The 72,089-nt window shown below is 38.6% G+C and overlaps 2 protein-coding genes across 2 annotated transcripts; both read left to right on the plus strand.

The window, feature by feature from the left end:
* The first annotated feature begins 32,296 nt into the window (after positions 1-32,296).
* Positions 32,297-34,897, plus strand: LOC142537643 (uncharacterized). The gene is made up of 7 exons (XM_075643142.1): positions 32,297-32,759; positions 32,892-33,037; positions 33,293-33,467; positions 33,636-33,805; positions 33,860-33,976; positions 34,151-34,241; positions 34,512-34,897. Exons 1-7 carry the CDS (start codon positions 32,297-32,299, stop codon positions 34,895-34,897), a joined length of 1,548 nt encoding a protein of 515 aa, XP_075499257.1.
* Positions 34,898-35,119: 222 nt separating this feature from the next.
* On the plus strand, positions 35,120-35,659 carry LOC142537644 (uncharacterized). The gene is made up of 2 exons (XM_075643143.1): positions 35,120-35,214; positions 35,299-35,659. The coding sequence occupies exons 1-2, from the start codon at positions 35,120-35,122 to the stop codon at positions 35,657-35,659; spliced, it is 456 nt and encodes a 151-aa protein (XP_075499258.1).
* Positions 35,660-72,089: the final 36,430 nt, after the last annotated feature.

Raw genomic sequence — 72,089 nt, forward strand, 5'->3', positions numbered from 1 at the left:
CGAGCTTTCAGTGCCGAGGTCGAAGACCTTACGCATGTGCGCGACACTAGGCGCGCATATGCGCGAGGAGGTGAGATTCTTTATTGCCGAGACCGAAGGTCTCACGCATATGCATGAGATGAGGCGCGCATATGCGCGAGCAGGCCAGTAGCCAAGGCATCGAGACAGAACTTTTGGCGCATATGCGCGGAGATGGTGCGCGCATATGCGCGAGCTGCTGTGATGTTGAAGCGCCGAGACAGAATGTCTCGCGCATATGCGCGGGTCTTGGGCGCGCATATGCGCGCGACGTGAAGATTGAAGAATTGAGCCACATGTCTTCACCATGCATTGGGATATATAATTTCCATCTTTCCTTCATTTCCTTCAGCAGAAACCCGAGAGCTCCATAGCAAATTTCCTCAAACTTCATATTGGCTTAGAAATTTGATTCTGTAAAATCCGGTTATCAGAATTTCGATCCGAACACAGTTCTGTGATCCTCTCGACAAGAGCTACACCAGGACGTAAGTTTTATTCATTTCATGTATGATTTGAAATTTATGTATTGAAGAAATCAGTATTTGATTGATATTATGTGTTCTTGAGATATTAGACATCGTAGAATCGAAACCGGATCGAAGAACGAACACCGTATGCAATTGTTATTAATTTTAAGATTATATCGGATTGAGATTGTATAGATTTGAGATTATGGATTTTATTGGCTATTGGTTATGATTTGTAATTGATATCTTGTGTTGTTTGAGTTGCCGGGGATATCGATATTGTGCCGTTATGCCGTTGACATTGTACTAGATTGAGATTGATTCTACCAGAGTTTGCTTCGAGTTGTATTATGATATTATGCTTCTCGAATTGTTATTCCAGATTGGGATCGAAACATGTAGAAGAAATATCAGAATTGTCAACCGAGAACTACGAAAAGAAAAGTATAAATCAATGTTAATTCGTGAAGAATAACTCGAGTGAGATATAACTTGAGTTTCCCTAAAATCACATACTTATTTGTTATTGAATCGATATATTTGAATTATTGAGATTATATGCTTGTTCTTTTGAGTTATAGAATAGCATGTTGATAGATATTGTGACAGAGTCTTTGGCAGAGGTGCCTAGTCACTGGACGTTTGGTTTATATCGATGTGCTTAGGAGACAGATCAGTCCTTATTGTAGATACTCGATATAGTGTCCAAAGTCTGGGAATAAGAACGTACCACCATCTAGAAGGGAAGAGTAGGTGGGAAACTGTTGCGTTCTTATTCAAATCGGGATCCCTATATAAGAGTCGAGTCAGAGTTTAAGAAGTAAAGAGTTTGATTTACAGTTTTGTATCGATTTATGTTTATCAGATTAATTTACATGTTGTTCGATACATGTTTTATGCTTTTATATATACTTGTCTGAAATGCATGTATACGTTGTTTATACTGGGAATATAATTCTCACCGGAGTTATCCGGCTGTTGTTGTGTTTGTATGTGTGCACGACGATAGGTGGGACATGATCAGGGTCGAGAAGAGAATGACAGATAAAGCTTAGAGTGGTGATTCCGGACTTAGACATAGAACTAGTTGTTTATCACTTGTATGTGATTGATGTGACACTAGTTTGTTTATGGTTTGATGTTGGACAAGTTTTGTATCTTTAGATCATGTTGTAGATATTTCACTTGATCTGGTACACTAAATAAGATGATGCATAACTTGTTGTAGAGATTTATACACTTGTTTATACGTCGCGCAATTTAAAAAAAAAATTCGACCTAGTTTATTTAATTTTATCTATTTAATCCCAAAGAATGATTAAGAATTGAATTAGCGTCCGGGTCCCCACAACAGGTGGTATCAGAGCAGTAGTGTAACGTCCCGAAAATTTGAAGGGTCACGTAAACCACATGCATGCAAATTATTAAATTTCTTTAGTATTTTATTAAATTCTTTTAAAGCATAAAATGCATGTTTATTTTATTAATTTGTGTTTAATTATTTTTATGAATTTTATACATAATTCACGCATGATAGAATTTATTCCATACATTTTATAAGTTCATGCATTAGATTTTTTTTAAGTTGCATTTCGCGCTCGAACGAGGAACGGAGGTCGGGGAATTATCAGAAAAATTATTTTATTATACCATTAATTTTTATTAATTAATATAAGATGTTTTAAAGGTATTTTTCTAAGATTGGGATTTATTGGATATTTTTATCCGCATAATTTTAATTTTTAACGGTACGTAAATTTTATCGAATCGAGTACTTTTTGAAGGTTCGGCTAATATTTTCAAAAACTTTTCAACACGAAATATTTTTCGGGAGTGTGTTTGGATTTAACGGACCTATTTTTAAGATTATTGGGCTTAAACTCTTTTAATTTAAAATAAAAACTAATTAATCTAATTGTTAATGATACATTAATAATTAAATAACCCTACATCTTTTAATTTACAATTCAACAACCGGCACACTTCCTTTTCAAGCCAACTATCATTGTTTCTTTTTCCCTTCATTAAATAGATATGGGTGTCTCGGTTCTACACTTGTCCTTGCAAAGAAAACTTCATCTTGAATCCTTCACATCGGTTTTGCTCTCCAAACATCTAAGGCACGCTTGTTACTTCGTTTCTGCATCATTCATGTTGATATTACTAATGTGTATGCATGTGTACATGAAATCTTTCGATCTAGTCGTGAGCATGAGAGATCCTTCGGTTTTGCTCTTTAATATTGCATTTTTATGTGTTGCTCACAGTTTCTTCAATTCTGTGCAAGGGGCTGCTGTTTTCTTGTTGGTTTAGGGACTGATCATGATGACAATAAGCAGCTTTAAGGTGTAGGGTCATGACAGGGGCTGCTGGTTGAAGGGCTGAGTGTAGGAGGATGATCGCGTTTGTGCTTGGGGAAGGGGCTCGATCTTGTCTCGTGGTTCTTGCTGTTCGAGGGCCTTCTCCAACCCTGGACCAGACCTTGATGGGTTTGAATTGGGGTCTGGAATGGCTCAAACCAGGCTGGAGTTGGCGGAACGATCGATCTAGCCGAGATGAGATGGGTTAGGCGAGGTAGGAGATTTTGAGGATTATCAGTTCTTAGCAGTTATCAGCGTGCATGGAGCTTGTTGTGTGGGTCAGGTAGGTCCATTAGGGTCTCGTCTAGGTCCATGGTAGGCGGGTTCAAGGCTGGTGCACGCTGGTGCGAGCATGGGGCTGGTGGAGTTCGGTTGGTGCCTTGAGGAATTGATAATAGGATAAATGAAACAGACCAGCAACTTTTAGGTCCTTTTAGAGATGTTTAAGGGCTGAGTCTTGATGGTTTTAGGACCTTTTTAGTGTTTATAATGGGTGGTAAAAAGATGGGAAAAAATTTGGTTAAGTTTCGAGTCAATTCGGGTTAAAACCGAGACACCGGTGCAAGTTTTAAAATAATTCGGTTAAGTTACGAAATGAGCTCGAGTTTACGTCTAGGAATATTTTTAAATATGTTTTGGGACATTTTTAGGAGTTTGGTAAGTTTCGAATCAAAATAATGAGTTTTAGAATTATTCGGGATTTAATCGTCCCACGAAAAGTTAATTAAAGAATTAATTGAAACATCTAGATTTAAGCCTAATAAAATTATGGAAAATTATATCTAAGCTCAAATAATTATTAGAAGTCTAAGTTTTTAGTTTGGGAATTTTATGCTAAGGTTTAGTTTAATTTGGGATTAAAACGCATTAATAGGTTATATTTAAAGATTAATTTAAAAGCCATAGATTTAAGCCAAATAAAAATATGGGAAAGTTCTTGTAGGCTTAAATAATTATTTGGGACGTGTTAGAGTCAAGGAAATTAAGAAAATGTCAAAGAATTGAAATTTTATGTTTAGGGGTGAAACGATAATTTTTGGGTTTCCAGGGGCAAAATAGTCATTTTGCACCCGTGGTGAGATTTTGGTACTGGCAGCGCCCTGAGCACATTTTATCATGATTTAAATGTTTATGCATCATGTTTATGATTTTTACGCAATTATGATAAATATGGTGCATGCTTGGTTTAAAGGAAAAAGTTACGTATATGCATATTTTTATTAAGTGATGATTATGATGCTATTTTTGAAGGATGTGATTTGGTTGTAACTGAAGATGTATATGTATACGATGATATGAGATATGATGAGCTGAGGCCCGGGCTCAGTGGACGGGTAATGCTGTCGCTGATGTCCCTCGCCGCCGTGTACCACGGTTACATGTAGATGGATCCATCGATAGAGCTGATACGATAGAGCTGATACGCAAGTCACAACTAATGAACTGAATTCAATTAAAAAGAAAATGTATACGTATATGATGACACGAGATGACATGATTTTACACGATATGATTCTACACGACACGTTTACGTATATGATGACATGAGATAACATGATTTTACACGATATGATTTTACACGACACGTATACGTATATGATGACATGAGATGAAATGCTTTGGCACGATACGATTTTACACGACATGTTTACATTATGCTTTTAAGTTCATGAAAGATATGTTGAGTATGATATTTTTCACTGCTGTGTGCTATGTATATGTACTTGTTATTAACAGTGCAGGTGTGTTGAGTCTTTAGACTCACTAGGCGTGTGTGATGCATGTGAGCTTTATGATGAGGAGACTGGAGGTGCCGAACTCTGAGTAAGCAGACCTGGTGCGGTGACATAACCCGAGGACCACATGTTTTTCGCATTACGATTTATGAGATTGAGAGGAGATAATATTTTCATAAGTCCATGATTTTAAGATTTATACTCGTTTATGTTTACACATGATTTTGGGACGAGTATGGTTAATTTAAACTGTATTATTTTTACGGTCAGATAATTACGATTATTTTAAATGTTCTTTCGAAAAGCGCGAGCTTTAATTTAAAAAAATATATATATTTCCGGATTTTTTTTTTAAAATGAGCGAGACGTTACAAGTAGGTTCTTTAGATTGAGATAGAAGCTAGTGAGCGGGGTAGATTGAGTTTTCTTTCCTTCTTCTGTGTTGCTAGCATGCTTTACTACCTTAGAAAATACATGTTTACCTGATTATTTGATTTGATATGGAACGTGTATTACTTGAGAATGAATAAGAACTGATTCTTGATCAGAGGTATGATGATCAGAGGAGGACTGCGATAGATTTGTTAGATTTGATTACTAATCTTTTTGATAATCAGATATGCCTCCTCAAAGAATTTCAGAACAGGGTAGTACTTCAAATGTTCTGATGGATGTTACAGCGACACCCATGGAAACACTGTTGAAAAGATTTCAGTCGTTTAAACCGCCGAATTTGAAAGGCACTGAGAACTCTATTGACTGTGAGAGTTGGTTGGATGATATTGAGATGTTATTTGATTCGCTTGATTACACAAATGAGCGTAGAGTCAGACTGATTGGGCACAAGTTGCATGATGTTGCAAAGAGTTGGTGGCTTACAACCAAGAGAGCATTGGAGCATCGATGTACACTTATTACTTGGAAAGTCTTTAAAGATGAATTTTATCAACGATTTTTCCCAGTATCGTACAGAAAAGACCAGGGTGCAGATTTTGCTAATCTGAGACAGGGTCAGTTGAATATTGAGGAATATGTGGCCAAATTCTCTACCTTGTTGCGTTTTGCTCCGCACGTTGCTGAGAATGATAAAGCAGTGGCTGATCAGTTTATCAATGAACTGAATCCGGATATTTTTACATTGGTAAACACGGGGCGACCAAATAACTTTGCAGATGCCTTGAACAGAGCAAAGGGAGGAGCTGAAGCAGGTTTGATTAAACAGCGAGAGACTTCATATGTTTCTCAGACACAGAGACAGCAACCACCTCCAGCTCAGTTCCAACAACCCCCTCCCAGATTTGAGAGTGGCAGTAGCAGTAGTGGGAAGAAAGATAATCTGAAAGCCAGAGGTAAACATTTTAAGAAGTCTGGAAGCAGTTCATCTAGCTCCAGTGGCTCACGACAGACCGGTTCGGGCCAGAGTTATACAGGGGTCTATTGCAGAACATGTGGAGGAAGACATCCCACAGAGCAATGCCGAGGAGTGTTTGGTGTTTGCAATATCTGTAGACAGCCGGGACATTTTGCCAAAGTCTGTCCACAGCGTGATTCTCAACGATCACAGGGTGCAGAATCATCTGGATAAGTGGCTCAGGCTGGTAGACGACCATCTGCTGTTCAATCTTTCCAGCCTCCCTCTACACAGTCACAGCCGAGGCCAGGAGGAAGCGAGACTGTTAGCCAGCATCCTAGACAGCAGGCCAGAGTATTTTCTTTGACTGAGGAACAGGCCCAGGAAGCACATGATGATGTGGTTGCAGGTAACTGTTCTCTTTGTGGTTATTCTGCTTATGTATTGATTGATACGGGTGCATCTCATACATTTATTTCTGAGCGATTTGCATTGATGCATGTTTTCCTGTTGAGTCTTTATCTGTTGTAGTATCGGTCTCTTCACCTTTGGGGAGAGGTATTATTTTAGTGACTTCTGTTAGAAATTGTATGTTGTAGTATGATGATAATGAGATAGAGTTAGATTGTATTGTACTTGGGTTGTCTGATTTTGACTGCATTATTGGTATTGATATGCTGACCAAGTACAGAGCTACCGTGGATTGTTTCCATAAGATTGTGGGATTCAGACCTGAGATGGCTGATGAGTGAAAATTCTACGATAAGGGTTCTAGAGTTAGAATTCCTTTGGTGTATGTTTTATCTATGACTCGATTATTACAGAAAAGAGCAGAGGGATTTTTTGTGTATTAAATAGATGTACTGAAGTCGAGCCCTTCATTGGTAGATCTGCCAGTGGTATGTGAGTTTGCTGATGTCTTTCTAGATGAGATTCCGGGTTTGCCTCCAGTCCGAGAGATAGACTTCAGCATTGAGTTGATACCAGGTACAGTACCTATTTCTAAAACTCCATACAGAATGGCACCAATTGAACTGAAAGAATTGAAAGATCAGCTAGAAGATTTGTTGGCCAAGGGTTACATCAGACCGAGTGTTTCTCCTTGGGGTGCTCCAGTATTGTTTGTTAGAAAGAAAGATTGAAACGCGTTCCCTTTTTATTGCTTTAAAAGTACTAGAATTTTTTTTGAACACTCAATTTTCGGCCATTGGAATATACTGCATGGAAATATTTTACCCCTTAAAATAAAAACATCAACAACCTGGCATTTTAAAAATCAAGTGAAAGTCATAAAAATGAAATCGTCAACTTTTTTACCAAACCTAGAAAAGCAATAAGTTTGAAAAGTATAGCTCATACAAAACCTCTCAAAAATATCTCAAAAACATAAATAAATAGTCTAAAAATCTTTAACGTAAATCATGAATCATAAATCGTAAATGCGGAAAAATAGAAGCGCTGGTCCTCGGGTTGTGTGCACCTTTAGTCCAGTCGGGTCAACTATCAAGACCTCCCTTAACCTCAACTGCATCCATCACATCTAATGAGTCTAAAGACTGAACACACCATAATCTTTAAAACAAATAATACGTATATAACCACATGCAACAGTGAAAATACTTTTACGTAAAATAACATTTCATGACATGCAACATAAACTTTAACTTTCTTTTTTCCTCACGTGACATAACATAAAACATTTCTCATGATCATAAACATTTTTTCTTTTCTTTTTTCCTTTTCCTTTTTCCTTTTTTCCTTTGTTGAATTCAAATCGTTAATTGTGACTTTCCTCAACATGACATAAACCTCAAAAGTCGATGGATCCATTTACATGAAACCGCAGTACTGGGCGGCGGGGGACACCAGCAACACTCTCACCGGTCAACTGGGCCCTGGCCTATCCTCATCGAATAGAAATACGATCGTCGGGGTTCTCTCTGGGGCATTTTCCCATAAATGGGCTCCCTCTGGGGCCTTTTCCCCTCACGATATTCTCATTCTTACAGTTACCTTATACCGTTACCTCATATTCGTAATAATGGAAATACGATCGTCGGGCTCCCACTGGGACCATCACCCTCACCATATCTCCAACATTAACGAATTAGTCACAATTACTTCACGTCCTTCAACGTTTCACATTCACACCACTTTATAAAATCATGCATAACATAACATTTTTGTTTTCGAAACAAAGCATGCAACATGTCTTTTAAATGTCTTCCTTAATTCATAAATATCCCATAGACAATTAAAAATCATAATTTAATCTTGAAAATTTCATAAACATTTAAAATTAATCATAATATCATAAAAACAGCATTTAGGGCACTGCCATGACGCTTACAAATTTCTAGGTGTAAAAAGACCGTTTTACGCCTGGACGTAAAATTTCTCGTTTTTGACATTTTCTTAAATTCATTGACTCTAACATGTCCCAAATAATTATTTAAGTCTACATGAATTTTCTCATATTTTTATTTAGCTTAAATCGAGGAACTTTTAAATTAATCTCTAAATAAGACGTATTACTACGTTTTAATCCCGAATTAAACCAAACATTTACATAAAATTCCCAAATTAAAAACTTAGACTTATAATAATTATTTAAGCTTAAATCTAATTTTTCATAATTTTATAAAGCATAAATCTAGGCGTTTCAATTAATTCATTAATTAGCGTTTCCTGCGGCGATTAAATCCCGAATAAATCCAAAACTCATTATTTTGACGCCAAATTTTTAACATAACCTTTTTAAGATTTATTCTACCCTTCCAAGTCATGAGCCACCCTCGTAGACCCATGGATCTATTTTTAGCCTTATAATTTTTGAAATTGACACCCTAACGAACCCACCGAGCCATCTCCCGATTTACTTGAGCCACGCCCATGCCACCTTGAGCCAAAACCTAGCCAACCCATCTAGGGACCCTATTGACCTAGCCCAGCCCAAAAGACATGAACCTAACCCGCTCAAAAACTTGCTAGAAGTCTACCCATGTTTCTGCATGTGTGTGTGTGTGCTTTCTAGCTTGTGTTATCTTTCCTAGTTGCCTAGGACTCTACCAGCCATCTAACCACCGACCACCCATGACCCTTACTGCCCATAGACCACGCCCAGGCCATACCCAGGCTAGCCCACTCCCTAGACCCCAAGCACGAAGCTCTGAACCAGATGACAGCAACCTGCGCTTGATGGCTTTCCTTCACGGTTTGCACTCTTGGTTCGAGCCAGCAGCAACCCAGTTGCCCCAGCCCCTAGACCGCCCCCTGCTCATGACCCTTGGACCCTGATGGACCTAAGGACTCGACCCCAGCCCCTGAAACCGAAGCTACAACAGCAGCTTCACAATCCAGCCGAGGAACCCACTTTGACAAGGACTCTTGTTACTGTTGCTTGGACCTAGCCAACCCAACCAGGCCCTGAACCAACCCCTCTAGCACCCTTATAGGACCCCAAGGACATAACCTAGCCCGGCCCAAGCCACTGGCCGAGCCCCTCCTCCCTGCCAAAACTTCTGAAACCTGCGCATGTTTCCCTTGGGCTCTCGGGTGGAGTCCTAGCTTGCTAGGGCTCCTCCCAACCCCCTGGTCTCGAGTCCTAGCATGGCTAGAACTCCTCCCCCAAGCTATAACAGTCCCTAGCTCGCCCTGGCCCAAAGCCTAGACCGAGCCAAGCCCTCAAGCCCCAAAGCCGAACCCCTTGAACAACAACCCACACTCACGATTTTTTATTCTTTGTCCCAGGTTCCATCTTGTTTCTTTTTCTTATGCAGCCTTGTGGGGTGTTTTAGGACCCCTTAAACTTGTGCAAAACATGACCCTAACATATCCTAATCATGGCAGCCCCTTAGGTAGAAGAATTTCATGGTTTTTGAGATCAAAACACATGTTTTAAAACCACATAAGATGCATGTGCGAAAATATTAAGATGTGTGGTTGTTTTCATAGAAAAATATGATCAAATAAATACTATGGTGTGAAAGATGAGAAAAGGAAGAAATATGGCGTGCGTTTGCGTTTTATACGCACGAAAAAACGTTGACGTCGAAGAACGATGAGGAGGAGGGCTTAGGCTTGTGATCCCTTGAAAGCTTTAAATTTCCTCCCAAGCTTTGTTGGTGTGAGTTGTCGTATAAGGGAGAGGCTTTCAGAAAAAGTGGCGTGAAGTATGATGGTTTAGTGTGGGGTTTATCACTTTAAATAGCTAATTAATCACCAATTAGGCTTAGGCCCATTAACCATGATAATTAGGTCCATTAAGCCCATTAGTGCTTAATTAAAATATTAAAAATAATTTTTGTTTAATAAAGTTTGTGAATTTATTAGCCGGGTTGCCAAAACGTTCGAGTTTTTGTTAAAAATCCAACACCGATAAAAATTACACCCCGGCGTATAAAATCACCTCAAAACCCCATATTTTTAAGAATAAGAAAAAGCATCCCTCTTAATTTAAATAATTAAAACAATTATTTAGTAAAAACATTTTCTATTTTTCAGCCCCCGGTCTCCATTCCTCGATCGCAACTCGAATAACCTTTTAAAAATACATTTTAATGCAACCATGTAGAAAAATATATTTTAAACATGCAAATATGCACAACATAATTAATTAATGCAATTAAAACATTTAATTAAAATACAAGAGAATTTAATAACTTGTATGCATGTAGTTCGCGTGGACATTTAAATTTTTGGGACGTTACAATCTTCTCCCCTTAAATTGAATTGCGTCCTCTAAATTCGCTTATCCTTGATAACTAAAAGTTTAGATTCAGCTCTAGTATCTAAAAAATACACGCTTTTGCCGCGCTACTCTGATAAACTTAAATTCTAGAAGGTCCTTACGTCTCCTTGACCCCAATTAAATTTTCCTTCTAAATCCTTATTTTCAAATTGCAACATAAAAGACCCAAATAACTTAGTGCAATTATTATTATAATCTCGAATTTCAACTTTTCTTAAAATTTTCAATATTAAAAGATGGATGACCATACTTATCGTATATTACTTTCCTTATTTTATACCCAAAATGTCCGTCAATTTATCATATTTCAATCTTAAAATCCCAAACGCATCCATTAACGCTTAGATTTTCAAGCCGAATATCTGTTCATCCTTAAAAACCCTTGATTTAAAATTTCTTATAATACTAAAACCAAGATATCCCAAGGTTCTGAATATTCTTAAAAGTCTAAATCATCAAAAATTCTTATTATTTAACCCATTCAATTCTCGCTTATTGCTAAACTAGTTCCCAAATTCCTTAATAATTGTAAAATTAATTCTTAGTTTCCTCAAAAATCATCCTAATTGGTCCTTAATTTCAAAATTCCTACTATTAACCCATAAATTTTGGCGTCCTTAATTTCCTTCTACTGGTTTCCCATAACATAATTTCGATAAATTTAAACTTAATTACCCAAAAATCAATTCCTATAACCAATCTTACCTTTCATCAAACTTAAAATCCCAATTTATACATTTTCTTACTCCCAAAGTCATTGCAAATCCTTAAATCATTATTCCTTACGTCTAATTCCAAAAAATTAATTCGACTAGTAACCATGAATCATAAATATTTTTTTAAAAAATCTACGTGTCCCAAAGCATTCATAATATTCATGATTAACTTATAGCCCAAAAAGTAGAACATCAATACTAAAACCCAAAAATCAACATCGTCCAATTCCACCACAAAGCCAACATGCGTTGTAATCAAATAATTTCTTAATTAATATCGTATCACGTATATAAATTCTAATGCATATAAAACATATATCCTCATAATGCTATTGTGGGGTCCCGGGTCCGATATCTAATATTAATGATTTTAAATGTATCAAACCAAATGATTTAGTAAAATACATAATTTCTTGTTCACAAACTGACATAAACATCGTCAAAATAATTTAATTGTCTCAAATGTTTGAAATATAATTTTCAACATGCCAACATAAAGTAGTAAACCAAAGAAATCCAAACATCATCACATAGCTCCTAAGACCCGAGAATCCCACTCTAACTCGTATCTCCTTGCCTGGAGCTGGACTCTGGCATCCCAAGCCTCGCCTCACCTACCGTCAAGCACATGAAAACAAGAGGTACCGGACATGCCGGTGAGTATAAACCCAGTATGATATAATCAATAACATATGAGAATTAAAATTTCAAATATCTCATATACAATTCATAAAGATGCAATATAATGCGATGCATGATCAGAAGCTGAGGGCTATCAATAAATCTCAAGATCAAGTTAATCATCTGGTCATAGGGTACCCAAGGGAAGAGAATCCCCCAACAACATCCACCGACTCATCCGCTCGAGGTGGTGTGTTGTGTTCTACAATCCCAAGACTATGGTGCGCCTATAGAGAGTGTTCAGGCCATAGCAGCGACCTCCGCATACACTATGCCAACTCAACTATAGCACCATACGTCCAACAAATTAATATATCAAGGCGACCTCCGCCATATCAAATCTGAATCAAAAAGTGGCTCAATATGCAATGTCATGATGCAAATCAATATCATCATTTCGATATCATAATCAACTCATCTCAATACAACAATCATCATCAAATCACCAATAGTTCATCGAGCCATAGAGTTTAAAATAAAAATGATACTTTTACCTCGTATGTTATCGACCGTAACATACCTTTCAAATATTACCAAAAGAAGATCAAAATGTGTAGATGAGAAGTCTTGAACCTCTGAATTCTACTATAACTCAAGAACTCGGATCATTTATCAAAACAGAGCAATTTCTATACAAAATTCATAATCAATTCAATACGGCTTCAAATCAATATCCGCAAATTAGATATTCAAGAAAACTCAAATTCCAACAATTGTGTAAAGAAGTAATCCGTATCATTTCTTAACCGTAATATGCCATAAAAACATTCATTGAATCATTTTGTCAAACACGTGACGTGCGTGTTAAAGAGTTAGCTCCTCTACAATTCCATTTCAAATTCAAACCAATACAATTTCAACATCTCCAACATCTCAATATCTCAAATATCAACTCAAATATCAATTCTAACTTCAACCCATTTCCAAACTTGAATAAAAATGAGAAATACTTACCACATCTTGAAGATCTTGAAGAGAGGATCACAAATCTATGCTTATTTCATATTTTTCTTGAACAAATCTCCCATAGATTGAAGAATAATTTAGAAAATGGAAGGAAGGAGGGTTTCGTTGGAAGAGAAGGAGGAGAAATGATTGGAGGAGGAAAAAGGAAAGAGAAAATGATACAAATACACTTCCCAAACCATATTTATTCATTCCCAAGCTCAAAACACGTTTTTTGTACATGTGCTAGGCGCCATGGCGCATGATTTGGTGCAGGGGCGCGCACCATACTGCCAAAACACCAAAATTTCAGCAATGGGCGCACCATAGCACGGGTTTTGGCGCAGGGGCGCGCCGTATTCTGTCCAAAACGCATTTTTAACTTCAAAATTTGCGAAAGTGGTAAACTACAAAGTTGTAGCCCTATGTCTTGGCTTACATCTCCCCAAATTTCAGGTCATTTGGTGGTCTGAGTAAAACGTTATGCCCATTCTCCCAACATGTGTCAATGTAGGAACGACGATACGCACGACACACTTCGGGGCGCTTTTGGCTCGTCTTCCCTAATGATTTGACCAAAACTCAAAATAAGAAAGTTATAGCCTTATGTCTTATCTTTCTAATGAAAGTGCCCTCACATCAATTGGATCAATATACAAAACATTATTCTAAAAACCACAACTTGTGCCATATTTTTCATACCGTTTCTGCACTTTCATTACCTATTTAGCTCAAATTCCCCCTTTGATTCTACCCATCCATTATCTATTTCATTCTATAACATCATTATTATTCATACCATAACGTAAAGCCAAGAGCCATCACAACTACTGCCATATTATATCAAAATTCGGGCATTACAGCTATTAAACATGTGACGTAAACATATAATTCATGTACTTAAGCAGGTAACATCATAAAATCATATAAAGCATGTAAACTCTGATCTTTCCGTCGCTGATGGTGGCACAACCCTTTACAGGACCTTTGCTCTGATACCAACTGAAACGTCTGCCCTTTTTATTGCTTTAAAAGTACTAGAATATTTTTTTAAACACTCAATTTTCGGCCATTGGCATATACCGCATGGAAATATTTTACCCCTTAAAATAAAAACATCAACCAACTGGCATTTTAAAAATCAAGTGAAAGTCATAAAAATGAAATCGTCAATTGTTTTACCAAACCTAGAAAAGAAATAAGTTTGAAAAGTATAGCTCATACTAAACCTCTCAAAAATCTCTCAAAAACATAAATAAATAGTCTAAAAATCTTTAACGTAAATCATGAATCATAAATCGTAAATGCGGAAAAATAGAAGCGCTGGTCCTTAGGTTGTGTGCACCTTCAGTCCAGTCGGGTCAACTATCAAGACCTCCCTTAACCTCACCTGCATCCATCACACCTAGTGAGTCTAAAGACTCAACACACCATAAACTTTATAACAAATAATACGTATAAAACCACATGCAACAGTGAAAATACTTTACGTAAAATAACATTTCATGACATGCAACATAAACTTTAACTTTCCTTTTTTCCTCACGTGACATAACATAAAACATTTCCCATGATCATAAACATTTTTCCTTTTTCTTTTTCTCTTTTTCCTTTGTTGAATTCAGATCGTTAATTGTTACTTTCCTCTACATGACATAAACCTCAAAAGTCGATGGATCCATCTACATGAAACCGCAGTACTGGGCGGCGGCGGACACCAGCAACACTCTCACCAGTAAACTGGTCCCTGGCCTATCCTCATCGAATAGAAATACGATCGTCGGGGTTCCTCTGTGGCCTTTTCCCATAAATGAGCTCCCTCTGGGGCATTTTACCCTCACGATATTCTCATTCTTACCGTTACCTCATACCGTTACCTCATATTCGTAATAATGAAAATACGATCGTCAGGCTCCCACTGAGACCATCACCCTCACGATATCTCCAACATTAAACAATTAGTCACAATTACTTCACGTCCTTCAACGTTTCACATTCACATCACTTTATAAAATCTTGAATAACATAACATTTTTGTTTTTTAAACCAAGCATGCAACATGTCTTTTAAATGTCTTCCTTAAATCATAAAAATCCTATAGACAATTAAAAATCATAATTTAATCATGAACATTTCATAAACATTTAAAAGTAATCATAATATCATAAAAACAGCATTTAGGAAACTGCCATGACGCTTAAAAAATTCTAGGTGTAAAAAGACCGTTTTACCCCTGGACGTAAAATTTTCCGTTTTGACATTTTCTTGAATTCATTGACTCTAACATGTCCCAAATAATTATTTAAGTCTACAAGAATTTTCGCATATTTTTATTTAGCTTAAATCGAGGACTTTTAAATTAATCTCTAAATAAGATGTATTAGTGCGTTTTAATCCCGAATTAAATCAAAACTTAACATAAAATTCCCAAATTAAAAAGTTAGACTTATAATAACTATTTAAGCTTAAATCTAATTTTTCGTAATTTTAATAAAGCTTAAATCTAGGCGTTTCAATTAATTCGTTAATTAGCATTTCGTGCGGCGATTAAATCGTGAATAAATCCAAAACTCATTATTTTGACCCCAAATTTTTAACATAACCTTTTTATGATTTATTCTACCATTCCAAGTCATGAGCCACCCTTGTGGACCTATGGATCTATTTTTAGCCTTATAATTTTCAAAATTGACACCCTAACAAACCCACCGAGCCATCTCCCGATTTACTTGAGCCACGCTCGAGCCAACTTGAGCCAAAACCTAGCCAACCCATCTAGGGACCCTACTGACCTAGTCCAGCCCAAAAATCATGAACCTAACCTGTTCAAAAACTTGCTAGAAGTCGACCCATGTTTCTGAATGTGTGTGTGTGCTTCCTAGCTAGTGTTATCTTTCCTAGTTGTCTAGGACTCTACCAGCCATCTAACCACCGACAACCCATGACCCTTACTGCCCCTAGACCATGCCCAGACAATACCCAGGCTAGCCCACTCTCTGGACCCAAAGCACGAAGCTCTGAACCAGATGACAGCAACCTGCGCTTGATGGCTTTCCTTCACGGTTTGCACTCTTGGTTCGAGCCAGCAGCAACCCAGCAGCCCCAGCCCCTAGCCCGAACCCTTCCCATGACCCTTGGACCCTGATGGACCTAAGGACTTGACCCCAGCCCCTGAAACCGAAGCTACAACAGAAGATACACAATCCAGCCGAGGAACCCACTTTGACAAGGACTCTTGTTCTTGTTGCTTGGACCTAGCCAACCCAACCAGGCCCTGAACCAACCCATATAGCACCCTTATAGGACCCCAAGGACCTAACCTAGCCCAGCCCAAGCCCCTAGCCGAGCCCATCCTCCCTGCCAAAACTTCTGAAACCTGCGCATGTTTCCCTTGGGCTCTCGAGTGGCTAGGACTCCTCCCAACCTCCTGGTCTCGAGTCCTAGCATGGCTAGGACTCTTCACCTGACCCATAAAAGTCCCTAGCTTGCCCTGGCCCAAAGCCTAGACCGAGCCAAGCCCTCAAGCCCCAAAGCCGAACCCCTTGAACAACAACCCACACTCACGGTTCTTTTATTCTTTGTCCCACGTTCTAGCTTGTTTCTTTTTCTTATGCAGCCATTTAAAGTGTTTTAGGACCCCTTAAACTTGTGCAAAACATAACCCTAACATATCCTAATCATGGCAGCCCCTTAGGTAGAAGAATTTCATGGTTTTTGAGATCAAAACACATGTTTTAAAACCACATCAGATGCATGTGCGAAAATATTAAGATGGGTGGTTGTTTTCATAGAAAAACATGATCAAATAAATACTATGGTGTGAAAGATGAGAAAAGAAAGAAATATGGCATGCCTTTGCGTTTTATACGCACGAAATACTGTTGGCGTCGAAGAACAATGAGGAGGAGGGCTTAGGCTTGTGATCCCTTGAAAGCTTTGAATTTCCTCCCAAAACCTAGCCAACCCATCTAGGGAGCCTAATGACTTAGCCCAACCCAAAAAACATGACCCTAACCTGTTCAAAAACTTGCTAGAAGTCGACCCATGTTTCTGCATGTGTGTGTGTGTGCTTTCTAGCTTGTGTTATCTTTCCTAGTTGCCTAGGACTCTACCAGCCATCTAACCACCGACCACACATGAACCTAACAGCGCCTAGACCACGCCCAGACCATACCCAGGCTAGCCCACTCCCTAGACCCAAAGCACGAAGCTCTGAACCAGATGACAGCAACCTGCGCTTGATGGCTTTCCTTCACGGTTTGCACTCTTGGTTCGAGCCAGCAGCAACCCAGCCGCCCCAGCTCCTAGCCCAACCCATGCCCATGACCCTTGGACCCTAATGGACCTAAGGACTCGACCCCAGCCCCTGAAACCGAAGCTACAACAGCAGCTACACAATCAAGCCGAGGAACCCACTTTTACAAGGACTCTTGTTCCTGTTCTTGGACCTAGCCAGCCCAACCAGGCCCTGAACCAACCCCTCTAGCACCCTTATTGGACCTCAAGGACCTAACCTAGCCCAGCCCAAGCCCCTGGCCGAGCCCCTCCTCCGTGCCAAAACTTCTGAAACCTGCGCATGTTTCCCTTGGGCTCTCGCGTGGCTAGGACTCCTCCCAACCCCATGGTCTCGAGTCCTAGCATGGCTAGGACTCTTCCCCTGACCCATAACAGTCCCTATCTCGCCTTGACCCAAAGCCTAGACCGAGCCAAGCCCTAAAGCCCCAAAGCCGAACCCCTTGAACAACAACCCACACTCACGGTTCTTTTATTCTTTGTCCCACGTTCCAGCTTGTTTCTTTTACTTATTCAGCCTTTTGGGGTGTTTTATGACCCCTTAAACTTGTGCAAAACATGACCCTAACATATCCTAATCATGGCAGCCCCTTAGGTAGAAGAATTTCATGGTTTTTGAGATCAAAACACATGTTTTAAAACCACATAAGATGCATGTGCCAAAATATTAAGATGTGTGGTTGTTTTCATAGAAAAACATGATCAAATAATTAATATTGTGTGAAAGATGAGAAAACAAAGAAATATGGCATGACTTTGCGTTTTATACGCACGAAAAACCGTTGACGTTGAAGAACGATGAGGAGGAGGGCTTAGGCTTGTGATCCCTTGAAAGCTTCGAATTTCCTCCCAAGCTTTGTTGGTGTGAGTTGTCGTATGAGGGAGAGGTTTTCAGAAAAAGTGGTGTGAAGTATGATGGTTTTCAGCCTTCGGTCTCCATTTCTCGATCGCAACTCGAATAACCTTTTAAAAATACATTTTAATGCAACCATGTAGAAAAATATATTTTAAACATGTAAATATGCACAACATAATTAATTAATGCAATTAAAACATTTAATTAAAATACAATAGAATTTAATAACTTGTATGCATGTGGTTTGCGTGGACCTTTAAATTTTCGGGGCGTTACAAAGATGGTTCCATGAGACTTTGCATTGACTATCGACAACTGAACAAGGCTATGATAAAGAACAAATACCCTTTGCCGCGTATTGATGACTTATTTGATCAGTTGCAGTGTTCTTCTGTTTATTACAAGATCGATCTGAGATCTGGATATCATCAGTTGAGAGTCAGAGATTCTGATATATCCAAGACAACTTTCAGAACCAGGTATGGCCATTATAAGTTTATAGTCATGCCATTTGGTTTAACAAATGCTCCAGCAGTATTTATGGGTTTGATGAACCGCATATTTCAGAAATATCTTGATGATTTTGTGATTATTTTTATTGATGATTTTCTGATTTATTTGAAGAATATGGTTGATCATGCTGAGCATTTGAGAATTGTATTGAATATCCTGAGAACTAAGAAATTGTATGTGAAGCTGTCAAAGTGTGAGTTTTGGCTGAGATAGGTGACATTTTTGGGACACATTATATCTGGAGATGGTATTTTTTTTGATCCCATTAAAGTTGAGGCTGTGATTAGTTTGCCTAAACCGACATCAGTGCCAAAGATACGCAGTTTTATGGGTTTAGCAGGCTATTATCGACGATTCATTAAAGATTTCTCCAGTATTGCGAAGCCGATTACTCAGCTAACCCAGAAGAACGCATCTTTTGTTTGGTCAGAGGCATGTGAATCCAGTTTCTTGGAGTTGAAGAAGAGATTAACCAGTGCTCCGGTGTTGACTATTCCTTCAGGCACTGGTGATTTTGTTGTTTATTGTGATGCTTCTCACAAGGGAATGGGTTGTATTTTGATGCAGCGAGGTCATGTTATTGCTTATGCCTCGAGACAGTTAAAGCCACATGAGACTCGCTACCCGATTCATGATATGGAATTGGCTGCCATCGTGTTCGCATTGAAGATCTGGCGACATTATCTATACGGTGAGAAGTTTGAGATTTATTCTGATCACAAGGTCTGAAATATTTATTTTCACAGTCTGAATTGACTATGAGGCAACGAAGATGGCTTGATTTGTTGAAAGATTTTGATTGTGAAATCAAATATTATCCGGGGAAGTCTAATGCAACAGCTGATGCACTGAGTCCAAAGGTGTGTTTTTATCCTTATCGACGATTGGTTTTTCAAATTTGATTGAAGATTTCTGTTTTTCTGGATTAGTATTTGAGACAGATTGTAAGCCTCTGAGGCTTTGTAACATTCAAGTGGAAACAGAGCTGATGTTCAGAATCAAAGAAGCACAGAAATTTGATCAGAATGTTCAGAATTCGATTATGATGGTCAGATCAGGACATCAGTCAGAATATCAGGTTAGTGAAGATGTGTTATATGTAAATAATCAACTTGTTGTGCCAGATGTTTCAGACTTGAGACAACAGATTTTGACAGAAGCGCACTGTAGTCGTTTTAGCATTCATCCTGGTGGCAGAAAACGTACAATGATATGAAGAAACAGTATTGGTGGAAACAGATGAAATCAGATGTCACATAATTTGTATCCAAAGGTTTGAATTGCCAGCATGTGAAAGCAGAGAGGAAGAAACCAGGAGGTCTATTGAAACGTACCGTACTTTTCATACTTAAAATTTGCGGAAATTTAAAAATTTTCATAACTAAATCATAAACCTCCAAAATTTGATAAAACAAATAAACTGTACGTCTCACAAGTTGTTGCAACAAAAGATTTGAAATTTAAAGTTTGACAAAAGCATTAAATGTTTTCATAAAACTTAAAAATGGCGGTCCTCGGGTTTAGCCTCCCGCTCAGTCCAAGCCTGCTCCTTGGTCCCCACCTCCAATCTCCTCATAAACATCCTCACCTGCATCGATCAAGTCTAGTAAGTCTAAAGACTCAACACGTATAAACTGGAAATAATGAGTACTACATAATAAAATCACATGCAACTTTAAAATAGAACAAACATACTTGAAACTTGAACTTGCATATAAAAACTTGAACATACGTACATACATACTTAGACGTGCCATCAACATAAACTTTTCTTAAACATGCTTTCATACTTGAACATACATAACTTCATCATTTTGCGTAGAGATATGTTTCAAAGCAAGTGACCCATAACATATTTCGCCTGATCAGACTAAACCACAGTACTGGGCTGACAGGGAAGATCCACTGCCACATACATGAGATCCCCGTTCATAATTAACGGGCTGATTGGTCCCCGTTTATGATTTAACGCTTTCCAATATCGATCTAAACTCGTTCATAATTTAACGGGGTGGAGAGGTCCTCGGTCACGTTCACCGACTTCCAAACCCTTTCATAATTTGGTCACAAGACAATTAACATACCTCAAAACTTAAATATTTTCTTTGCACGTCAACATATTTACTTGGCGTTGAGGGATTCGTTTGACTTCGAATGGGGCCGCTGTTGCACATACTAACATGAATTTAAATGGTTAACTTGCATAAATTAGACGTAAATATCATGCTTACTTACGAGCTCATTCAATTCCTTAGGACGTTCTAAAATTCCCATGACTTGACCTTGTAAATCATTATACTAAACCATGACATCAAACCTCAAAGCAAACCTGAAATGAAGTCTACAAATTTTTCCCAAAATATGAAGTACACGGACCCCGTGCCCTGGTCCGTGTATGGGTCCGTGTAGGTGAGCAAAAAAATTACTTGTGAAGGAGAAGGGACACGGACCCCGTGCCCAGGTCCGGCTCCGGGTACGTGTTCGTGCGGTGAAATTTGTCGTGCAGAAAAGGGCAGGCGCCGACCCCGTGCCCTGGTCCGTGTGAGGGTCCATGTTGGCTCGCAAAAAGGGCACTAAGGAGGAAACAAAGGCACGTACCCCGTGTCAGGGTCCGTGTAAGGGTCCGGCTAGGCACTGTACGACGAAACCTGCGTGAAAAGCTTAACATGATGTTTCTTTCTTCCAACCAACCCAAATGGCTATGAATGGACACCTCGAGACACATTCTAGGATGCTATGGCATTGTACTAAACCTAAAAAAAGGTTAAAATTGTTCCCAAGAGCGACAATCCACAACCAACAACACAATTTGGAATTCGACACCCATTTTCTTCCTACGACGCTTAATTCAACTTGTTGCCTAACGACGCGAAAGGTGACACCAATAATAATCCCAACATCTTTCTGGCCTTACCTAAACTCAGCAGCGATCACCCGTTGACTCCTAACGAAGCCTGCAACAAATAACTTCAAGAACACAATTTACGTAAAAGTCGCAGTTTGAGCAGTCCCACGAGAAATGTCATAACTCACTCAATTTTTATCCAAATATTTCGAATTTTATGTCAAATCAAAGGTATCAAAAGGTTCTACAATTTTCATGTTGAAAGTTTTCTCAAAATCGCGACAAAAAAATTGCAATCTTTCAAAATACAGTAGAACTCGAATTTTCAGATCAAAGAATTTCTTCAAAACACGTCCAATAAATTTTCTGCTCAAACCACTACATATTTCACACATGTTTTCAAACAAAACATAACAACAATAATAATATGACAAGATCAACGCAGGAAAAACAGAATATACGTGCATTTTGATGATTAAAAAACCGATACGACGATGCCGAAGCGGAGATAGCGCGAGGATTGATCCGGGACGAACGTGGCTCGATTTTTCTTGAATAAAAGTGACGAAATTTACTGAAATCTATGAAGGAAGGGGGCGGCTGCTGAGTGACTCCAAGAACCCTAATATTTGCTAATAAAAATGTGTAATTGAGAATGAATGTCTAAGTGTGTGTTGTGTGTTGTAGCGTTATTTTTAGTGTGTGTAAAAATATGTGTGTGCGTGCGTTTTTAGTAATTAGGGAATAAAAAATTGCTTAATTAAAAATTAACTAGCTAATTTAAAAATACTAACTCTCTCGTAATTAATAAAATCTCTAAATTTAAAATAACTTGCACAAGTGTCAAAAACTTTAAAAAGTTTAAAAATCATAAAATAGCTAAATAAATAATGTAGGCTTTAAAATGCTGAAACTAAATAAATTATTTAAAATGTCACATCCTCAACTTAAAATAAAATACCACATTTTAAATTGCCAAAATCGTCACCGGTCTTTTCCCTAGATCCCGCATCGAATAATCGCCTGAAACATGAAACTTGAAAAACGTTTTAACATGCATCACATAAACATGAATAGTTTAAAATAATGCATTTAAATATATCATGCATGGCTAAAACTCATTTTAAACTTAAATAAATAATTTAAAAATTAAATAAATACATGAGTTATACGTGTACAGAATTTGGTCACTACCGTTCCTCCCCCACTTATATAAATTTCGTCCTCGAAATTAAATCGTACCAAACAACTCCGGGTAGCGAAGTTTCATTTCTGCCTTTGTCTCCCAGGTGGTCTCTTCCACTGATTGGTTTAGCCACCGGACTTTGACTAGCTTAGTCAGCTTGTTCCGAAGTCTACGCTCCTGTCGTTCTAGGATTTGGATAGGTCTTTCCTCATACGACTGATCTGGAGCAAGTTGCAACGACTCAAAGCTCAAAACGTGCGAAGGATTCGCAAGGTACTTCCTCAGCATTGAGACAAGGAACACATTGTGTACACCAGCCAGATTTGGCGGTAAAGCTACACGATAAGATAGTGTCTCAACTCTTTCAGGAATCTTAAACGGTCCAATAAACCTCGGACTGGGCTTGCCTCTCTTCCCAAATCTCATAACACCCTTCATAGGTGCTATCTTCACGAAAACGTGATCACCTACTGTAAACTCTAGATCTCTTCTTCTCTTGTCAGCATAGCTCTTTTTATGACTCTGGGCGGTTTTCATTCTGTCTTGAATCTTGACCACCACATCCGCAGTCTGCTGAACTATCTTTGGACCAAGTTCTACTCTTTCACCAAACTCATCCCAATGAACTGGTGATCTGCACTTCCTTCCATACAATGCCTCATAGAGAGCCATTCCAATAGATGATTGGAAACTGTTGTTGTAGGTAAACTCCACTTGAGGTAGCATAGATTCCCAAGTCCCATGGAAATCTATTATACAAGCTCGCAATAAATCCTCCAAAATCTGAATCACTCACTCAGACTGGCCATCTGTCTGCGGGTGAAAAGCTGTACTAGAAAGCAACTTCGTCTCCATGGATGCATGCAAACTCTTCCAAAAGGACGATGTAAACCTCGGGTCCCTGTCGGACACAATAGAAACTGGGATCCCATGCAACCGGAATATCTCCCTGATATAATGCTCCGCATACTGCGTCATGGAGAAAGTCGTCTTCACTGGCAAGAAGTGCGCTGACTTAGTGAGTCGATATACTATAACCCAAATGGCATTAAAACCTCTGACTGATTTTTGTAAGCCAACAACGAAGTCCATGGTAATATTCTTCCATTTCCACTCGGGGATAGGGAGTGACTTAAGCATTCCTGGTGGCCTCTGGTGCTCTGCCTTCACCTGTTGGCAAGTGAGGCATTCAGACACAAATCTGCGGATGGCTCGCTTCATCCCTGGCCACCAATACAAGATCTGCAAATCCTTGTACATCTTGGTACATCCTGGGTGGATTGAATACGGAGATGCATGTGCCTCTGTCAGAATATCCTCTCTGATCGAATCAACACTAGGCACCCACATTCTACCTCTGTATCTCACAATACCATCAGACACTGTGTAGAGAACACTGTCCTTGGCCTCATCCTTCAGTCTCCATTTCAGTAACTGCTCATCTGAAGACTGACCTGCCCGGATACGGTCTAGCAAGGAAGATTTGACTGTCAGATTAGACAGTCTCGGAGCTCTGCCCTTGCGATAAACTTCTAAACCAAATATCTGAATCTCAGACTGAAGAGATCTCTGCACTGACAACTGTGCTACAACTGCGACTTTTCTGCTGAAGGCGTCTGCGACAACATTAGCCTTTCTCGGATGGTAGCTAATTTCACAGTCGTTGTCCTTTATTAGCTCTAACCACCGTCTCTGCCTCATATTCAACTCTTTCTGCGTGAAGAAATACTTGAGACTCTTATGATCAGTGAAAATCTGACATTTCTCGCCATACAAATAGTGTCTCCAAATCTTCAACGCAAAGATAACAGCGGCTAACTCAAGATCATGAGTCAGGTAGTTCTTCTCATGCACCTTCAACTGCCTGGAAGCATAGGCTATAACCCGACCCTGCTGCATCAATACTGTGCCTAACCCGAGCTTAGATGCATCGGTGTACAACACAAAATCACCTTGCCCTGTTGGCATGGCTAGTACCGGCGCTGAAATAAGAGCTTGCTTCAAAGTATCAAAGCTTTTTTGACATGCATCACTCCACACGAACTTCGCATTCTTCTTGGTCAGTGAAGCGAGTGGCACTGTTATCGACGAAAACCCTGAATAAACTTACGGTAGTAACCGGCTAAACCAAGAAAACTGCGGATTTCCGATGCATTCTTCGGCTCAATCCAATCCTTAACTGCTAGTACCTTGGCTGGATCCACCTCAATCCCACTACTAGATATTATATGACCCAAAAAGGCTACTTTCTCCAACCAAAATTAACACTTACTGAACTTCGCAAATAACTTGCGACTCTGCAAGATCTGTAACACCGTACTCAATTTCTGGCTGTGCTCCTCATGGCTCTTCGAGTAAATGAGAATGTCGTCAATAAACACTATGACGAACTGATCAAGTTAAGGCTGAAATACTCGGTTCATGAGGTCCATGAAAATTGTTGGAGCATTCGTCAGTCCAAACGGCATCACTAAGAACTCGTAATGCCCAATCTGGTTCTGAAGGCTGTCTTATGAACATCTGCATCTTTCACCTTCAGCTGGTGATACCCCGATCGAAGATCTATCTTAGAGAACACCGTAGCTCCCTGCAACTGATCAAACAAGTCTTCGATTCAAGGAAATTGGGTACTTGTTCTTGATCATTACCTTGCTCAACTCTCGGTAATCGATACGTTCAACTCTCGGTAATCGATACACAGCCTCATACTCCCATCCTTTTTATTTACGAAGAGTACTGGTGCACCCCACGGTGAGAAACTAGGGCGAATGAATTCCTTGTCAAGAAGCTCCTGAATCTGCTGCTTGAGCTCTAACATCTCAGCTGGAGCTAGACGGTACGGTGCCTTAGAGATTGGCACTGTGCCTCGCATGAGATCAATCGCAAACTCCACCTCTCTCTCTGGTGGAAGACCTGTGACATCATCAGGAAAGACGTCTGGGAAGTCTCTGACTACTGGCACCTCTGTTAAAGACGGAGTGGGTACGTCAGGTGCAGATATAACGCTGGCCAAGAAAGCCTGACAACCCTTAGAAATAATTCTCTGCGCCTGCATGCAAGAGATCATGCACGGGAAACTTCTCAATCTAGCTGGCTCAAAGAGAAACTGCTCCATGCCCAACGGCCTAACCAATACTGATCTCTTCTAAAAATCAATCAGGACTCTATTCTTCGTCAGCCAGTCCATTCCCAAAATGATATCAAACTCTGGCATTGGCAAGACGATCAAGTCGGCATACACTAGATGACCGTGCAATTCCAGATCAATGTCTCTGACCACACTAGTAGCTGACAACTCTTCCCCTGATGGGACTGTCACTGAATAATTCACGTCAAGTCCAATAGACTTGACGTCTAGATGACTAGCGAATGATTCAGAGATAAAGGAGTGAGTGGCTCTTGAGTCTATCAAGGCCTTCGTGGACACTCTCTTTATGAAAATCTTTCCTGAGAGGTGTTAACACAACACAAAACTTTATTCCCAAAATTCTAACATTAACCCTTAAGCAAAGTAGAAATCAATATCTCAAGTCACTCAAAAATATTACTAGCACACTATTAATCCCAAATAAATTCCAACATGCATGGCAAAATAATACTGAGCTTAGGTAGAACAGTTTACCGGTCAGTAATGTCATGTCTGGGTTCGCCTCCTGAGCATGCATGGCGAACACTCTGCCTTGAGTTGGCTGCCTCCACTGTGGGCACTCTTTCAACATGTGGTCAGTGGCTCCACATTTAAAGCACTTTCCTTACCCATACAAACATGGCCCCGGGTGCTGGCGGTTGTATAAAGGACACATTGGGAAAACACCGGGCTTCTGAGGCGCCCCCTGCTGCTGAATAGGACCCTTGCCCTTTGGCGGTCCCTGGTATGGCTTCTTCCCTGGCGACCCCTGATAAGTCCTCTTAGTCTGGGGTCGCTGATGCTGCTGCTGCTGCTGAGGTGGTGCCTGATAGGGCCTCTTGCCCTGCCTGTCAGCCTCAATATCTCTCTGGTCTTGATCTGCCGCCATAGCTCTAGATACGGCAACTGAGTAAGTAGTAGGACCAGCAACTCGAACATCACGGTGCAAGATCGGCCGCAACCCATCCATAAAATGTCTCAACTTTTCTCATGCATCATTAGCTATCAGGGGTACAAAGTAACACCCCCTCTCAAACTTCCTGACGATTTCTGCCACGCTGCTGTCTCCCTGTCGCAGCGACATGAACTCCCTGGTCAGACGGGAGCATACTTCTTCAGTGAAGTACTTAGGGAAGAACACTTCTTTGAATCCAGTCCAAGACAAAGTCTGTAGATTGATCGATACGGACGCGCTCTCCCACCACCGTCTGGCATCCCCTGTTAGTAGGAATATGGCACACCTAATCCGGTCTGCATCCTGCAGTTCCGTGAAGTTAAAAATCACTTCGATGGACTTAATCCATCCCTCTACCACCATTGGGTCAGTCGTACCCAAAAATTCCTTCGGATTCATTCCCTGAAATCTTTCATACACCGCCTCATGTCGGGGCCTTGCCCCTGAATTCGCTGCAGCCTGGTTCCCCACAAACTGCGCGAAGAACTGCTTCATACCTGCAAGCATCTGCGCCTGCATATCCGGAGGTGGACGAGGAGGAGTGACCCTCTCCTCATTCCGAGCTTCTATGTCCTCCTCTCTTGCTTCACAGTTAACCATATGTCTAGGAGGTATACTGTTCCAACAATTTACCCAACACGTAACCCAATATGCATGAATATATTGACAATATCATAAGATGCACGAAATATAAACTTAAATCTTGGACATGCTGAAATCATGATTCAATGCTTACTACATAACATAATGCAAAACTTTAAAACTTACAGACTTCAGGTGTGACTTTGTGAGCTTCTTGCAACTGGCAGTAGGCGTAACCCTTTACAAGAACATCGCTCTGATACCATTTGAAACGTACCATACTTTTCATACTTAAAATTTGCGGAAAATTAAAAATTTTCATAACTAAATCATAAACCTCCAAAATTTGATAAACCAAATAAACAGTACGTCTCACAAGTTGTTGCAACAAAAGATTTGAAATTTAAAGTTTGACAAAAGAATTAAACGTTTTCATAAAACTTAAACATGGCGGTCCTCGGGTTTAGCCTCCCGCTCAGTCCAAGCCTGCTCCTTGGTCCCCACCTCCAATCTCCTCATAAACATCTTCACCTGCATCGATCAAGTCTAGTGAGTCTAAAGACTCAACACGTATAAACTGGAAGTAACGAGTACTACATAATAAAATCACATGCAACTTTAAAATAGAACAAACATACTTGAAACTTGAACTTGGATATCAAAACTTGAACATACGTACATACATACTTAGACGTGCCATCAACGTAAACTTTTCTTAAACATGCTTGCATACTTGAACATACATAACTTCATCATTTTGCGTAGAGATATGTTTCAAAGCAAGTGACCCATAACATATTTCGCCTGATCAGACTAAACCACAGTAATGGGCTGACAGGGAAGATCCATTGCCACATACATGAGATCTCCGTTCATAATTTAACGGGCTGATTGGTCCCCGCTCATGATTTAACGCTTTCCAATCTCGATCAAAACCCGTTCATAATTTAACGGGGTGGAGAGGTCCTCGGCCACGTTGACCGACTTCCAAACCCATTCATAATTTGGTCACAAGACATTTAGCATACCTCAAAACTTAAATATTTTCTTTGCACGTCAACATACTTACTTGGCGTTGACGGATTCGTTGGACTTCGATTGGGGCCGCTGCTGCACATAATAACATGAATTTAAATGCTTAACTTGCATAACTTAGACGTAAATATCATGCTTACTTACGAGCTCATTCAATTCCTTAGGACGTTCTAAAATTCCCATGACTCGACCTTGTAAATCATGTACTAAACCATGACATCAAACCTCAAAGCAAACCTGAAATGAAGTCTAAAATGTTTTCCAAAAATATGAAGTACACGGACCCCGTGCCCTGGTCCGTGTATGGGTCCGTGAAGGTGCGCAAAAGAAGTACTCGTGAAGGAGAAGGGACACGGACCTAGTGCATATGTCCGGCTCCGGGTCCGTGTTCATGCGGTGAAATTTGTCGTGCAGAAAAGGGCAGGCACGGACCCCGTGCCCTGGTCCATGTCAGGGTCCGTGTAAGGGTTCGGCTAGGCACTGTACGACGAAACCTGCATGAAAAGCTTAACATGATGTTTCTTTCTTCCAACCAACACAAATGGCTATGAATAGACACCTCGAGACACATTCTAGGACGCTACGGCATTGTACTAAACCCAAATAAAACGTTAAAATCGTTCCCAAGAGCGACAATCCACAACCAACAACATAATTCAGAATTCGACACCAATTTTCTTCCTACGACGCTTAATTCAACTTGTTGCCTAACGACGCAAAAGGTGACACCAATAATAATCCCAACATCTTTCTGGCCATACCTAAATGCAGCAGCGATCGCCCGTCGACTCCCAACGAAGCCTGCAACAAATAACTTCAAGAACACAATTTACGTAAAAGTCGCAGTTTGAGCAGTCCCACGAGAAACGTCATAACTCACTTAATTCTTATCCAAATATTTCGAATTTTATATTAAATCGAAGATATCAAAAATTTCTACAATTTTCATGTTGAAAGTTTTCTCAAAATCGCGACCGAAAAATTGCAGTATTTCAAAATACAGTAGAACTCGAATTTCAGATCAAAGAATTTCTTCAAAACACGTCCAATAATTTTTCTGCTCAAACCACTACATATTTCACACATGTTTTCATACAAAACACATCAACAATAATAATATGACAAGATCGACGCAGGAAAAAAAGAATATACGTGCCTTTTGATGATTAAAATACCAAAACGACGATACCGAAGCGGAGATAGCGCGAGGATTGATCCGGGACGAACGTGGCTCGATTTTTCTTGAATAAAAGTGAAGAAATTTATTGAAATCTATGAAGGAAGGGGGCGGCTGGTGAGTGACTCCAAGAACCCTAATATTTGCAATTAAAAATGTGTAATTGAGAATGAATGTGTAAGTGTATGTTGTAGCGTGAGTTTTAGTGTGTGTAAAAATATGTGTGTGCGTGCGTTTTTAGTAATTAGGGAATAAAAAATTGCTTAATTAAAAATTAACAAGCTAATTTAAAAATACTAACTCTCCCGTAATTAATAAAATCTCTAAATTTAAAATAACTTGCACAAGTGTCAAAACTTTAAAAATTTTAAAAATCATAAAATAGCTAAATAGATAATGTAGGCTTTAAAATGCTGAAACTAAATAAATTATTTAAAATGCCCCATCCTCAACTTAAAATAAAATACCACATTTTAAATTGCCAAAATCGTCACCGGTCTTTTCCCTAGATCCCGAATCGAATAATCGCCTGAAACATGAAACTTGAAAAATGTTTTAACGTGCATCACATAAACATAAATAATTTAAAATAATGCATTTTAATAAATCATGCATGGCTAAAACTCATTTTAAACTTAAATAAATAATTTAACAATTAAATAAATGCATGGGTTATACGTGTACAGAATTTGGGCACTACATCTATTGCATAGCTTATCGATTCCAGAATGGAAATGGGATCACATTTCCATTCTGGAATCTCGTGTTGTTTGAGTTGTCGGGGATATCGATATTGTGTCGTTATGCCGTTGACATTGTACTAGATTGAGATTGATTCTACCAAAGTTTGCTTCGAGTTGTATTATGATATTATGCTTCTCGAATTGTTATTCCAGATTGGGATCGAAATAGGTAGAAGAAATATCAGAATCGTCAACTGAGAACTACGAAAAGAAAGGTATAAATCAATGTTAATTCGGGAAGAATAACTCGAGTGAGATATAACTTTAGTTTCCCTAAAATCACATACTTATTTGTTATTGAATTGATATATTTGAATTATTGAGATTATATGCTTGTTCTATTGAGTTATAGAATAGCATGTTGATAGATATTGTGACAGAGTCTTTGGCAGAGGTGCCTAGTCACTGGACGTTTGGTTTATATCGATGTTCTTAGGAGACAGATCAGTCCCTATTGTAGATACTCGATATAGTGTCCAAATTATGGGAATAAGAACGTACCACCATCTAGAAGAGAAGAGTAGGTGGGAGACTGTTGCGTTCTTATTCAAACCGGGATCCCTAGTCGAATCAGAGTTTAAGAAGTAAAGAGTTTGATTTACAGTTTTGTATCGATTTATGTTTATCAGATTACGATACATGTTGTTCGATACATGTTTTATGCTTTTATATATACTTGTCTGAAATGCATGTATACGTTGTTTATACTAGGAATATAATTCTCACCGGAGTTATCCGGCTGTTGTGTTTGTATGTTTGCTTGACGACAGGTGGGATAGGATCAGGGTCGAGAAGAGGATGACAGATCGAGATTAGAGTGGTGATTCCGGACTTAGACGTAGAACTAGTTGTTTATCACTTGTATGTGATTGATGTGACACTAGTTTGTTTATGGTTTGATGTTGGACAAGTTTTGTATCTTTAGATCATGTTGTAGATATTTCACTTGATCTGGTACACTAAATAAGATGATGCATAACTTGTTGTAGAGATTTATACACTTGTTTATATGCTGCGCAATTTAAAAAAAAAAATCGACCTAGTTTTAATTAATTTGATCCGTTTAATCCCAAAGAATGATTAAGAATTGAATTAGCATCCGGATCCCCACAGTTATGTTGTACCGATCTTTTTGAACAAGTAAGGTTGTAATATTCACCTCTAAATTACGAAGAATTTAGCAACAAATATTAACGAGATAAACAATCGAAATTCAAACGAACCTTCAAAGAACTCGTCTTTGACAATCCGAGTGAATAACAATCGACAAACGCCACAAGTATTAAACTTTGATAAGTTTGATTTGAGAAACATACAAAGGTGTATACAAATCCAAGCTTTGAATTTGAGATAAAAACTGTATCAATATGATTAAACTCAATGAATAATTTACAATGACCAATTTTCGTCCATATATTGTTTACAAAATATAAAAGATATCAAAATCTAGTTACCTAACTAAGTTGGACTCTAAATTAGGTAAATAAAATTTATCCTCGCAGACGGCGTGCTGGGGCGATCAAGTTTGGCCGCCCTAGCGCCAAGGCTTCTGGAATTCATCATCTTGGGCAGAACAAGGCGCACTGGGGCGGTAATGTTTGGCCGCCCTAGCGCGGCTGGCGCTGGGGCGGTAATGTTTGAATGCCCTAGCGCGAGGCTCTCGAGTCTGGGGTCTTGATTTTGGCCTTCTCTTCATAATTAGCACTTGAATACCCTTGAAATATCTTCCAACTTCATTTCTATACATGTCGAATTCCTTGAAGCTTCGAATAGCACGATTTAGAACGTCATGCTCGGCCAGATTCATATCAAAGTTGAACAACCTCCAGTATTTAAGCTGAACCTTCCATACCCTCAGAGATTTAAAAAGAAGATTTTGGATGATTAGTTTGCAAAATTCTTAGAGATTTTTAAGAAGATACACATCAACATACCATTTGCTGAAACTTTGGGAAAAATGCCAAATTATGCTAAATTTATTAAAGATGTGATGTCTAAGAAGAGGAAGCTGCAGGAGTTTGAGACTATGAAGCTGACTGAAGAGTGTAGCGCCATTCTGCAAAAGAAGCTACCACAAAAATTAAAAGATCCAAGGAGTTTTACTATTCCTTGCTTTATTGGTGGTTCTAAATGTAGTAGAGCTTTATGTGATTTAGGAGCAAGTATTAATTTAATGCCATTTTCTATTTACGGGGAATTGGAGCTTGGAGAGGTTAAACCAAACACTATCACTTTACAGCTTGCAGACAGAAGTCTCACGTATCCACGTGGGGTCGTCGAGGATGTATTGGTAAAAGTAGATAAATTTATTTTTCCTGCTGATTTTGTGATTTTAGATATGAAGGAAGATCATGATGCTCCATTAATCTTTGGGAGACCTTTCTTGGCAACTGGAAGGGCATTGATAGATGTATATAAGGGTGAACTCACCTAGAGAGTTGGTGGAGAAGCAGTCATTTTTAATATCTATCAAGCCATGAAGGGATCAAATGAGGTAAGTACTTGTAAAAGCATTGATGTTATAGACTCATGTATGTCTCTTGATTGTACAGGCACTAGCTGTTTGATAGGTGCTACAGGAACTGTTGATGAAGATGATTGGGAAGTGAAAGAGCAAATTGTGGCTCTTGATGGATCACAGAAAGAAAGAAAAACGAATGCACCGCTTGAGGAATTGGAGGTACATGAGCAAACAAAGGTAATACCTCCTTCCCCTGATTTGAAGGAACTGCCAAGCCACCTTTGCTATGCATTTTTATGTGAAAAGTTGACATATCCGGTAATCATCTCTTCCTCTCTTACTTGTAATGAAAAAGATAAATTATTGAAAGTATTGAGGAATTTTAAAACTACTTTAGGATGGTCGATTTCTGATATTAGGGGAATCGGTCCCACTATGTGCATGCATAAAATTTTGATGGAGGAGTCGTATACTCCTTATGTGGATCATCAGAGGAGGTTGAATCCAGCGATGAAGGAAGTTTTAAAGAATGAGGTGTTAAAATTGTTAAATGCTGGTGTAATTTATGCTATTTCTGACAGTAGTTGGGTGTCTCATGTGCAAGTTGTACCCAAAAAGGGTGGAATAATTGTGGTTAGAAATGAAAATGATGAACTAATATCTACTCGTACTGTAACTGGCTGTCGAGTATGTATTGATTATAGAAAGTTAAAAAATGCCACACGTAAAGATCATTTTCCACTGCCTTTTATTGATCAAATGCTTTATAGACTTGCTGGTTATTGTCATTACTGCTTTTTAGATGGTTATTCATGTTAAAACCAAATTGCTATAGCGTCAGAAGATCAGGAGAAGACTACTTTCACGTGTCCTTATGGCACGTTTGCTTTTAGGAGAATGTCTTTTGGGCTATGCAATGCGCCTGCTACTTTTCAAAGGTGCATGATGGCCATATTCGCAGACATGGTGGAGGAAATCATTGAAGTTTTCATGGACGACTTCTCGGTATTTGGCTCTTCATTTGATCATTGTTTACATGACTTATTCCTTGTTTTGCAGAGATGTCAAGAAAAGAACCTAGTTCGTAATTTGAAAAAATGCAATTTTATGGTCCAAGAGGGCATTGTTCTTGGACATAAAGTATCTTCTCGGGGATTAGAGGTAGACAGAGCCAAGGTGGTTGCCATCGAAAAACTTCTCCCACCAAAGAACATCAAAGGAATAAGGAGCTTTCTAGGACATGCGAGGTTTTATCGTAGAATTATTAAAAAAATTTCTAATATCACTAAACCCCAATGTAATTTGCTTGAAAAAGAGTACACTTTTATATTTGATGATGATTGTTTGCAGGTATTTGAGAGGATCAAGAAGGCATTGGTCACTGCACCGATTATGATAGCACCGTACTGGAAAGAGCCCTTTGAGCAGATGCGTGATGCAAGTGATTATGCAGTGGGCGCTGTCTTAGGCTAAAGAAGGGAAAAGATGTTTAGGGCAATTTACTACGCAAGCCGCACAATGGATGCTGCACAGCAAAATTACACTACGACTGAGACGAAGATGCTTGCAGTAGTGTTTGCCTTCGACAAATTCAGGCCCTATTTGATCGGCACAAAAGTAGTTGTTTTTACTGACCATGCAGCTATTTGCTACTTATTCGCCAAGAAAGATGCAAAACCACGCTTGATAAGGTGGATTTTGCTACTACAAGAATTTGACTTCGAGGTCAAAGATAAGAAAGGGAGTGAGAATCAAGTGGCTGACCACTTGTCGAGACTTGAGCTGGAGGAGAAGAAAGAACAGGGTGCTATACAAGAAACATTTCCGGATGAGCAACTCTTCGAGGTAAACTGTGTACTTTCTTGGTTTGCTGATATTGCAAATTTTTTGTCTTGTGGTACCTTTCCTCCAGATTTGAGCCATCATCAGAAAAAGAAGTTTTTCCATGTTGTCAATTTCTTATTGTGGGATGATCCATTTGTGTATAAGAGATGTGTTGATCAAGTTATTAGAAGATGTATGGACGGTGTCGAAGCACAGGAAATTCTGGAGCAATGTCATTCTTCACCATATGATGGACATTTTGGAGCATCATGAACAACGGCTAAGATATTGCAATTTGGTTTTTATTAGCCTAATTTGTTTAAAGATAGCTTTACCCTAGTGAAATCTGATAGATGTCAGAGGTTAGGAAACATCTCTAGGCGTCATGAGTTACCACTGACAAATATTTTGGAAGTAGAACTTTTTGACGTCTCGGGCATAGATTTCATGGGACCCTTTCCCCCTTCTTTTGGTAATTATTACATTTTGCTAGCCATGGATTATGTCTCAAAATGGGTGGAAGCAATTGCCACCAATACTAATGATGCTCGTGTTGTAGCTAAATTCGTGCATAAGAATATCTTCACCAGGTTTGGAACACCCAGGGCCATCATAAGTGACGAAGGTACGCATTTTTCCAATAAAATTTTCAACTCACTTTTGACTAAATGCAGTGTGAAGCATAAAGTGACACCAGCGTATCACCCTCAATCGAATGGAAAAGCTCAAATATCCAACTGGGAAATTAAACAAATATTGGAGAATACAGTCAACATTAACCGGAAGTATTGGACACTCAAGTTTGATGATGCACTATGGGCATACCGAACTGCATTCAAAACACCTATTGGGATGTCTCCCTATAGACTAGTATTTGGGAAAGCATGCCACTTGCCGCTAGAATTGGAGCACCGGGCAGTTAAGAAATTGAACTTTGACTTGAAAGCTTCAAGCGATGTCAGAAAACTGCAGTTAAACGAAATGGTGGAATTCCGTAATGATGCATATGAGAATGCCAAGATCTACAAAGAATAGACCAAGAAATGGCATGACAGAATCATTGTACGAAGGGAGGTCAAACGCGGACAACAAGTACTGTTATTCAATTCTCGTCTGAAGTTGTTTCCTGGTAAACTGAAATCGCGTTGGTCAGGGCCATTTGTTGTGGGAACAGTGTATCCTCATGGAGCTATCAAGCTAAGGTGCAGTGATGGAAGAACTTCAAGGTGAATGGACAGCGGGTTAAGCCTTACTATGGGACCGAAGTAAGGAATATCGACATCATTAGTTTGGACGAACCAAACTGAGTAAACTGGTGACAGTCGGGCTGACGACGTTAAACCAAGCGCTTGTTGGGAGGCAACCCAACCAGTTTCCTATACTGCTTTAGTTATTTCATTTTCAGTAGTGTAATTGCTTTTACTTCATTATTTGATTTAATCATGCATATGAAGATTAGACATTAATACATATTTTATTATGAAGGTAAAATTTGAATTGGACATGGCACGAAGATTAGTGGACAAAATCTCGGGAGTATTAGCGCCGCAGCACCACGAACTCAGTGCCACAGCACCAGAACATGCGAAGGTAAAGCGCCTAGGCGCTAAGAATCCAGCGCCGCGGTGCCAGACGTTCGAACAGCCAAGCTCCAAGGCACTAGACACTCAGCGCCGCGGCGCTGAAGGGGCCAAGAGTCAAGCGCCGTGGCGCTACTTATTCTTGAAAGGGGATCGTTTAAGGTGCTTGCTTGCGCAACGGAAGTTTCAAAAATATTTTTCTAGCAAAAATCGAGCACCCCAAACACTATAGTGTGTAGCAAATACAATAAAACACAAAATGTCATACATAGGGTGTTTAGAATTTTTACCTATCAATCACAAGGATTGATGTTATGGCTTCAACCAAGTTGTAAACAACTTGGCTCTTGAAAGGATGACAAATCTACAAGCCTCCTTGCTCTTGGACTCCTTCTTCAAAATAAGGTCCACCACTAACAAAGTAGAACCACTCTAATTTTGCACTAGAAAAATTAGAGCATTTTTCATTGAGAAGTGTAGGCTTTCCTCAACAAATTGAAGAAGCAAAATGAGAGGAATTTTTGCTCCAAAAATTCGGCCAAAGTATGTTGGGAGAGAAGGGAAGACTTTTCTTGGTTGTGGAAAAAGTTAAAGTAAAAAGTTGCATGTGCATGCCATGCCATTAACTCAAAAGTTGTCTCCAACCTTTCACCTCCCAAGCATGCTTTTCTATTTGGGTTTTTAACAATTACAAAGCCCATAGATTTTTATTTAAATGTCTCAAACATATTTGGGCCCAATTAAATCTTACTTGAATTTACTCAAGCCCACTAGTTAAATAATTATTTCTAATTGGGCTCTACAAGGCCCAATGTAATTTAATTAATTCAACACTTGAATTAATTTAATTATTTGGACTCTACTAGGCCCACTAGTGTTTAATTAATTCAAAACTTCAATTAATTTAATTTAGTCCATAATAATGTTTATGAAAATCACAATTTTCAAATACATTATTTATTTGGTCAACTTTTAATTTAGGAACACATTCATAAATTAAAAGTTACATTCCCCTCATAGAAGTCATACTACTATTTTTCCTTACGCTTATAAACTCCTTTATAAGCCGTTCAACACATTGAACTATTTTACTTGTCAATGGGATCTAGAAAGTTAGCACTTGTGTGACCTTCAATGGTTCATTGATACAACTAGTCGTGGGTTCACATCTCCATGTGATTCAGGGCTAAACATGTCCTTATTTGAACATACACCAATTGCTTCATTCTTACATATCAACTCCTTGATAATAAGAACGTCAGAACTCAAGTCTAATAATACCTAACCAATCATGTTAAACACCTAGCAGCATCGCTTACATGATTCCCTAGGTATCAAATGATAGTGCCTGCAAGAACCATTCTGTAGAACCCGGTAAATCAGATTACGTATAAGCCATGCATAATTGCTATTATTTAAATTAAAAATAATTTTTATGGAGTGTATAGTTCATTTTAAAATTTTTTAAGTCATGATCATTTATTTTAAATCGCAAAAGTATAGTTTTGTCTTTTCAGTTAAATACGCGAGGCCGAGCTGGAGTTGGAGTATTGAGATATAATAATAAGAAAATATTCCTAAATTTAATTTAAGCCAAGGAATAATTTATTTTGATGTTAAAAAATGTTTTTAGGATTTATTTAATTAATTGGAGTAAGTTAGTAAATAAGTTCTTTTTGGCCAATAATTAATTAAAAGCCTAAATTAAAATGTGTAACCAATTGGGATAAATTAATCTAGGCTTAATATATTCAAGAAATTATACCCTGACATGTTAGTAAATTTATTTTAAGACTTAGTCATGCATGCAAGAAAATTACTATCCCAAATTAATTTATTATTTCACTAAAATACATAATAAGTGTTTAAAACTTTAAGGAGTTAAAATTCAATAATTAAGCAATATTTTACCTCCATTTATTAAGAACATTTTCGGCCCCCTTAGAATCAAATCCTTACATGTTTGGCAAATCTCCATTTTTGATTCCTTTCCTTAACCTTTCTATGTATGATAATTCCCTCACTTTTAAATCCCCAATAATTTATAATTAACCACTTTTATTGCACCTAATTAAACCACTAAATTAGCCAATCTATTCCTTTCCTTGTGACATTCCATTCCTTAAATTGAAACTTCCCTCTAATGCATTCTTGACTCCTTTATTTTCATAGTAGCCTCCCCTTCATTCCTTAGTATCTCCTTCCCTTCCTTACATTCAAAAATTTCAGAGAATTTAACAGCAAATAATCTTGACTTTCAGCAACAATAACAAGAAAGAAAAGGGACTCCCTCTCCGTCGCGCTGTGTTCGTCGTAGTGTTTGTTTCTTCTTAAAACCGAATTTCAGGCACGCTTATATTATTCATTTTATCTTCAATCAAGTCCTAAAAATATTTTTAAAAAATATGCTATGTTCATGAATCATGAAAAACACGAAAATATGACAGCAACTTTTCGAAAATCTGTGCAGTATTTTTCGGCTTTCACTTGTTGCCTCACGGTTTTGATTGTTTTTGTTGTTTCAGGAGGTTGGCTCGATTCCAGGCACTCAAGGCTGTATCTAGGCATGTACTAGGGTGTGTTAGGATCATGTTGGTCCATTAGTTCAAGCCCCTACATGCTGGAAGAAGGCTTGACAGCAACTTTCCCTTAGTTGCAAGTTTGAGTTTTGATTTTTTTTGTTTTGGTTGTCTAAGTTTAAGGTTCGGATCATGGTTGGTCTAAGGCCTGTAACCATGGTTAGAACCCTTCCTTAGCATGTCTAGGATGTGACCAAGATGGCCCTTCAAGGCTTGGTTCATGGTCCCATTGATTTTTTTAAAACAAAACACACACATGTCCCTCGGTTCATTTTTCTAGTTTGGGTGTTGAGTTTCGGCTTCTAGGTCTTTGGATGGATCTTGGTTGGCTTTTAGTCCTTAGCCTTGGTTCATACAACACTTTATCAAATCTAGATTGAGCCCTGGTCAATCATATGGCCAATGGAACGATACAAGACAGCAAGGTGATTCAAATAATCGCACATCACAGAATTTTCTTTGGTGCTCTCGGTTTGAGCTTCGAGTTGTCCTAGGTGTTTGCTTGAGTTGTGGTTGGCCAAGTGCCCTTAGCCATGGTTCAAGCCACACCTTAGGATGTTGGTAAGAGACTTTAGTCGGTGGTTCAAGCCCCAATGGCCATTGTTTTCACAAACCACGCAAGGAAGCGCAGCTGCTGCCACTGTGGTATGACAACAACTTTGGCTTCGATTCATAGGTCATGTTCGAGTTCTTGGTTGGATATTAGCCTATGGCCTTGGACTGGACAGTACCTCAATGAGATAGAAAGGTCATGTTTTTGGTCCGTTTGTGATTTGCTTAAGTTTAGAGGTCGTACAAGAATTTACGGTGCAATGTGCCAAAGCGACTCTCGAAAGAGCGTTTCACGATTTTGGCCTCCATTCACATTTTTTGTGTATTACCGCCCTAGGTTTATGTTTTCCAGTATTTTAGGTATATTTTAATCATGTCTAAATGATGGTTCAATGTCGGTTAGGGTTGGTACGAAGCCATGGTTGAATACTAAGTTTGTTGGGCGTAGTTGTCTCGTTTTTGGTTCGGTTATGAAGTCTTTGTCAAGTCAAGATTATTTGCATGTTTCTCATGTTAGAATTATGTCGCAAAAAGCCTAGGAACGATCCAACTCATCCGGTAAAACAGGGTTATAATTATATTACGTGCATAAAATATAAAATGTTTATTTTTGAGATATATGCGATATGACTTGTGGCCACCTTACGCTTATGGGATTGCTTCACCTGGTGACTTACGACCGGTTTACGATTATGTATGGGTACGGATATCCAGTCCAAGGGCTGTGATGATCTCTATCGCCCAGTATACTGTGGCTTAGTCTGATTAGACGTGCATGTTATGTTATGGGCCACTTGCGTAGAAACATTATCTCTACCAGAAAAATTACGATATGATAATTTATGACAGGACTCTATCGAGAAAATCTTTTACGTACGATTTTCAGATATGCACGTATTTATAATTACGCACGACACGATTTTTACCTTACGCTTTACGATACGATATTTTTACATTGCATGCGATTTTATATTATATTTACTAGTTATTCACGATATATGCTTGCTGAGTCTTTAGACTCACTAGACTTGATTGTTGTAGGTACTGATGAGGTCGGGACCGAGGGCGGGGACCAGTGAGCTAGCTTGGGTCAGCAGTAGGAACCCGAGGACCTCACTTTTTATCATTTACTTTTCATGTTCAAACTCAGTTTTCTTTTTATGTTGAATTATTTTTAAGATGTGATTTTGGACACAATATTTACTTCCGCTGTTAATTTAAAATTAAATCTTTTCATCAGTCTATTTTATGAATGATGCATGTTATTTAAAGAGAAAATTTTTAAAAAATTCCGCAAATTTTCAAATACGAAATACGGGCCTTTATTGTTTGTATCAGAGCCTATGTTCTTGTAAAGGGTTGTGCTACTACTGACCTCGAGAAGCTTATGAAGTCACGTCTTCGGTCTGTAAGTTTTGCGTTTACGCATTTCGTTTAAAGTATGAAATATTTTAACAGCATGTTTTCATGAAATGTTCTATGTCAAGATTTTGATCATGCAGTATTTGATTAAATTTAAAGAAATAATGGAATTATGAATGTTGGTTACGTATGGGTTATATGTATGGAACAGTATGCCTCCTAGACGCATTCTTGAGCGCATGAGAGATGATGAGCATCGTCATGAGGACGGTGAGGATCATAGGCAGGAGAGAGATTTACCACCACCCCCTCCACCGGACATGAACGCCTAGATGTTAGCCGGAATGACTCAGTTCTTCGCACAGTTTGCGGGGAACAATGCTGGGGTAGCAAGGCAGGCGGGGCCTGAGGCTACCTATGAGCGTTTCATGAAGATGAGACCGAAGGAGTTCTCAGGGACGACAGATCCTATGATTGCCGAGGGCTCGATTAAGTCTCTTGAGGTTATCTTCGAATTTATGGAGCTTGGAAATGAAGATAGGGTTCGTTGTGAAACCTATCTGTTTGGAGGAGACGCCCGCTTGTGGTGGGAAGGAGCATCGGTAGCCTTGAATTTGGCCACTCTGAGCTGGACGCGCTTTACAGAGGTATTCTACTCTAAATATTTTACTGACGAGGTGCGTTCCAGGTGGACCAGTGAGTTTATGACCCTGAGGCAGGGAGACATGACTGTTACGGAGTTTATCCGTAAGTTTGAGAGGGGTTGCCATTTTGTGCCCCTGATTGCCAATGATGTTGGTGCCAAGTTGAGACATTTTCTGGATGGTCTACGGCCGATCTTGCGCCGTGATGTTAGGGTGGCTGGCCCTACTACCTATGACGTCGTTGTCTCCAAAGCTCTAGCTGCAGAGCAGGATCAGAATGACATCGAGAGAGACCGCCAGGGCAAGCGACCAGTCCAAGTGCCGCACTGCCCTACTCATCACTAGCATAAGAGCAAGAAACCTTTCCACGGCCCACCCAGGAACAAAGGACAGTAGCAGCAGGGACGTGTAGTCCCGAGGGCCTCGGAGTATCCCGTCTGTGCCAAGTGCTCACGCCGTCATACTGGAGTTTGTAGATATGGTTCGGGGAAGTGCTACAAATGTGGTAGTCCTGACCACTTACTGAAGGAGTGCCCTCAGGGGAGTCTGCCTACCCAAGGCAGAGTTTTTGCCCTCCATGCAGCGGAGACGAACCCAGAAACAATGCTCATGACAGGTATCGTAATGATTTAAGTTTGCATTTGAAATTCAATGTTTTGGGAGTCTAGGTTAAGGTTTTGAACTTAGAAATTGTGATAGGATTGCGTGTTCTAATCAGGGTGGTCTTAAGAGTTTAGATTAGAAGAACTTTGACCTTCCCATGTCTATAAGTTTATTTCTTGGGTTCAGCTTGATGTTCCAACCTTTCAGGGAGAATTTTTATAGCTGGTTCAGCTACGAATGCCTTGATAGATTCAGGGGCTACTCATTCGTTCATTTCGGAGACCTTCGCAAATTTCCTCAAGGTCAAGACCATTGGGATAGATATAGCGTATTCGGTAGTACTGCCTTCTGGAGAGGAGCTGGCAGCTACTAATGTGATCCGAGACATAGACCTCGAGCTTCATGGTAATCTTGTTTATGCGGATCTTATCGTATTGCCGATGCCAGGGTTTGACATCATTCTGGGGATGGACTGGCTATTAAAAAACAGGGTTTTAATTGATTTCCAGCGGAGATCTGTGCTAGTCCGACAGCTTGGGAGAGAGCAGTTCTTATTCGAACCAGACAGGTACTTTCCTTTACCGCGTGTAATACCTTGTGTCCAGGCTAGGAAGCTTATGCATAGAGGGTGTCAAGCGTTTTTAGCGACTTTTGTATCTGTTCCCGAAGCGCCCAGTCAGTCAGCCTCTGATGTCCCAATTGTTAGAGACTTTCTAGACGTTTTTCCTGAGGACGTTTCTGGTATGCCACCCGCGCGAGAGGTGGAGTTTTCTATTGAGCTTATGCCAGGTATGACACCGATATCAAAAGCACCGTACCGATTAGCACCGACAGAGATGATAGAACTCAAGAAGCAGATTCAGGAACTTCTCGACAAGGAGTTCATTCGCCCGAGTTTTTCCCCATGGGGTGCGCCAATCTTATTTGTGAAGAAGAAGGATGGTTTGATGAGGCTCTCCATTGACTACCGGGAGTTGAACAGGGTTACAGTGAAGAACAAATACCCACTCCCGAGGATTGAAGATTTATTTGACCAGTTGCAGGGAGCCTCAGTATTCTCAAAGATTTACCTGCGTTCCGGTTATCAACAATTGAGGGTGAAAGATGCCGATATTCTCAAGACTGCTTTTAGGACTCGTTATGGCCACTTCGAGTTCCTTGTGATGCCGTTCGGTTTGACGAATGAGCCAGCGATCTTCATGGATCTCATGAATCGCGTATTTCAACCGTATCTTGATCAGTTCGTAATAGTATTCATAGACGACATCCTCGTCTACTCAAAGAATCAAGAGGATCACAGCAGACATCTGACCGCAGTTTTGCAGACCTTATAGAAGCACCAGCTATTCGCGAAGTTCAGTAAGTGTGAATTCTGGTTAGAGAAGGTGGCGTTCTTAGGCCACATCGTTTCTAGCAGCGGTATCGAGGTAGATCCAGCGAAAGTTTCAGCAGTCAAAGATTGGGTTGTACCGCTAAATGCATCAGAGATCCGTAGTTTCCTTGGGCTAGCAGGATATTATCGGAAGTTTATTCAGGGATTCTCCTCGCAGTTCCACTCACGTCGTTGACAAAAAAGAATGCGAAATTTGTGTGGAGCAATGAGTGTCAAAAGAGCTTCGATACTTTGAAGAAAGCTCTTATCTCAGCACCAGTATTGGCCATGCCGTCAGGGCCCGGAGACTTTGTTTTGTATACCGATGCTTCGAAGCTTGGTTTAGGCGCAGTGTTGATGCAGCATGGGAAGGTGATAGCTTATGCTTCTCGTCAGTTGAAAATCCATGAGAAGAACTATCCTATCCACGATCTAGAGTTGGCAGCCGTAGTATTTGCTTTGAAGATTTGGAGGCATTATTTGTACGGTGAGAAGTGCCAGATATTTACCGACCATAAGAGCCTCAAGTACTTCTTTACGCAGAAAGAGTTGAATATGCGTCAGAGGCGTTGGTTGGAGCTAGTAAAGGACTATGACTGTGACATTAGCTACCACCCTGGCAAAGCTAATGTAGTTGCGGATGCGTTGAGCAGGAAAGTCGCAGTGATGGCTCATTGGGTGATTCCGAGACCCCTTCAGTTTGAGATGCAGAGGTTTGATCTAGAGACATATCCTCGAGGTAGAGTTCCCCGTCTATCTACTTTGACGATTCAGTCTTCTCTTCTAGACTGTATTCGCATTGATCAGCCAGCAGATGAGCAGTTGGCAAAGTGGAAGCAGAGAGATGAGGCCAAGGGCAGTATCTTGTATACAGTTATCGACGGTATTGTGAAATATCGAGACAGAATGTGGGTTCCTAGCAGCGATTCTATTCGGACAGATATATTATCTGAGGCCAAAATGTCGCCGTACTTTATTCATCCCGGGAGTATGAAGATGTGCAAAGATCTGCAGTTATTTTATTGGTGGCCCGGAATGAAGAGGATATCAGGCGTTTCGTATCCGAGTGTCTGACGTGTCAGCTAGTGAAAGAGGAGCATCAAAGACCAGCAGGTATGCTCAAGCCTCTTCCTATTCCCGAGTGGAAGTGGGAGAATGTTACCATGGACTTCGTTGTCGGTCTGCCGAAGTCAGTCAAAGGATCAAATGCTATCTGGGTGATTGTTGATCGTCTTACCAAATCAGCGCACTTCTCACTAGACTTGATTGTTGTAGGTACTGATGAGGTCAGGACCGAGGGCGAGGACCAGTGAGCTAGCTTGGGTCAGCAGTAGTAGGAACCCGAGGACCTCACTTTTTAGCATTTACTTTTCATGTTCAAACTCAGTTTTCTTTTTATGTTGAATTATTTTTAAGATGTGATTTGGACACAATATTTACTTCCGCTTGTTGCTTTAAAATTAAATCTTTTTATCAGTCTATTTTATGAATGAATGTTGAATTATTTTTAAGATGTGATTTGGACACAATATTTACTTCCGCTGTTGCTTTAAAATTAAATCTTTTTATCAGTCTATTTTATGAATGATGCATGTTATTTAAAGAGAAAAATTTTAAAAAAATTCCGTAAATTTACAAATACGAAATACGGGCCTTTACACATTCAATTATGGTTAGCGTACAGTACGGTCCCTTCATCTCATATATCCCGACCGATTCGACAACCATTGGTATATCGAGAGTTGTCAATGAATCGATACTATGTGTCATGTCGTAGTTGCATCGATGGTGTAATCTATGAAACTCCTTTCATAATTACCACCAACACTCTGATCAGAGATTTCATACTACATACACATAGGATATCTATACCCGAAGGTAAGCGGTGAATCCCCGACTACAATGCATCTACTCCTATATGTTTCGACAAAACACCCAACCTTGCCACCTGATGACCCCATATGAGTCGGTAAACAAGTAAAAGTGCTATGCTAGCATATAGAGTCTCAATGTTGTCCCGGGTCATAAGGACTAATGGTGTACAACCATAAACTAGGACGTTTCCACTCGATAAGTGAGAACCACTTGGAAAGTCCTTTATGGAGGGTTGTTCAGTGCACTTTACAAGGAGCACCTATCTGCATGCTCGGACATCACAATGTCCCCTACCAATGAAACATGGTACTCACATCGCAGATACTAGTCTCAAACTCGAGCGGCCTATATCCTTCTTAGCGGCGGCTGAATCGGCTAGGAACTGTTTATAATATACAGTATTCCAAATATGAGTTTCATGATACTCATCAAATGAGCATCTCATATTCTTTCTACTATTTGTATATTCAAGGACTTTATCTATGCAACTAGCATGGGTATACAGATGAAGATGTGCCATAACAATAATTTCAAATATAATTAAAATAAAGATTGTTTATACATAGAGTTTCATTTTTAACACTCGGCCAACACTTGGCACGACGGGCACATACTCTAACAATTCAGCACCCGGTGCTAGTTCTTTTAATAAATAAAAATGCAGCCGAGACTTTCACTTTCACAAACCCAGTATCAACGCCGCAGCACTCCTCTCCTCCACCACCAAAATATCGTCCCTCACCATAAATCCTCCACAATTTCTCCTTCAAAACACCACAATACACCACACAAATCATCATCAAACCAAATCCACCAAAATTTCTCACTCCTAGCACCTTTTTGGCTAAAAAATTTCAAAGAGAGTTCTTGAACTAGCCGACACCCGGACGAATTGCAGCATATTTTGGTTAACCTATCATAAGGTAACAGTCTTTGGTGGAGTGATTCTTGATTTTAACGCTTGAAATTTGAAAGAATTGAGTTTTTAATTCCGTACACAAGGTGTTCGATGAATTGTCTGAATTTGTTTGTTGTTGAGAATTGTTGGATTGGGAGTATTGCATATTAGAGGGAATCGTTAATTGATTGATTGTGTTGATATTGTGGGTGCTGCATTGTTGTAATACTGTTGTTTGAGGCGTTGTTGTTGAAGAATTGTGTTGAGATAAATTTATATTGAATCGAATCATGCCTCCGAAAAAGAAGAGCAAGAAGGTTCAGTCTAGGGATGGCGAGTCGTCTACTGCCAGTTTTGATAGACGACGCTTCTGGGATACAGTAGCAGCTGAAAACTATACTAAGTTGATAGACAAGAATATGCAGAGAGAAAGAGGCATGGATCAAAGCCACTTGGGTTGTCCTACATTTGTTCTTGCTAGGCATCGAAATTGGGACGAGTTTGTGAAGCCTCCTGCCGATGCTGTGATGTCTCTTGTTATGGAATTTTATGCCAATATGAAGGTTAGACATGAAATTTATCACGTGAAGATTCGAGGGCGGATGGTTGCCTTTGATAGCACAACAATCAATTCTCTGTACTCGATGCCTAACTACGACACAGTTGAATACACGTTGTTCATGCGAGAACCTTATCCCTATGAGACGATCATAACCACAATTTGTGAGTCGGACACGGTTTCGAAGCTCAACAATCAACGAGCCCCGGTGACATTCCCTGCGACGTCTATGAAGAGAGAGGCGTACAACTTATATCACTTTGTAGCCTCGCGGTTGATGCCATCTAGGCATGTGTCTGATGTGACGAAGATAAAGGAAGCGTTGGTTTATTGTATCATCACCGGCAGGACAGTGGACGCAGGCTGGGTGATTATGACATCTATTTTGCAGGCTGCTCAAGATACATCCACTGTCAGCATGCTCCATTCATCAACGATCACTGACCTCTGTTATGTAGCGGGGGTTACTTGGGATGACAGTGAGGCATTACTGCGGACGAAAGGCGATATATAATTGGTTGAGCCCCTCCCGAGGGATAAGAGAAAAAGACAGATTACTAGTGGTCCGGGAGAGGCTTCAGGAAGTGGAGCACATTCACTGACCGCCCCACAGCATTCACGTGCACGACAGGCGGAGAGCGACAGTGCACAGACCGACGGCCACCGTCTTGATGAATTAAAGAGCAAGATGCGGAGATTATTGTGGATGACATGCAAGCACAAGGAGTACGTTCACGATTTAAATCGAGTGCTTGGATATTGTTTCCCTGCTACTAATCCATCTGAGGACCCATTCCCACCACCTCCAGCATTTGGACACGGACCAATGAGGATGAAGTTGAGCATGATGATTAGGAGGAGCCTGAGCTGTCAGGAGAGGACAGCGAGTCCTGATGCTCGCTGTATGAGGTATGTAATCCCCTGTTTTTCTTGTTTTATTACTATACATTGGGGACAATGCACGTACTTAAGTTTGGGGGGGTCGTTTACTCTGCTTTACTTTTGAGTTTCAGTTGTTAATTCGTTTTAATTTTAGGAATTGTATGATTAGTTATTCCCTGCACGGTAGAGTCTAGTCTTTCGTGGTAAAATAGATAAATTTATTGCATGTTAGAGTCGTTAGAAAGAGTTATGGACAAATCATTGTGGGGCCGATGATGAGAATGAAGTTATGGTTCTGAAAACATGTGTTTATGATTACTTGAGAGTCACAAATTTTTTTTGCATTGTCATGTTTGTTGATACTATCGGTGCTTAGATACAATTTACAGACCTGTGATGCTAATTGGACAATGGAGATATAATTTTCAGTAATTCTCACATGACATTAACTGACACTTTTGCAAACACAGAGATGATCTAGGCAATTTTTCTCAATATCTTTGGGCCTGTTTTCATTGTTTATTTTCCATTGTGAGCCCATTGAGCCTCGATTGGATTGAGATGCTTTACTTTTATTTGTGCACCTATCTCATATATCATTTTGATTGAAAAATGCATGTGATTGGTTTGTATGAGTTGACTAATGAATTGACAGAAATCTAGAACTTGTTTGAACACTTTTCGAGACGAAATACAGATAATATGTGACATAGGAATGATTTAGGCAATCTTTGGAACCTTTTAAGCCTTTGAGCATACCAAATCAACATGAAATATCCCTAGTGTCCTATTTTGAGCCTACTAAAAATCAAGTGGTGTGTGTCAATGACATACAATTAGCCCCCACTTGTATCTATTCTACATACCACAACAACTACCTAATGAAGCTTATACACTTATTGACCTACCTAAATTTTGAGAGAAATAAGTTAATTGGTGTTGTGATGATTCAAATACTCCTTGAAAAGAAAAAGAAAAAAAAATTAACTTGAAAAAAGAGTTGAAAAAGAGACAAAAAGAAGAAAAATAATCAAAGGAATGAATCAAAAATTGGAGAAAAAGAAAACTTTGGGAATTGGAGGATATGATTGGGAAGAAAACAATAAAGTGATGGTGAATGAAATGAGATTGAAGATGATGAAAATTCGATTATTTTTCTCAAATTTTGATTTCCATACCTTTTATTGTATCCATGAGCTATAGCCTAACGTTATAAGCCTACAAACCTATTAACCTTGTCACATCTATCCAATATACTATTGGAGAAAACTTGTCCAAGTCAAGCCTATGGATACCTGAGAAACATGGTTAGCAAGTATGAACTTTAATCATTTGTATGTAAGCATCTTATTTTGTAACATCATCGCTTTGTATACTTATGTTGAATACCTATTGAACCAAACAATACCAATAAAGTTCTTTGGGATCTGTGTAAGTGAGTTTGTATATTAATGAAGTGTGGTTTGAACTGAATCGAAGATCTCTTGAGTTTATAAGGCTAGTGGGTGTTGTAAATTTATTTGAGAATTTGATTGGGTAAATGAACATTGACATATCACACACGCACGTGACTCTTGAGTGATTATGAATTACATAAAAATTGATTATTCAGAGGCCAAGATCAATTGTTTCATATCCATGACTTTTAGTCGTTATCATTACTTGTTGATCGAATTCATATTTCTACTTTTATTTTGCTCGGAACTAGCAAATGTTCAAGTTTGGGGGGTTTGATAAGTGCAAGAATTGCACTTAATTTATATGTTATTCCATTTTATCTATGATGGTTTCGAACAGAATTACGCTTGGTTTTTGTTGCTTTTGTGTCGTGCAGGGGATAAACAACTAGTTGATGGTTTAGAGCAATCAGAGTTGTTTTTGAGCTTGAAACTGTGATGGACGAGAGCCGCAGCGCCACAATGAGCGCCGCAGTGCTCAATTGTGTGAAGGACAAGCGTCGCGGCGCTTACACTCACGAATGACGGGCGCCTAGGCACTGCATACCCAGCGCCATGACGCTAATGGCGGCGAGAACAAAATTAATGGGCTTTTGTTTACGGCCCGGATGCGGAAATAAAATACAAAGACGAGGGTTCAGAAAGGGGGACGCCGTTTTGGAGAGAAAAACACACGGGAGAGCAGGATCGAACATGAGACGAAGATCCAGAGTGCAAAGAACGATCACAAATACGAAGAACGACGGATCTGGGGACAGAGACGACACTTTGGATTTGTCATCTATTCTTTCGCTTTTATATTTTCGTGTATTTTGATGTTTAAAACTTCGAACATGTCTTTTTTTTTGCTTGAAATTCGTTATGAACTAATTTTTCAGTCTAGAGAATGACGTGGCTTTGTTGATACGATGATTTGACGTGGTTGTTTATATGACTGAATTTCGTTTGGTTTAATTGTGTTTCTTGTTTTTATTAATTCACTGCAATTTACCGGCCATAAATTGTGTGTTGTCTGATTAATTCTACAAATTGGGAGAGAGACTAGGATTATAGATCATTAGAAACACATCGTTGAATGCTTATATCATTCGGAAGGCGTATAACTTTAGCGAGGCTTAAGCAAGAACATTGGTTGCATTTGTCATTTAAATTTTGATTCCTATTAGGAATGTTTGAATCGAGGTTTGAATGATAAAGTTTATTCGTCACTTGGGATAGGAGAATAAAATAATTAAGTGTTCTTGGCCATTAAATAATTGAAATTCATGAATATAAATTTAACTGGGAATAATTATCCTGGAAACTTAGTGAAATCATTTCTCTAGAAATTTTCTCTCATTGTTATTTATCAACTCGGTGATTAGATTAATTCTTTGTTTTCAATTAATTCATTTAAGCAAACCAAACATTTTACTTAATTTTCTAGATAAAGTCGGGACTATTCTAATTACAAGCATTGATATATATTTAGTTTACATTCCTCGTGGGAACCATACTCTACTCACATATATTAAAACTAGAAATCCTTGCGCTTGCGAGCGGTAAATATCGCAACACCAGTCACAAGTTTAGGGAGAATGAAATACAACCTAGTTATTGTCGATGATTTCTCAAGATTTACTTGGATCATATTTTTAAAATCAAAAAACCAAACTGCTACTCAACTGATCAAAATTTTCAAGCGAATTTTAGATGAAAAATCAAAAGGAATTGACAAAATGAGGTTTGATAGATGAACTGAATTTATTAATCAAACTTTGTCAGTTTTCTTAGAAAATCATGAAGTCATACATGAATTCTCAGTAGCCAGAACACCTCAACAAAATGGAGTTATTGAGGGAAAGAATATGGCCCTTAAAGAGGCTGCTAGAACAATGCTTATTGGTTCTGGAATTTCTCAAAACGTTTTGGCAGAAACAGTGAACACAACATGCTATACTCAGAACAAGCCAATGGTTAACAAGAAACAGGGCAAGATATTATATGAGATCTGGCATGGAAAGCAACCCGTTTTATCATACTTTAAAACTTTAGGTTGCAAATGCTTTATTTACATAATAGTAAAAAATATCTGACTGCTTTTGACGCTAAGTCAGATGAGGGAAAATCTCTTCATTATTCATCTATTAGCAAAGTCTATCGTGTTTTCAACAAACGAACACTAAATATTGAAGAATCTGTGCATATTGTATTTGATGAAATAGTGTCAATTGAACAATCAACTGATACAACGAAACTGATCAATCGATTTGAAGAAATCAGTTTGGAAGATGAGAGTGAGGAAGAAACTCTAATTATCAAAATAACGCTTCAATCTCAAGAACCTGAGATATTTGACGAACTATCTTGACAAAATTATGCTTCAATTGATCAGTTAGTTGATACCCAAAGAACCAATGAAGTTCCAACTAATCTCCACCTGAATGAAGTCCACCCAATTGATTCAATTCCACAAGACACATCGAATGAAACATACTACTGATGGAACAAGAATCACCCTCGGCTCCGTGATAGGTAAACCCATCTGGTCCCATAAGAACCAAAGGACAAATGATCGATCAATTTCTATATGCTAAATTTATTTTCAAAATTGAACCAAAAATAATTGATGAGGCACTAACAGACAATAGCAAGATTGGTGCTGTAAGGTCCAAAATATGATAACGTAATCCAACTGCATACAAATCTAGAAAAAATGGAAAATGACTAATTAAATAATTTTAATGGCATGAATTAATTATGATGTGTATGATTACATGTTTAAAATAGGGTTTTCTGTTAGAATGAATAAAGTGTTTTTAAATATTATTCGAGACGCGATCGAGGAACGGAGACCGAGGACCATATGAGGGAAAATATTTTTATTAAATCATTATTTTTAATTGTTTAATGTGTGGTGTATTTTAAATGAAATTTTCGAAAATGAGGTGTTTTGAGGTGTTTTTACACGCCAAGTCGTATTTTTAAACGATATTCTATTTTTGACGTAAATATGAACTTTTCGAGAACTCGGCTAATATTTTCACAACCTTCGTAGACAAAATATTTTAAATATTAACTAATATGCCTAATGGGCCTATTATATTAGGTTAATGGACCTAAGCTTATACAATGTGTTTTAAGTAAAATAAAAGCCGCTAAAAACCTTCCCAAACCCTCACAACTCACGCCCCACCCCTCTAATAATACTAGGACTCTCCCTCACCCACCACACGGCCACACACCACACGAATAGGAGAAGGAAACTAACATTTTGAAGTTATATTCAGAAAAAGTCCATCTCCGTCGGCGTACCTAGCATCACAAGACGTTTTTTTCGCGCATAATAAACGCAAAAGCACGCCTTAATCTTCTTTCAAACATATTTCACACCATATTATGTATATTTAATTATATTTGCATGAAGAATATGATGCACCACTTTTATTTTTGTTTTTATTGCTAAATATGCATAAAATTAGAGTTTTATTTTTTTAAAACTTTTCCTAATGATGCACAAAGGGGATGCCATGGTAGGGAAACTTGAAGGAATGTTTTTCCACATGATTAAGGGTCCTTAAATGCAAGGGTGAGGTCGGACGTGGTGCAGAAAGGAGGACCGATCGGCTAGGGGCTTGTAGGGCAAGGGCGTGCGGTTTTTCAAGGGAAAAGGGAAGGGGGCTATGTGGGCTGCCTTCCAGGCAAGGGTAGGGGCTCGTGAGGGTCCTAGACATGAGCCATGATGGCCCACACAAGGCTGGGGAGGCTAGGAGATGAAGGGCGCACAGCTAGGGCACCACCTAGCCGCGGCCGTGAGATATTTGAGAAAACCATTCACGTCCTCATGCATGGCTCATGAGTGCTGGACTTGGAAGGTATTAAGGGGTTTTCTCTAGGTCCTAGGAGGGTTGGTCGGGCGCTGGTCCACTCGCTTAGGGGCTAGGGCGAAGGCATAGATATTTTAGAAAGCTAGGGTTTTCGAAAAAGGGGGGACAAAATTCAGTAGTTGGTTTAGGCTTGTCCAATGGTTTTATGGGCTTGAATTGGGTTGTATATGGTTTAGTTAGGTGTTAATGAGCTTTGGTTCAAATTTGGAGAAGTTTGGTTAAGTTTAGAGTCCATACGAGTCAAAACCGTGATGTACGTCTAAGTTTAAATATGAATTGGGAAATTAGTCGAGAAGCTTAAGTTTACATCTAAGAAAGAACTATGGGTGTATTTTTAGGAGATATGTTAAGTTTGGAATGATTTGGGCTGTCGTTTTAAGGTCTAAGGATAAATTGAGAAAGTTAGAGTTTTAGGGGCAAAACGGTCATTTTACACCTGAAAAATGTTAGACGTCCTGACAGTGTCATTAATTCTATAATAAATGTTAAAACTTTTATTTTAAATATTTATGGAATTTTATGATGAAACGTTAATGTTAAAAGACATGTTTCATGCTTGGTTTAAAAGAAAAATGAATTATATGTACATGAATTTTTATAAGTGATGGAAATATGAAAAGTTGAATGAGGAAAATTGATTGTGACTAATACAATGATATCTAAGGCCAAGGTTCAGTTGACGGGTGAGAGTGTCGCTTATGTCCCTGCCGCTCGATACCGTGGTAATACGTAGATGGATACATCAACCTACAGCTAATATGAAATTCACAATTAAGGATCTGAATTCAATAAAAAGGAAAACATATACGTATATAATGAATGGAAAGAAAATTATATGATGAATGGAAAGAAAAAGTTTAAAGTTTAGGTTCATGACAAGATATTTTATTAAAAGTATTTTTATTGTTGCTTGTGAATGTATATGTATGACTTGTTATCATGATTAAGGTTTGTTGAATCAATAGACTTACTAGGTGTGATCAATGCAAGTGAGCATGAGATTGATATTGATGGAGGTCTTTATTGTTGAACTAGTTGGACTGAATGTGTACACAACACGAGGACCGTCGCTAGTTTTCTGCAAAATTATGTTTAAGATTTAAGATTCTTTAAATATTTTATGACTTATGATGCTTTTGAGAGGTTTTTGAGAGTATGTTGGAGTTAAGCTTATTTTTGAAATAATAATAGCTTAGGGTTGGTTGACGTTTACGACCTTATGCTTTGAATAACTTTTCTTTGGATTTCAAATAATTACTTGGTGAGTTTATTTTAAATAATGTCAATATATATATAGTATACTTTGGCCGAGAGAAGTAGGAAGAAAAAAAAATTCTAAGTACATTTTAAAGAAAAACGAGTAGTGGACGTTTCAGTTGGAATCAGAGCAATGTTCATACAAAGGGTTGTGAAACATCCACCACTCGTTTTGCTTAAAAAGTTACTAGAATTTTTTTTTTTATTTTTTTGTCTACCCTATTAATCGGCCAATACATACAAATATGTATAAAATATTTAACGCCATTTTAAAAATAAACAACCAACTATATTTGAAAATCCAAAAGAAATAATTCAAAACATAAAATCGTCCAACATTTTACCAATCCTAAATAAACAATATTAAAAATATAGCCAATACTAACAACCTCTCAAAAACCATTCAAAAGCGTAAATAAAAAGTCGTAAAAATCTTTAACATAAAATTTAAAATCGTAAGTGCGGAAAAACTAGCGTTGGTCCTCGGGTTATGTGCACCTTCAGTCCAGTAAGATCAACCATCAAGACCTCCACTAGCATCAACATCATACTCATCTGCATCGATCACACCTAGGGAGTCTAATGACTCAGCAAACCATAATCTTGATAACAAGTAATACATATACAACCACATGCAACATTGAAAATACTTTTACTTAAAATAACAATTCATAATTATGCATAAACTTAAACATATTCATATTATCATAAACATATTCATATCCATCATATACATATATGTATTCCTTTTCGTTGAATTCAGACCGTTAATTGTGACTTTCGTATTAGGGGTCAATGGATCCATGTACATGTAACCACAGCACTGGGCGGCGGGGACATCAGCGACACTCTCACCCGTCAACTGAGCTTTGGCCTTACGTATTAACATATCATCGTATTCGTATTAGTCACAATTACTTCATCTCCTTCAACATTTCATATTTCCATCACTTTATAAAAGTCATGCATATAATAATCATTTTTCTTTTAAACAAAGCATGCAACACATCTTTTAGCGTTAACGTTCATCATAAAATTCCATAAACATTTAAAATAAACAATTTAACATATTAAACATCATTCAAAGCATTGTCATAACGTTTACTATTTTCTAGGTGTAAAATGACTGTTTTACCCCTAGACGTAAAATTTCTCGATTTTGACTTTTTCTTACTTTCATTGACTTTAGAACATCTCAAATAATTATTTAAGCTTAAATTAAATTTCTCATATTTTTATTTAACTTAAATTCTAGGCTTTCTATATATTTTTTAATGATTAATTCGTGAAGCGTTTAATTCCCGAATTAATTCAAACTTCAATATAAAATTCTCAAATTTTAAACATAGACTTTTAATTACTTAATCTACCTTGTGACCCATGGACCACCCTCGTGGACCCATGGTTCAAGCCTTAAACATTTATAATTTTGAACCATTCTAGCATACCTACGAACCAACTCACGGTTTCATCGAGCCAAGCCCGAGCCACCTTGAGCCATCTTCTGACCAGACCTCTCCTGGACCCTAATGAACCCTCTGGACACCTAGGACTCGACCCTGACCCACACCGAAGCTCCCTGCACCAACAAGTGCCGCGGCCTAGAACCCTTGTAACACTAGGACTCTTGCAACTCGACTAGGACCCTTGCCCTCGAGCCAACCTCAAGCCCAGCCCCTTATGAACCCTCTCAGGACCCTACAGACCTAGCCTGGCCCCTGGCCCCAGCCGCAAACCTACATGCGCTGCTGTTACTCTCTCGGGTGGGTTGGGGAAGAGTCCTTGTTCGCTTGACTCTTCCCTAGCAAACTAGCTCGAGTCCTAGCGTGGCTAGGACTCCTTTCCAGACCCAACCACGTCCCAGCCCAGCCTTGGTCAATCCCTGGCCAAGCCATGCAGTGGTTCTTCCCTTGACCGATCACTTTCCCACAAAACATGCAATATTTCGTTCCATCTCATTTTAATACAAGTTCAGCCTATCAACGTGCATCCTAGGACCCTTAACTCGTGTAAAAACGTTCCATATTCGATCCCTAATTATGGCAGCCCCTTCATGTAATTAAATATCAAGTTTTGGAACAAGAAAACATACCTTAATCTCATGGTTATTCATAAAAACGAAAATAATGAAAAGGAAAACATGTTTTTCATGCAAACCATAAACAAATACATATTAGGGTGTGATAGATGAGAAAATAAAGAATATGGCGTGCCTTTACGTATAATACGCACGAAAATGCGTTGACGATGCGAAGAACGGCGACGAGAAACCCTTGGCTGAATTTTCCCACAAAACTGATGCTTTCTCCTCTTGAAATTATGTGTGCCGTGAGTTTTGATGGGGAGAAAAGAGTTGTATGTGTTGAAGGAGGTGGAGGCGTGTGTATTTAAAAAAAAGGAGTAGGGTTTTGGGCTAAATTTTTTATAATAAAACTTGTATGCAAGCTTGGACCCATTAGTAAACTATATTAGGCCCAATAAGCCCAATAGTGCATTTAAAATTTATTTTGTTAAAAAATTTCGTGAAATTATTAGCCGAGTTGTCAAAAAGTTCATATTTTTGTTGAAAATCGAATACCGATAAAAATTAGGTCTCGGCGTATAAAATCACCTCAAAACTCCTTATTTTAAAAAATAACAAAAAGCATCAACCTTATTTTAGATAATTAAAAACAATCATCTAATAAAAATATTTTTCATTTTTCAGCCCTCGAACTCCGTTCCTCGATCGCAACTCGAATAACCTTTAAAAATACGTTTTTAAGCATTCGAGTAGAAAAATACTTTAAAATTGTATAAACATATCAAACATAATCAATTTAAGCAATTAAAATAATTTAATTAGCTATTTTCCATTTTCCCTAGACTTACATGCAGTTGGATTACGTCGTCTTAATTTTGGACCTTACAGGTTCTGCCACCGCCAGTTCCGAAAAGCTCAGTCATGAAGCTTCAAGTCTGTAAGTTTAATTGCTTTACATGATTTTTAAGATGGTACCTGTATGTTTATACGGTTTATACGTTTACGTCACACGTTTAAAATCTTTTCAAGGTTAAATGTTATATATGCTTAAAGTTGCTCAAAAAGATATCACTATATGCTGAATGATTAGAAACTTAGATTTAAATGCATGTTTGTTACGTTTAGAATTTGGAAAACATTCTGATATAATGCCTCCTAGACGCGCAACTAGTACCGATAGGCAGCTGAGACTAATGAGAATCGTCAAGGGAATGCACCCCCACCTCCTAATGGGGATGCTACTACTCGTGTTCTAGAGGGCATGGCACGTCTCTTTGAGCAGCAGGCTCAGCATGCTCCAAGGCCACAACACGACGTGTATGATCAGTTCCGAAGGCTTGGTCCGAAGGAATTTTTTGGCATCACTACTCGTACTAAAGAGTTCCTTCATGGAGTTAAGGACTGAGTTAATGAGCCAAGGAGCTAGTGAGCCCTTTCCATTTCGCCCAAGGAATCCTGTGATTCGGCTCTCTAGAAAGAAGGTTGGGAAGGGTTGGGTTCGATCTTTAGAGGTGAATTTTTGTTATTTGAATATGGGAGATGCTGACCGAGTTAGATGAGCTACATATATGTTACGAGACGACGCTTCTCTTTGGTGGGAAGGATCTGAGCATGGAGTTGATCTAGCCACCCTCACTTGGGTGCAATTCAAGAACATTTTCTACGAGGAGTATTTTACCGCTGAAGTCCGAGGACACTGGAAGAGGAAATTTATGGTTCTTCGTCTAGGAGACATGACTATGGCTGAGTTTGTTAGGCGATTTGATAGGGGTTGTCACTTTGTATCCCTTATTACTAGAGATGTTGATGAAAAATTAAGGCACTTTATGGATGGCCTTCGACCTACCATACGCTGTGATGTGATGATGATGCGACCGACAGATTATGCAGCTGCCACTGCTTGTGCATTCCAAGCTTAGCAAGCCCTGAAAGACATTGATTTTGAGATGCAGCGCAAGAGGCAACAGTACCGGCTGAGCTCTCAGCCAGTCAAGAGGCAATTCATGAGACCTCCTAAAGCTCAAGGGCAACAAAAGCCCCAAGGACAATGGAAGAAGCCGGGATAGCAAAATCCACCACTGCCTGGAGCACAAAAACCTGAAGAGAGGCCATTATGCAAAGAATGCAATCACTTACACTATGACAAGTGCATGTGGGGATCATATAGGTGCTTTTCAAAGAAGAGGGATATAAAGCTGATAATTGCCTGAAGAAGAGAGGACCAACCGTGGGGCAGAGCTTATGTGATGCATGCTGAAGAAGCTGAGGAAGAGCCAAACACGATTCTAATAACTCGTAACCTAGTTATTTAAAGTTTTTATAATGTTTTAATTGCATGAAATGTTAAATTAGTTATGATAATTGATTTGGGATCATGGAGAACCTAGAAGGACAATAGGTTGCATGCTCTACCATTAGTTGAATTTAAGGGATGATATTGTTAATTGTGTAAACTAAGTATTTAATGCAATCCTAAACATGAAAAGAGATTATTAAATCCAAATAAGAATTTCAAGACTTAAAATCGAGAAATTGGGGCATTATGGATATTTTCGAAAACCTAGGGGACAAATTTCAAATTCCGAAAACTTAAGTGGCTAAGTTGCAATTGACTGAGATTTTAAGGACTAATACAAAATTTTAGTTTTCAGACGAATTTTCGATGTCGAACCGTGAAATGAGACCGGGGACGACTGAGATGTTAAAATCTAAAGCTATATTTTATTTTAAGCCGAAAAATTAGGTATTTTAAATGATTTATGAATTTTAACATTTAAGGGCTAAATTTAATTTTTAGAGTAAAATAAAAGTATGTTAAACATTTTAATTAGCAAAATTCGAAAATAAGATAATTAAATCCTTTCACTCGGGATACAATATTTTAATAATTAATTTATGTCATAATTAATTAAATTAGTTAGTATTTAATTAAGGGTAGAATTTAGGATCTGTAAGAATATCAAATTATCAAATTTTAATAGTTAGAGAGCTTAATTAGCAATTAAACTTTGAGTAATTAACCTAAATACCTAGTAAATAATATTTTTATTATATAGTAGAGTCCTAACCCTAAATCTTCACACAACTCACGCCTCACATAGCACACACCTAGAACATACACTAAACTCACACACACCTCTCAGCCGAAACACCTAGGCTTTGGGGGATTTTTTTTCGGCTTGTCTTCACCTAGCAGGAGCCCTAGCCGATAATCACACGATGTTCCTTGATTAATTTAGCCACTTTTTAAGCAAGAAAACACAGAAACCGTATCCGTTCGGCCTCCGTTCTTCCTCGCGTCGGTTTTCGATATTTCGTGCGTTTAAAACGCAAAGACATATCTAAACCTTTCTTTTACGCATCGATCATGTTAAATATTGTATTTTGATACAAAATATGAATGAAAACTTGTTGGTTTGACATTATGAATGATAGAACATCATCGATATCGTTTTTATTACGTAATACGTATGAACTTCCACATTTTTCTTGAGTTTTTGATCGTAGGCTTCGCTGAATCGATCCTATTGCTTGCTGCTTGATCAAGAATTAATCCATAATTAAGCAAATCTATAATATTTTCTTAATGATTGATTATGAATCAATTAAGAAAAATTCATGTTTATGCTTCAAGGAACTCACGGCCACTTTGCAATTAATTTTTTTAAAGTTTTGGCCACTTTGTCCTTCCACCGCCGCGCCGCTTCATATCCGGATTTTGGAAATTCGGAGGCTGCAGTCTCAATGCACAAATCGTTTGTGATTTCTAGTGCAATCCAAGCGAGGAAAACAGTTTTCGATTGTAGACCTAATTAGACGATCAAAGGAGAAGAGCCGTTCATAGTGATTTACAAGAAGGACTATATCCGCCTAAATACCGGAATAGTTTGGAGTCCAGCGTTAAGAACGCAAAGGTATAATTCTTAGAACGCCCTATGAATGTTTTTAAACACACGACGCCCAAGCAAAAATTTTTAAACTTCCGCTGCGTCTTGGGTGCGAGAATACGATGACCATACACGATAGGCCGCTGGTGCATCAATAGTCGAAGGAAACATCACAGCCGTGCGTAAGGGCATGGTCGCGGGTTTCACGTGCAGTTCAGTGCATGGCTAGACCAAGGCTCGTGGCTGGGGTCTAGACGGGGTCTTAAGGTCCCGGGGTAAGCCTGGTCTATGTCGGTGAGAGTTCGGTTGGGTAGTGATAGGTGTCGTTTTTACGTGTTTTATTGCATTAGTTTTATATGTGTTTGCATGGTGTGTGTGTGCATTTCATCTACATTTTGTTCGTTTTAGAATTACATATACATACGATCGTGGCTCACTCGTATTTGATGAATTGGTAGGAAAAATGGCCAGGAAATTGATAGAGGTGGAAAAGAATCAAAGCTAGAAGAACAGGATGAGAAAATGGTAGAAAGGTTGGCGCTCATGCGGTATGATCTTACCGCTCGAGCGCGTTTGTGTCCTTGGAGCGAAGAGAAACAGAAGGGTCGACGCTTGAGCGGTAGAATGTGACCGCTCGGGCGTGATTGCTGCTAGTTGTAGGAAGCAGAACAAAGGGTCAGCGCTCAGACGGTAGAATCTTACCGCCCCAGTGGGATTCATTTTTGGAAAAATATTGTGCGAGTGATTTTTTTCCATCTGGACAAAGCTTTACTAATTTTGTCCGGTAAAAGTGATGTGCATAGCATGGAGAGAAAAATTCTAATGCAATTTAAGGGAAAAAAATGTCACAAGACATAATTACTTTTATCATAAAGTTCGCATAGAATTTCCATTGAGTTATCCAAGTGTTGTAGCTTTCTAACACTCATTTATTCTCCATATACACCACTTTTAATTATGCCAATTAGTATCATTGAAAGATATACAAAATATTTTCTTAAATGACCAACTCCAACAAGAAAATAAAATTGACAGAACAGCAATTCACCTTGTCTACATATGCCCATGGATCACCAAATTTGCTTTCTTATCTTTTCGGGTTTTCTGTTAATTCAAAAAACGCACAAACCTTTATCCATGTTGAAATGAATCTCATCTTATGTGCAAGATAACATGTACAAGTTTTAAAACACATTAATTTGTTCTTTCATGTTATGGAACTTCAAATTCATTATGACCAAAATTTGTTAACAAGCTATGCCATAGATGGCTGTAGAGCAGTTTACCTGAAGATTAACGATTGCAATCTTTCCACCAACCTTGAGACACTTTGAGGGCAGATTTCATGCAGGAGTAATCTGCAAACCGGAAAAAACCACATAACCCAAAAATATAGAATTGGATACAGACTAACTTCTGTATAATAAACAAAAAGACATTTCATACAGAAAGAAACAGGACAAGAACTCAATGGCAAAATGCAGACACTATCAATCATATAGCAGCCAAAATCAAATATTTGTAAAAATTATCCAGAAGTTGAACCATTGAAGAATCAAAATTACGTTAAGTATATAATTAGAAAACATATCAGATACCTTAAGAGATATCAAGCAAATCTTTTAAGAAATTGGAAAGAGCAACAGCATTCTGAAATGAAGGACAATACAGACACATTTAAACTCAGGCATCAGTAAATATACCTCGTTCCAAAACATAATACAAGATCAGCAATTTTGCAGTGCTTCTCTGCAGGATCCATCTCCTTCAGCATCCTGGGATGTAAAATATTAATCATTAGGTAATGACTATACCAGGTTTTTGGATAATGCCAGCACATAACTGCAGCTCCAATCCAGCACAAAATTTAACGCTGGATTGGAGAAACACCAAAAACAGCACCACATGTGGCGCAGCACTGTAGCTGCACAACTTTTTTATTATTTTTTAAATAAATTTGTTTTATTGTATTATTTTATATTTTAATTAAATAAAAAATAATTTTTTTAAAAAATTTAAATAAATATTAATACATTTTCTTTTTGAAATATTAATTATAAAAATTTTTATGCTTTGATTTGAAATTAATTAATTATAAAAAAATATAAATTTAACAAACAACAAAATTAAATTACTAATGCGTTGAAAAAAGTTTAAATTACGAACAATAAACAACAAATATTACGAAATTAACGAATTTCCATGTAATTCAGCAAGCTTTCCTCGTGATATTCCAGAACGAATAGCATATTGAAACAAGCGAACAAAGACTGAGTGAAAAATGATAAAATGATGAGTAGCAAGGCATAAAATTGGCACATTGATTTATATAAAATCCACAGAAAATTGAATTAAAAAATTTCAGAAGCAGAGCACCCTTGAATATAAAGTTGCAACCTTAAGATTCTCTTAAAGAAGGCGGGAAATTAATAATGTGATATGAAGCATTGCACTTTTCTGATGTTAGAGTAGGTGCCAAACAAACCAACTTGTGGCTTAGGCTTTTATTAACTCTAATGTAAAAAAAATCTTTATTTTAATAATATTTTACGATTTTATTCGATTATGGCATTATACTTTATATATATACCCATGAAAGTTGCATAGATAAAGTCATCGAATATACAATAGGTACCATGAGGTCTGAGTCACAAGGTAAGATCATGAAACAAATTAGAAAACGGACCGTATATTCTAAACAGGTTCCTAGTCGAATCAGCCGCCTAAACGAAGATTAAAGGTCGCTCGAGCTCGACACTAGCATCTGTGATGTAAACGCCATGTTTCATTGGCAAGGGCATGTAGATGTCCATTCATACAGATAGTTGATCATATGATGATGCACTGAACAACCGTCCCTCGGACTGTCCAAGTGGTTCTCACTTATCGAGTGGAATAGTACGCAGTTATGGTTGTACACCATTAGTCCTTTAACCCGGGACAATGTAGAGGATATACGTACTAGCATGCACTTTGATCCGTTTACTTACTCCATCTAGGGTCATCAGGTGGCGAGGTTGTGTAGTTTTAAAATACGTAGGAGCAAATGCATTGTAGTCGAGGATTCACCGTTCGCATACGGGTAAAGATATCATATGCGATCTGATGAGTTAATAGTGCAAGGAGTCTCTGGCCAAAGCAAGAAATGTGCTTTAGGGAAAATGTGTTTTCCTAGTTGCACATATCATGTCACTATTAGTACTCAAAGATAAATCGTATTGTTTTCGAATTCATATGCAACTCTTGATATACAAATGGTTGCAGATTCGATCGGGATATATGTGTTGAAAGGACCGTAGTGTACACCAACCATGACTAAAGGTTCTTGCAGACACTATCAGTGATACCTAGTGGATCATTGGGCGATGCTACTAGACGCTCTTACCATGATCTGATGGGTGCAATCAGAAATGAATTCTGACATTCTTGATCAAAAAGTTGATGTAAAGAATGGGGTTAACAAGGTTAACACGAATAAGAATAAATGTTATTCTGAATCACATGGAGATGTGAACCCACGACTAGCTATATCCCGTAACCATTGAGGGTCACACAAGTATCAGATTCTGTGTTCCCATTGAGATAGTTAAATTTCAAGAGTTAGAATTTGACGACTATAGTTTGATAGAGATCAAACTGGATGCTTATAAAGGAGCTTATGAGCTGATTCCATAGGATACAAGAAATGGAAGTTAGAATGATTGCTAAATAAGGAAAGAGAGTGGAACTGTCTGTTTTGTGAAGGAGTTCACTAAAACTGGAAGCTGCCCAATATGGTAAGTTAAAATTTTGATCTTCGAAATTTTCGATTTTCATTATATGAACAAGACTTGTATCCTTGATACATGGCGCTCTCGGATCGTCGATCGGGATTATCATAAGTTCGGAATCATTTATTTAGTAAATTTAGAATTTACTAATTAAATATTGGTGTTAGTAGTGGTTACTACTAACATGTACAAATTCTCATAAATATTCTAGAAGAGTTTAGAATTAAATTAACCAAGCAGTTAGTTTATAAATTAAATCATGGTTATTTATATTAATGTATATATATACATATATAATATATATATATATATATATATATTTATATGGTGATATAAAATATGTGTATATGGTATTATTATATCATGTATTATTAAAAGTTAATAAATACACTATATATTAATTATATGGGAGTTTAATAGAGAAGGACTCCTAATTAGATTAGGAGTCTCACTCTAAATGTACACCATGAGGGGTGCTAATACAATTACCACAATTTTGCACACAAAGCTTACAAAATTCTCCTATTCTATTCCATAAAGTCTCAACGCACAAATCGCTTGGGATTTCTAGTGCAATCCAAGCAAAGAGGATAGCTTCTGATCGTGGACCTAATTAGACGATCGAGTTTGAAGAGTCGTTCGTAGCGATATACAAGAAGAGCTATATCCGCTTAAAATCCAAAATAGCTTGGAGTTCAACGTTATATACACGAAGTTATAATTCTTAGAATATCCTATGAATGTTTTTGAACACACGATAACCAAGAACAAAAATTTCAAACTTCCGCTACGTCTTGAGTACGAGAACACGATGTCCCAACAGTGGTATTAGAGCCAAGTTATTCTCAATCGTGAGTTTTAATTAAATTGTGTTGAGTCTATTACCGCGTAAGAATTTTTAAGAAAAACGCCCCTCAAATTTATTTTTAAAAAACCACATTTAAAAAAAAATAAAATTGAGTCTGCTCGGAACTGTTCCTGGCAGACACCTACGGCGTGCGCATGCACGACAGCCGCGCGGTGTGCGTAGCGCTACGCGCGCGCAGGTTCCCGGGAACGTCTCAGGGGCTTGAATTGTTCGGGCCTAAGGGGCGATTTTCTGATTTTTCAAAATTTTGGGTTAAATTTATATATAATGAAGATATGGACGATTTTACCCTTATAATAATTTTGATAAAATTAATTTCTTACAAACTAAATAATTTAAATATGATTTTAATTATTTATGGTTGTTTTAAAAGAAATTTAATTATTTGAAATTAAATAAAAGTGTTTATTTAATTTGATAATTGTGACGGTTAGTGATAATTTACGAGATACACGATTTATTGATAATATGTGATATTATCGAATTTATATAATATGTGATATTATATGGTAAAAGGATGATCGAGATCCATGACCAATATGCTAGGTGTATGTTAGGATATTTTACGTGTCGTAATTTTGATTATTTGATAATTAAAAGTGGACTTGGTTTATGGTACGTTCTCACCTCCTAAATTTGTATCCCATTGTGCCATGGATATTTTATGTAAATATTAGAATTAATGAGAGATCAAGATTTGAAGACGGTGGGCCAGATCCACGGAAGGAGTTTTGAAGATCGAAGACATGTAAAATATTAGGCTTATGTAATATTGCATTTGCATCCCTGCATTTACCTACATTATGGACATGGATCTATATGTGGCTCATACACATCAATTAGCTCTCGGTTATCGATCATCCTTTATTATTTATGATGTATGTGATATATTATAAATAATCAGTATGCACGTTATTATTAATATAATAACAAGAGTTGCATGAATCCTGCAATCATACAAACAATCATGGCACGAGTTTTAAAATTAATGATGATACAAATTTTTAAAATTAAAATCTCTCATTTTAGATGAGATCCAAAATTTAAATTTAGCCTATTAAAAAGATAATTAAAATAAAATTTAATAATTCATTGCCTTCCATCAACGATGGTTGCATGATGAACGCTATCCGCGGTCAGTGTCTGGCTATTATTGGGGAGGCTTGGACACCGGAAAGCTGTGACTTCAACTTATATATTTGTTGTGAACTACGTGGAACTCCTATGACTTCGACACATATTATTGGGGATCTCATGGTGACCGTCCACTAAGGTTCAACATTGATGGGCAGTGTAAAGTTCCGTATTTCGTATTTGTAAATTTGCGGAATTATTTAAATTTTTTCTCTTTAATTAAATAACATGCATCATTCATAAAATAAACTGATAAAAAGATTTAATTTTTAAAGTAACAGCGGAAGTAAATATTGTGTCCAAAACCACAACTAAAAAATAATTCAACCTAACAAGAAAACTGAGTTTGAACATGAAAAGTAAAAATGAAAAAGTGAGGTCCTCGGGTTCTTACTACTGCTGACCCAAGCTAGCTCACTGGTCCCCGCCCTCAGTCTCGACTTCATCAGTACCTACAACAATCAAGTCTAGTGAGTCTAAAGACTCAGCAGGAATATATCGTGAATAACGAGTAAATATATCATAAGATCGCATGCAACGTAAAAATATCGTATCGTAAAGCGTAATGTGTAAAATCGTGTAATGGATAAATATAATTACGTGCATTTCTGAAAATTGTACGTAAAAGATTTGATCGATAGAGCCCTGTCATAAAATATCATACTGAGATATTTATAGTAGAGATAATGTTTCTACGCAAGTGGCACGTAACATAACATGAACGTCTGATCAGACTAAACTACAGTATACTGGGCGGTAGAGATCACCACAGCCCTTGGACTGGATGTCCGTACCCATACATAATCGTAAACCGGTCGTAAGTAATCGGGTAGAGAGATCCCATAAGCGTGAGTTGGCCACAAGACATATCGCATATATCTCAAAAATAAACATTTTTTTATATTTTATGCACGTAATATAATTATAACCCTATTTTACCGAATGATTAGGATCGTTCCCAGGCTCGTTGCGACCTAATTCTAACATGAGACACATGCCAATAATTTCAACTTGACAAAAGCTTCATAATCGAAACAAAAACGAGACAAACGCGACCAACAAACTAATTTTCCAACCATGGCTCCGTACCAACCCGAATCAACATCGAACCAACGTTTAGTCATGGTCAAAATACACCTAACACGATGAAATAATGGTCCTAATAACTGTAGTGCACAAAAATAATTGAATGGAGGCAAAAATTGTAAAAGTCTCTTTCGAGAGTCACTTTGGCACATTGCACCGTAAATTCTCGTACGACCTCTAAACTTAACCAAATCACAAACGGCTAAAAACATGACCTTCCTAACTCATTGAGATACTGTCCAGTCCAAGGCCAGAGGCTAAAAGCCAAATAAGAACTCGAACAAGACTCCTGAACCGAAGCGATGCTGCTGTAAAAATGCGTGACAGCAGCTGCGCTTGCTTGGCTTCGTTTACGAGACCACTGGCCATTAGGGCTAGAACCACCGATCAGAGTCTCTTACCAGCATCCCAAGGTGTGGCTTGAACCATGGCTAAGGGCTAGAAGCCTATCACAATCCAAGCAAACACCTACGACAATCCAAAGCTTCACCCGAGAACACCATGTGCTGTACCGTGGGGGGTGTTGCTTTATCTTGCTGTCATATATCATTCCAGTGGCCATATTATCGACCATGGCTTGATCTAGAAATCATTAGGTATTGTGTGAACCATGGCTATGGGCTAAAAGCCAACCAAGATCCACCCCAACCCCAAAAGGCCGAAACCAACTCACACAAAAATCAGAAATGAAAAACCGTGGGGCACTTTGCATCGTTGTTGTATAAATTCGATGGATCCGTGAACCAATCCTTGAAAGTTTGTCTTGGTCACGTCCTAGACATTCTAAGGGAGGGTTCCAACCATGGTTACAGGCCTTTGACCAAACATGATTCGAACACTCACCTTAGACAACCAACAATCAAAACCGAGACTCAAAATTGCAACTATGGAAGAGTTGATGTCAAGCCTTCCTCTTGCGTGCATGAGCTTGAACTAATGAACCAACATGACTCTAACCCACTCTAGTACATGCCTAGATGCAGCCTTGAGAGCCTGGAACCGAGCCAATCTACTAAAATCACAAAAACACCCAAACCGTGAAGCATAGAGGGATGGCCTAGAGCTTGTACAGATTTTTTTTTACAAAGTTGCTGTCAAATTTCGGTTTTTCTCCTTAAATTCATGAACATATAATGTTTTAAAGTATTTACAGGACTTGATTGAAGAGAAATGAACAATATAAACATGCCTGAAATTTTGTTTTGAATAAAACAAACACTACGACGAACACGGCGCGGCGGAGACTTTGTTGTATTTCCTTTTCTCTCTTGTTTTTTCTTGTTGCTAGTAACGATTTTTGCTGCTGGTTTTTTGATAATTTTCGAAGGTAGGGTGAGGGAAAATGGCTAGGTAATGGAGGTGAAGGTTGCCAATTAAATGGGGATTTTTGAATGGCAAATAAAATCTTTCTATCCTTGTTGTTTGTGAGATATGGAATGACGTGTGATATTATTGGATTGAGAGGGATTTGAGGGATGAGATGACCGAAATCTCTAACAAAAACAAGGTAAGGATATTGTTTAAATCTTGTATTTTAATTTCTTAAAGTTTTATACACCCATTAAGTATTTTAGTGAATTCATAAATTAAGTTAAGATAATAATTTTCTTGCATGGCATGACTTGGCCTATAGAATTAATTATTAAAATGTTAGGTTATAATTTCTTGAATAAATTAGACCTAGATAAATTTATTCCAATTGGCTACACATGTTAATTTAGGCTATTAACTAAATATTGGACATGAGAGAATTATTTAATTACTTAAATCCAATTAATTAAATAAAATCTTAAAACATTCTCTATCATTAAAATAAATTATTCCTTGTCTTAAATTAAATTTAGGAATATTTTCTTATTATTAAATTTTATCTCAATCTTCCAACTCCAGTCCGGCCTCGCATATTTAACCGAAAAAATAAAACTAAACTTCTGCGATTTAAAATAAATGATCATGACTTAAAAAATTTTAAAATGAATTAAACACTCCATGAATGTATAAAAATTATTATTTTTAATTTAAATAATAGCAATTATGCATGGCTTATACGTAATCTGATTTATCGGATTCTACAACTCTCCCCCCCCTTAAAAGAAATTTCGTCCTCGAAATTAAAACTCACAGAATAACTCGGGGTACCGACTCTTTGTCTCTGGCTCCGATTCCCACGTAGCTTCCTCCTCCGAATGATTAAGTCATTTGACCTTCACTAACTTCACCAGTTTGTTTCGAAGCTTCTTCTCTTGTCTGTCTAAGATTTGCACTGGTCTTTCTTCATAAGACAGGTTCAGAGTGAGCTGCAACGGCTCAAAGTTCAAGACATGCAAAGGATTTGCCATGTACTTCCTCATCATAGAGACGTGGAACACATTGTGTACTTCGGCCAGATTCGGCGGAAGAGCTACACGATAAGCTAACGTCCCAACCCTGTCGAGGATCTCAAATGGTCCGATGAATCTTAGACTAAGCATTCCTTTCTTCCCGAACCACATGACACCTTTCATAGGTGCTATCTTCATGTCACCAACGGCAAACTCTAGGTCTCTCCTCCTCTGATCCGCATAACTCTTCTGTCGACTCTGAGCAGTCCTCATCCTATCACGGATCTTGACTACTACATCGGCAGTCTGCTGAATGATCTCCGGACCCAGTTCTGATCTCTCTCCTACTTCATCCCAATGAATAGACGATCTTTACTTACGACCGTACAGTGCTTCATACGGAGCCATACCTATAGATGACTGAAAACTGTTGTTATAGGTGAACTCTACCAATGGCAACTTCACTCCCAACTCCGTGAGAAATCGATGACACATGCACGGAGAAGATCCTCCAAAATCTAGATAACTCTCTTTGACTGTCCATCTGTCTGAGGGTGGAAAGCTGTGCTAAACAACAACTTCGTACCCAAAGCTGAATGCAAACTCTTCCAAAATGAGGACGTGAATCTAGGATCTCGGTCAGACACTATAGAAATGGGAATACCATGAAGTTGGACTATCTCTCGGATATACAACTCTGTGTACTGAATCATGGTAAAAGTCGTCTTAATAGGCAAAAAGTGCGCAGATTTGGTAAGACGATCAACAATCACCCAGATAGCATTTGACCCTCTGACTGACTTCGGCAAAACGACAACGAAGTCCATGGTAACATTCTCCCACTTCCACTCGGGAATAGGAAGAGGCTTGAGCATACCTGGTGGTCTCTGATGTTCCGCTTTCACTAGCTGACACGTCAGACACTCGGATACAAAACGTCTGATATCCTTCTTCATTCTGGGCCACCAATACAACAACTGCAGATCTTTGTACATCTTCGTACTCCCATGGTGAATAGAGTACGGCAACATATGGGCCTCTGATAAAATATCCGCTGGAATAGAATCACTGCTAGGAACCCACATTCTGTCTCGATATCTCACAATACCGTCGCTAATTGTATACAAGATACTGCCCTTGGCCTCATCTCTCTGCTTCTACTTTGCCAACTGCTCATCTGCTGGCTGACCACTGCGAATACGGTCTCGAAGGGAAGACTGAATCGTCAAAGTAGATAGACGGGGAACTCTGCCTCGGGGATATGTCTCTAGACCAAACCTTTGCATCTCAAACTGAAGGGGCCTCGGAATCACCAAGTGAGCCATCACTGCGACTTTTCTGCTCAACGTATCCGCAACTACGTTAGCTTTGTCAGTGTGGTAGCTAATGTCACAGTCATAGTCCTTCAATAGGTCCAACAAACGTCTTTGATGCATATTCAACTCTTTCTACGTAAAGAAGTACTTGAGGCTCTTATGGTCGGTAAAGATCTGGCACTTCTCTCCGTACAAATAATGCCTCCAAATCTTCAAGGCAAATACTACGGCTGTCAACTCTAGATCGTGGGTAGGGTAATTCTTCTCATGGATTTTCAACTGACGAGAAGCATATGCTATTACCTTCCCATGCTGCATCAATACTGCGCCTATACCGAGCTTCGAAGCATCGGTATACAAAACAAACTCACCGGGCCCTGACGGCATGGCCAATACTGGCACTGAAATAAGGGCTTGCTTCAAAGCATCGAAACTCTTCTGACACTCATTGCTCCACACAAATTTAGCATTCTTCTTTTTCAACGACGTGAGTGGAACTGCGATAGAGGAGAATCCCTGAATAAACTTCCGATAATATCCTGCTAGCCCAAGGAAACTACGGATCTCTGATGCATTTTGCGGCACAACCCAATCTCTGACTGCTGCAACTTTCGCTGAGTCTACCTCAATACCGCTGCTAGAAACGATGTGGCCTAAGAACGCCACCTTCTCTAATCAGAACTCGCATTTACTGAACTTAGCGAATAGCTTGTGCTTTTGCAAGGTCTGCAAAACTGCGGTCAGATGTCCGCTGTGATCCTCTTGATTCTTTGAGTAGACGAGAATGTCGTCTATGAATACTATCATGAACTGATCAAGGTACGGCTGAAATACGCGATTCATGAGATCCATGAAGATCGCTGGCGCATTCGTCAAACAGAACGACATCACAAGGAACTCGAAGTGGCCATAACGAGCCCTAAAAACAGTCTTGAGAAAATCGGCGTCTTTCACCCCCAACTGGTGATAACCAGAACGCAGATCAATCTTTGAGAATACTGAGGCTCCCTGCAACTGATCAAATAAATCTTCAATCCTCGGAAGTGGGTATTTGTTCTTCACTGTAACTCTGTTCAGCTCCCGGTAATCAATGCAGAGCCTCATCGAACCATCATTCTTCTTCAAAAATAAGACTGGCGCGCCCCATGGTGAAAAACTCGGGCGAATGAACTCCTTGTCGAGAAGTTCTTGAATCTGCTTCTTGAGTTCTGCCATCTCTGTCGGTGCTAATCAGTACGGTGCTTTTGAGATCGGTGCCGTACCTGGCATAAGCTCAATAGAAAACTCCACCTCTCGCACGGGTGGCATACCAGAGACGTCCTCAGGAAAAACGTCTAGAAAGTCCCTAACAATTGGGACATCGGAGGCCGACTGACTGGGTGTCTCGGGAACAGATACAAAAGTCGCTAAAAACGCCCGACACTCTCTACGTATGAGCTTCCTCTGGACACAAGGTATAATACGCGGTAAAGGAAAGTACTTGTCTGGTTCGAATAAGAACTGCTCTCTCCCAAGAGGTCGGACTAGAACAGATCTCCTCTAAAAATCAATCAAAACTCTGTTCCTTATTAGTC

This window comes from Primulina tabacum, chromosome 2, assembly GCF_025594145.1.
Source record: "Primulina tabacum isolate GXHZ01 chromosome 2, ASM2559414v2, whole genome shotgun sequence".
Classification (NCBI taxonomy): domain Eukaryota; kingdom Viridiplantae; phylum Streptophyta; class Magnoliopsida; order Lamiales; family Gesneriaceae; genus Primulina; species Primulina tabacum.

Bases quoted from the DNA above. Each gene is read 5' to 3' on its own strand.
- LOC142537643 (XM_075643142.1), top strand. From the start codon at position 32,297: ATGCCAAATTATGCTAAATTTATTAAAGATGTGATGTCTAAGAAGAGG. The intron at 33,038-33,292 runs GTAATACCTCCT...GTGGATCATCAG, and splicing joins AGGTACATGAGCAAACAAAG to AGGAGGTTGAATCCAGCGAT. The intron at 33,468-33,635 runs GTACTGTAACTG...AAATTGCTATAG, and splicing joins TGATGAACTAATATCTACTC to CGTCAGAAGATCAGGAGAAG.
- LOC142537644 (XM_075643143.1), top strand. From the start codon at position 35,120: ATGGATTATGTCTCAAAATGGGTGGAAGCAATTGCCACCAATACTAAT. The intron at 35,215-35,298 runs GTTTGGAACACC...GACTAAATGCAG, and splicing joins CATAAGAATATCTTCACCAG to TGTGAAGCATAAAGTGACAC.